This window comes from Lissotriton helveticus, chromosome 4_1 (assembly GCF_964261635.1).
Source record: "Lissotriton helveticus chromosome 4_1, aLisHel1.1, whole genome shotgun sequence".
Lineage (NCBI taxonomy): Eukaryota > Metazoa > Chordata > Amphibia > Caudata > Salamandridae > Lissotriton > Lissotriton helveticus.
In genome coordinates, this window is record NC_136063.1 from 574966603 (window position 1) to 575038691 (window position 72089).

Sequence of the window (72089 nt, forward strand, 5' to 3'; positions counted from 1 at the left end):
ATGGAAGGTGGCGATAAGTCACTCCTTCTGACACAGACGAGGATAGTTGCATGCATACATAACAATCTCTTGCATCCATAGTGTCTACATATTCGTACAACAATTCTGTAAAGACATTTAATGAAAAATCATTAATGGATTTATCTTGATGTAAGTTATTCCCTGTTAGTTTTTCAATAATAGTCTCGGGTTCTTCTTTAACATCTTTCTTTTCATTAATTTTTGTATCAACATGATTATTAGTAGTATTAACTTTAGTAGGATATATAGAAAAAGGCACTATTAAAAGTAGTATTAACCAAACAAACAACATTAAAAGGACACATATAAAGCACACTTTAAGACATCTTCACCTAGTTAGACCCTGATTTTGATTACCAGTCTAATTTCTAGCCATTTTGTAAGAAAATCTAATAACAAAAATAAAAAACAATCAAAACTTGTCAAAATGTTCCCGTTTGATAACATTTGTGTATCCCACACTTTTCGAGCCTCAGTTCACGATTGTCACAATTCAACTTATTTTCAAATCTCCTCTCTGTTTTTCTGCACCCTTTTTCTTTAGGACAGTTCCTTATTGGTGGCTCATATGAGGAGTTGCTTCTGGTGTTCTGTATACTGTATTATCTTCTCCTTCAGTGTCACTTTGTTTGGATTGGCTAGAAACTCAATTACTCTTCCTGGAACCATTTCATTTAAGGTATATTTCACATTCTTGACTCCTTTAGGCCATTTATCACCATTTCTTGTTCTTTTCCTGGAAACACTGTCTATTTAATCTAATTCATGACTTCCCTTAGCTGATTCACTTTTTTCTTTTCCTTTATTTCTTTCAGGGACCAACTCTCTTTCAGCATCAGCAATGACAGTGTTACGAGACCTAGTAGCTTGTGCCCACTTTAGTTGATTCTCAGTCTGTTCAGGTTTCTTTCTTTCTCTTTGTTCACCTTCAACTGATTCTGTGCTTTCAAGTGGACATGGGACTCGACGTGTATGACTTGCATGAATACAATTGGGCAAGCCTCCATATTTAACTGCTGTTGTTGTCACAAGAATCACTTGATATGGCCTATGCCAACAAGGTTCCAAATGTGACTTCCTCACATGTCTCTTGATATGTACCCACTCTCCAGGGCTCAAATCATGTGCTTGGTCTTGTTGTGCTGTAGTTGCACCTTTTCCAACCTGATGAGACACAAAACATACTACATCAGCCAAACCTTTTCAATAATCGAGCACCAAATCGTCAGTTATATTCATCAGTTGATTTGTTGGGAACTGTTGGCTGTTTCATAGCCCTTCCTATCACAATTTCATGAGGTGACAATCCAGTTCTTCTGTCATGGATACTTCTCAAACTCATCAAGACCAATTGTAATGCATCTGGCCATTTTAGTGTTGTGGATAAACAAACTTTAGCTAATCTAGACTTAATTGTGCCATTTTCTTGCTCCATCACACCCGATCCTTCAGGTCGATAAGCACAATGTAGTTTTTGTAAAATTTGTAATGCCGCACAAATCATCCAAATTATCTCATTTTTTTAAATGAGTTCCTCTATCTGATTCCAATGAGACTGGAAATCCAAATCTAGGAATTATCTCTCTAGGAAGCAACTTAGGAGCTGTTAAGCTGTCATTTCGTCTTGTTGGATAAGCTTCAACCCAACGAGAAAACAGACACACAATCACTAGAACATATCTTAGTCCATGGCATAGAGGCATTTAGATGAAATCTACTTGCATGCGTGTAAATGGACCTGCTGCTTTTCCAACTCTGCAAAAACTGACAACTGTTTTCCTACCTGCATTCTGTTGCTGACAAGTTACACACCTTTGACACAGACTTTCTGCAATGACTCTAAATTTGGGATTAAACCAGCTGTGTTTAAACAGTCTAATCATAACATCTCAACCCATAGGTGTAGGACCATTACAGACTTGTGGCATTGGGGACAATAGATTACTGGTAATATTGGTCTTCTATCAGTGTAGATCCATACTTCATCATCTGCATGTACAACCTGCGTAGATCCAATTCTCTTTTTCTTCATCACTAGCTGCATCTTGAAGTTGTCTAATTTCTACCCATGTTCCAACAGATGAACACATTAGACTACATTCTGCTTGATCAGATCATTCTTTCAATTGTTCCCCATTGATTGTAATTGAATTTTGAGCACAATAACATGCAATTTTGTCAGCATATCTATTGCCAACAGTAACATATTCACAGCCAGACGTATTTGCCGAACATTTCACCACCCCAAATTGTGCTGGCAATTGTAGTGCCATCAATAGTTATTTTACAAACTCTCCGTTTCGCATCGGTGAACCCGGAGAGGTCAAAAATCTACATTGGGACCACAATTGCTCAAAATCATTCACAACTCCAAAACCATATTGACTATCCGTAAATATGGTTATTCTCATCTGCTTTCCAAAACAACAAGCCCTCATTAGAGCGATCAACTCCGCCACCTGAGTTGAACTCACTCCTTTCAACCATGATGCTTCAATAACACTTAACACTGTACAAATTCCATATGCAGTTCGCAAGGTACCTTCTTGATCGCTCAAACATGATCCATCTGCAAACAGTACCAGATCAGACTCAGGCAAAGGAGTATCCTGCATGTCAGGTCTCGGTTTTGTACAAAGCTCTGTAAAATCCAAACAATCATGATCTGCCTCATTCACCACCACTTCACAACTCAGATTTGGCAACAAGGTAGCTGGATTCAAATGTGTACATCTTGTCACTGTTACATTTTCAGCTCCAAACTCATACAAGTATCAGCAACTGCCTTTAAGCAACCAGGTAAAGCTGCAGCCACAGGATCCAATGTGGCAGAGAAATATGCCACTGGCGGCGTGCTGTTCCATGCATTTGCGTTAGAACTGAAAGTGCACATCCAGCACATCCACTGCAAAATAATGCAAAATCCTTATTGAAATCTGGCATACCCATTGCGGGTGGTTGACACAAACTGTCTCGCAGCTCAACAAATGCTTTCATGCATTCGTCAATAAGATGTATTGGATCTAACACATCTTTGTGCGTCAATCTTTGTAATGGCTTGGCTATCAAGGAAAAACTGTTAATCCACTGACTGCAATATCCAACCATTCCCAAAAACATTCTAATGTCTTTCTGAGTTTTTGGTGGATTCATTTCCAACATTTCATTAATCCGATCTTGAGACACCTTCCTGATTCCTTTTTCAATTTTGTCACCCAAGTAAAGAATGTCTTTTTGACAAAAATGTAATTTTGCTGGTGAGACATTATACCCACCTACTGCTAAGTGGTTCAATAGAGAAAATCTATCTGTCACACAAGCTTCTTTTGTTTTCGATGCAACCAATATCATCTATATATTGCACCAGAACTGAATCAGTAGGCATTACTAGTGATTCCAAACATTTCTTCAATATCTGATTGAAGATTGAGGGTCTCTCTGTATACCCTTGATGAACTCGCCACCATGCCAAAACACGGTTTCCTAACTGGAACACAAATAAATATTGGCTATCCGGATGCATAGGTATCAAGAAAAATGCTTGACATAAATCAATTACATGTGAACCATTCTGCTTCACATGGAATTTGATAGAGAATCACAGCTAGATTTGGCACTATTGGACAACAAGGTATTAATATCTGATTTACTTTATGCAGATCCTGCACAATCCTGTATTTTCCGTTAGGTTTATGAATTCCCATTATAGGTTAATTATATGGACTCTCTAGAATCTCAATATACCTTGCTCATTCAACATTTCAATTACAGTTGTTACTCCTGCAATCGTTTCAGAACTCATATTGTAAGGTGGTGTTCTTGGAAATTCTGCATTTGGTTTGACTGTAATTTGAATAAGAGCTACTCCTTTCATTAATCCAATATCTTTCCCTGAAAAATCCCACATATCAGACAACACTGTATCTCTCAGTTCAACAGGCAAATCATTTACTGTAAACAGAGGATATAAATCATTCACTTCTGTACCCTGCCATGCCATTTTAAAAACCACATCTTCATCCTACGGAATACTATTCCATCTGGCATACAACAAATTGAGCAGTTCATCTTGTATAAAAAATCCCTACCGAACAAATTAACTGGACTCATATCACACCACGAATCGATGCAAACCTGGGAATCCTCCAATCCGCACTTTCATTAGCTTTGTCACTGGCACCTTAATCAATTTATTTGAAACTCCTACAACTTTGATACTTTCTTCCGAGAGGGGTGGGTTGATTTCTACAGTTCTCACAGTGGAACAGGTAGCACCAGTATCTATGAGGAACGTAATTGATTTTCCATCAACCTTGCCATCCACATAGGGACCACACTGATCTACCTCTAAGGATGAGCCAAGCATGCACTCCTCCTCCCCCTCAGGCACTGTCATTGAGATGTATCTGAATCATTTTCCTGCCACTGCATCAAATACTGTGAAGCCACCTGCATACTTGAATTGATTTGATCATTTGTATGAAAACCCACATCTGCACTGTATTTTTGTTCTTGACCATTCACATTTTGATTTTGCATAGGAGCTTCAGGTATCTTGAGGTATCTGCTGATCCTGTCCTCTTCCGACTGACATTTGATCATTCAGATTCTGTTGATTCATCTGCATCTGATTAATTTCATTTACTCCTGTAACAGCATTGTTTACCAATAGACTGCTACACTTGTGCTTCCAATGCCCCAATTTGCCACGTGCATGATAAGGAAACTTCTCTTTCCATTCATCTCTAGTTCCTCTACCTCTCCCTTGCGGAATCGGTATCATCTGTGTCAGAGTATTTCCATTCAATACTACACCTCTCATACCAGTAGTAGTCTGGCCAATTCCTTGGTAACCTTCTACATAATCTGTATTCACAAATCCTCTTCTTTTCGCCACTTTCATTAGAGCTAACCTTAGTTTCTCTTTTAGCTTTTTAAGTCTTGTATCAATATCATCACTACAGTACTTCGCATAACGAAGAATCTCATTGGTTGTCTTGCTCTGCCAACAAATCAAATGCTGCTGAATCATAACACTAATTGCTGGTCTCAATCCATACACAAAACTATATACAAAATGTCCCATATCTTTTTCAGTAATGTTCTCAATTCCACTGTACTGTTTAAAAACCTGTATTAGCCTTTCATAATAAGCATGCACTGACTCTTTTAGTTATTTAGTAGTTCTGTCTATGCTCACCCAATCTGTTTCCTTTGGTGAAATCTTCCCTTTCAAATAGGTAATAACCTGATTATATTTTTTCATACCCACTTCAGATGGGGCTCCTGTTTTTGAGTCTCTTGGATAGTCTTCTTTTGGCCAATCTACAGCAATTTTACGTTCCACCCAGAAGTCAGCTAGAACCACAATATCAAACAAGCCAGCCAAATCCTTCCATAAGACTTTCAAAACGTTCACACACCTATCTACCTGTTTGCACCACTCCACTGGGTTCTCTCTCAATCTTGGTAAATCATTTGTAAATGATAATATATCCTGCCTTGACCATGGGACATGAACATACCCATCTCCTAATACTTCTCTCATAGGATATACTGTAGCATCAGCTGCTTCTGCTCCTGACTCTCTCGCAGAGTCACTGAAGTCACTATTGTTTCTTCCTTCTTTTTAGCCCATCTTCCTTTGCAATGATCTAACTCTCCCCATCGTTTTAGTGTGCTAATTAACTCTTTAATTTGTAAACGTTTTCCTGAAGCATTCAAACTCTCCAAATCTTTATCACTAAAATCTAATCTATATGTCTTTTGTAGGGCCTTAGACTTCTCTATGTCAACGCCATACGTTTGTGCAACTTTTCATGTCAATTCCTTGCTTTCTTTGTAATATTTTTACACCTAAATAGTAATTCTAATTCTTCATCCTGATATTTACTTAATTTATCTGGGCTAATCATACCAAGAATCATTTCTTCCAAATCTGCTTTTAATTTACTCACATCTACACCTGAATTATTATTATTATTATGTACACTACAACCAGGTGCTATTTCCCTTATCCATTCATATAATTCTTCCAGCGAAGGACCTAATGATCTCTGAATATTTTCACTTGCTTCACTTTTTGATCCTGATGTAGGCCTCTTTTTTCCTCAATTTGGAATAGTTTCTTCAGATCTATATGTGTACTTTAATTTGGAGTTTCAACAATCCTTTCTGAAATATTAACCAACTGCTCTGATTCGCCTGACCCTACACTCACATTAATTCCAGTATTCTCAATTATTCCTTGATTAGTCTCATGTATCTTTCAATATACTGTGGGAACTCCATTCATTACTGAAACTTCCCTTGTAAAACAGCAGGAGCCAGGAGATGTTTCAAGAGATCGCCTGATGACCCTGGTAAGGAGGAGGGAGCGGATTATACCTGAAGGCTGTCTCGATACCGGCACTAGCACTGATAACACCAGGCAGAAAGCAATCTCCCCGGTAAACATTGAGGAAAGAGGGAGATTAAGTTATACGGAGGGGACTGTGAGTGGTGTAAATAAGTACACTTTAAGAAGTAGAGGTGCTTTGGGAAAGGGTGAACTGGCTTTAACATCATTCGCTTGCAGGATATTCCCCCAAGGGTTCCTGTAATCTCACTACCCATTCAGAGTGAGCAATTTATGTGTATTTTAGCGCCAGCACCAGCGTCGTCATCTCAGCAGGGGGCCGGAACGGGAAGGTGGGTGCATGCCATGGTGAGGCTCCTCCCCCCCTCGCCTTGAGGTCAATGGCGACTGCTGCAGTTTGGCGTTTGGCGTGCTGAGCCGGGCGTCTGTGCTCACGTCAATAGAATTCCTGGGAGCCTGCCGAGTTTGCTGTTCGGCCTTTCTGAAGGGATTTCGGATTTCGGATGTCTGAGAAGGATTACTGCAGTCCACTGTGGGGGCTCACAGACACGGGGCTCACGGATAACGATAACGGAGCCTCTCTCTTATTGCGAGGTGAGCGGAAACCACATCAGCTGCCAGGACACTTGGGCGGGTGATTTTCGGACCCCCTACCTGCTTCGTGGGGAGTTTCTACAGCCTGTTGGTGCCTGCCCTCCGTTCCCTTCCGTTCCCCTCCCGCCGCCGCAGAACTCCAGCTTGCTGCCGCAGCTCCCCCAGACTCCTTTGCCGGTAGCACCGTGCCCGGAGGCGCTTCATAAGGGAGGGCACCCCTCGCGTCACGGGCTGAGAGAGAGGCCAGAAAGGCCGGGACGGGGCACGATTCTTGGATTACCGAAGAACCAAGGTAGGATCTTCACAGTGTATTGCCCAGAGCCTACCAAACCTATCCCCGGACATAAAAAGGAAGTAGTTTAATAAACTGTCTGTTCACTGGCGTGGGTGAGTGAATTTAGCTGCCTCATGACGACTAAAGTACTCTACAATCAAACTCCTGCTCAGGGTGGATCCTTGAAAGGGACACTGGACCTGTATCTAACCAGGGTGACATCGGCCATTGCTACTATCGAACACAGCCTTCCCAAAGATGTCACATGCTGTGAAGGACCCCCCTCAACTCCACTCGATTCACCGAACACTGTATTGTTGAAAGAGCTAAATGGGATTTGTAACACTAAGTATAACATTATATCGCAGGAGGATGAAAAGACTGGTCTCTATTCACGCCCTGTGGGTTCTGGAAGTCCTAAGCCCAGAAAACCGCGGCAAGGCATTAACAGTTCCCCGGTAAACCCGGATGTTGCTTTAGTAGAAATTCCCACCGTCCAATCGATAGATTGTCCACAGGTTCCTGTCCAAGGTATAAAACGTAAAAGTGTAGCTTACAATGGGAGACCCTCGAAACACCCAAAAATCACCTTAAAACCACTTATGGTTACAGTTGCCACCACCCCGGAGAGCCCCAACCAATTACTGGAAAAACCTGTATCCCTCCTTCCAGCCACCCTGCTAGCTAGCCTAGAAGAACTGCTTTAAATACCTATGACCCCGTTGTCAATCATAAAATCCCCCTGGGTCAACCATCGGACCCTGAATACTGAGCACCTAAAAGTAAGGAGCCTTCTAATAAATGCATTACAGCCAACTGCTCTATCTCTAGAGCACGGCCGACCCAACTAGGTAAGCTTCCCGAGGGTCCAGTAAAAACCAACAACTGCATACATTTACCACCAGAGGCAGGACCCTATGTGTGCGTCCTATCAGGAGTGCCGGAGCTCACTGTTGGGAAAACTGAAGGCCATCAGGGCCTTAAAAACAAAGTTCAGTATTGGCTGACGAAAAACAGACCCCTCCAACTAGTATCAATGGTAGAATTTTGAGTGTGAGAAGGGTGGGGTGGATAGGGCCTCGGCCTAAGAACATGGTAGGTGATTTGGTAATTGTCAATTTTAAGGATAGGCAGGTCGTTCCATATTTGCGTAGCTGGGAGCCACAAAGAGGAGATGGGCAAATAAAAACACGAGAATTGTATCACTTCTACCCCCGTACTGCATATACGTTGAACTCTGTTTAACATCATTAACTAAGGACAGAACGCTATAGCCATGATGCAGTCCATCTGCCCCACTTCTTCCGTTTATAACTGGTTAATGTACCTTTGTTCTTGTTTTTTAATTGTAAAAACCTTTTTTAATGTAATGTAACATCTTTTGCGCAATCTTGTGTATATTTTAATGAAATGAATTTTGTATTTCTGTATGCTTTTATGGTTATTTGATTGTAACCGAATAAAGTACTTTTGATTGATTGATTGGTGTATTTTGTGCTCCTCTAAATCAAAAAAATTGCCTGCAGTAAAATATTGGCAAAAATCATCTAATATAAAGCACGCAAAGAAAAAGTCAGAAAACATAAACAATTACTCCCCCGCTACGTTCTTATTTTAAAGTACAGGCACAAGGAGCATCTGTCTCAGTAGACTCTCAATCCAATCTCAAATCTTCCTCGCAACCCCACAAGAATATACTATATAATCAAGGGGGAGAAAATATGGTAGCTGTTGGCCCAAAAAAACCTAAGAATGATCATATTCTATTAGAAAACAGGTTTGATCCCTTAGCGGAAGAGAATCTAGCCCTGAGTCCAGCCAACATCAGCTCTATCTCCTCTCAGAGTTCAAGTCCGATTTCGGTTCTCGCAGAAACCCAGTCTCAGGATAATACAGGTAATCCCTCTCTGGGTATGGTTCAAACCAATCCCCCCGGTTTGGAAAACTTAATGTCCACTCTACCAACAGAAGTTAGAGAGAAATTAGCAACTTCAGAACTTAACCAACAGAAAAAACAAGGTTATTGTGAAGTTATGGAGGAGAAAATTAACAGTCTGGTAAATAGAGTAGGGGCTACAGAAACCGCATACAAGGATATCTCTACGAAAGTTGACCGCAATCAGGAAGAGATTAGGAAGCTTAAGAACAGAGAAAAGGATAAGAGATAGAGATAAGCTGGAATCCCTTGAAAACAATACAAAAAGGAACAATGTTAGAATTCTAAATGTTCCAGAGGGCCTTGAAGGGGGGACATTATGGCCTTTGTAATTACCCTTCAAAAGGAATATAATGTGGATGCTGAACAAACTACTTTAGAAGAAGATATACAAAGAGTCCTTTGTGATCCTTTTGTGAATCATCCGGGCAGAAAAACGGCAAGAAGGATTCTAGTGAATTTTAAAACATACCCTTTGAAAGAAAGAATCCTATATGGAGCTTTAAAAGCTGGATAGTATAAAAATGATTTGTCGTTTCGTATCAGGTCCGATATCTCTCATACTACTCTGGACAGGCAGTGGGAGCTTGGTGGATTTATCCAGGAACTAAGAGACTTGGGTGCCACTGCGAATATAAGATTTCTGGCATCTCTGAGGGTCATGAAGAACAACAAAATTAGTAATTTCAGAGATCCAAATGAGGTGAGGGACTTTATAGAGCAGATCAAGACATAATCTGTATAATATCTACCTAAAACCAACCGCTATGCTGAAGAAGAGTTCATATGAGGTATTCATAGCATACCTCTAGTTAGTAGGGAGGGTTCCCCTGGGGGGATCGGGCCCCCCTCACTCGTAAAAAATGCAATCCTAAAAAATCACATTGGGTGGGGGAGCATATGGGAGAAAATAAAAAAAACGTCCTCTTTTGTCGTTCTTTTCTTTTTTTTGTGTTTTGTTTCCTATGTCTTCATGACTGCCTGAGTTACCCTGGTCTTTCCTGGTACATCAATTCTTTTTATGGGTGGCCTGGATAAACCTAGGCCTCTAAAGATATTAACGTGGAATGTAAATGTATCTTCGAGAAGGAGGAGGATATTAGAATATTTGAAGCTGAGTGATTTTGAGATTATTTTCATTCAGGAATCCCATCTTCTTAAAGAAGAATGGTCTGAAATTCTAAAAAGTCAACAATGGATTGACCATTGTATATGTACTACGCAATCTTGCACAGTTAAAGGTGTGGCTATTTTATTTAAAAAATCCTCTCAAGCCTTCTTAGGAGATATCGTGGTAGACCCCTTAGGCAGATGGGTAATCGTTAAGGCAAAAATTCATGGTGGTTGGCTCGCCTTTGTTGGATACTATGGCCCAAATTTGGACGAGCCTACGCCTTTATGCACCTTATTCTTTCACTTAATAGACTTAAATGAACCTATTATTTTGGGAGGTGACTTTAATGTCTTTTTAGATCTAGTACAGGATAAAACCTCTAAGAGGGCATCAGTAGCTGCACCCAAAATGAGGAAAGCTTTGAAATACTTAGTCCAAGAATTAGGCCTCATTGACATCTGGAAATTTATGGGCCCTAAGAGAGGAGCAGAGGGGGGAAAATTCACTTTTCATAACAAAAAACATGGACATCGATCCAGGATCGATTTTTTTTCTGGTAGATCCTGCTATTAGTAACAACACCAAGAAAGTCACTCATATTCCAGAACATTTATCCGATCATTCTGTGGTCTCACTTGAGATCCTGTTCAAAGATACTGTACCAGTGCGGCGCTGGACTTTGAACAAAACTTTACTTTCAGACATTTCCCTAGTTGATAATCTGAAAAAAGCAACAAATTTGTTTTTTTCTTTTAACCTCGACTCTGCTCCCTTAAACAAGGTGTGGGATACATACAAACCATATCTTACAGGTATTCTTTCCAGTCTAAGTGGATCACAAAACAAAAAGGTTAGGGAGAAATAAATTCCTTAGAAGTCGCAATCAAAACATTACAAAGCAGCATAGTGTATACCTCAAACACAACAATTAAATCACGGTTAGAAGACGAGGTGAGAAAGGCAAAGGTGAATCTAGCAGATTATCTGGAAGCCAGGGTAAACCGTAAGTGGGAAGCCAGCAGACTTGCTGTAGGAAGGTAGATCCCTGACTATGGTTGCCCCCAACTTTTTGCCTGGTGTTTTGCTGGTTTTCTGACTTAGTTGACCTGGGGCCCTGCTATTCAGGACCCCAGGCCTACTGCTCTCTCTGTAAAATGGATTCCATGTACCCTAGGTACATATCCAATTGGATACTGAGTCACCTTATCAGTCCCTGTACAGTGTACCTTAGGTACCCAGGGCATAGGTGTACCCAGGGCCTACCAGGGGCTGCAGCATGTATTATGCCACCCCTGGCTGGCCATCCAAATCTGACACAACTGGCTGCTTGACAGCTGGGGCAAGGTGGTGTAATCACCCTTTGCTTTAGATATAGTATACCTATATCTAACCCTAAAATGGACACACAGATCTCCTATCAGTCACTCCTATGGCAGGCCTTAACAATCCTGAAGGCAGAGTGCTTGGAATCGTGTGAGATAGTGCTCTGGCAGGAGCTGAGCCTGTCTGCGGCTTTCGGGATCTATCCCTTAGCCGTTTCCATGATATCGCATACCATATACTCTTAAGTGCATTATAATCCTCGCGGTTATATGCCAACTCTGGTATCGCTTTATCAAAACATGTCGAGTAAGGTGTCATACGAATTGGAATACTAACCCCTCGCCAATTCTGGCGACGGGGTTAGCATTCCACCCTTCTAGAGGGACACGACATGGATGTAACCTGTAACCCCGGTTAAAGTCAGACAGAGCCTTAGCATCCACAAAATGGATGCTGCCACCGAGACACAAGTCTGCCCTCCTGCTGCTGGGAGTCCTCCCAGAGCAGGAGGCAAGGACAAAGGGTTTCCTGCCAGGGGCGGTGCCAGCACCGTCCCAGACATGGTTTTGTGTATTCCAGGTAGGCAGGGCTACAGAGGAAGGTGACTGCAAGTGGCACCCCGGTGCTCACTGTGCATAGGCCGGCTTGAACCAGTTCCAGGGGCACACCAGCCCCTGAGCTGGGGAAAGCCCGCCAAAGGAGAGGGGTGTAACCACCCCCCTCCTGGTCCCACCCATAGGGCAGGACTTAGTCGCGTGCCAGCCCCCTTTTCCAAGATAAAGGTAGGAGCAGGCCCCCTCCCAAATTAGATCATCTTTGGAATCAACACACGACTTTCTACGAAAGGACATCATGATTTCTTCTTCAAGATTCTCCCTTGTGACTAAGGAGTAGTCACCCTGCATCTGCAGGCACCATCTTAAGAACACTGCGGTCTGCTGCAATTCCTTCCTCCGGAATCTGACTGCCCAGCTCGACGAGAACCGGCTTCCCTGGCACCTCTGACCTCTACCCACCTCTACAGCCAAGCTGAGAACCGTGGGTGCGACGAGACCTCGAGGGACCGGCCATCTTCAAGACTGCACGACTTCTTTCCAGCACGACCGCCGAGGGATCCTCTGGTGAGTGCTTTGGGGTCCGAGAAGCCCCGACCCTGAGCAGCCCCAGCACCGAAGTTCAGCCTCCCAGCATCTCCACGATCTGCGTGGGGCCCTTCTGCTTTTTGCTGCTCACCGCGTTGTTTGGCTACTAGCCCGCTGGCTTGTGGCCTTCTTAACGACGCCCGACGACATCACTGCTGCTGGTCTGGTTGCTCCAGACTGGCCCTTGCTCCCTTCCAAGAGAGGAGCACCCTGGACCCTCCTGGTCCACTCCAGACGCCATTTTAGGTCCACCGCGTGGGCTTGAATTTGCCAAGACTTGTTGCCCCAATCCTGGGCCCAGCGACGTCGACAGCATCATCCATCGTGGGACAGCTCGTACCTCCATCCTGGTCGCCGACAACGCCTCCTGGTCCGTGAGACTGCAGAGCCCAGCGTCACCCACTCACCTAGTCGAGGTGACTACCATCCGGTGCCCTCCTGGTGCCACCTGACTACTGGCTAGTAGTCACAAACTTGGTCCCCTCTGCTTTCAGGTGTCATCTATCTTCGATCCAGGCTTGGATCACTCGAACAATCTTCACTGGTCGCCTGCCAGCAACTCCTTTCCTCCAGGCTCCTGGTTCGTCAACGAAGAATCCCGACGTCTTTTCAGACCTATGCAGCTGCAGCCCCTGGGCTAGGTAACTTCGGCATTTCGGTGCCTCAGCATAGCCTCACTATCCAAGGGTCCAGATCCACTTTCGTTTTTGACCTACCTAGTCGGGTTCGCCCGAGAACACTAACTTTGTGAATACTAGCTTCCATAGGCTTTTTCCCGCCTTACGCATGAGAGTTCCCACTCTGCACGTGGTGTCCCTAGGCCTCCTGCTCCTAACCTGAGTGTTCAGTAGTGTAGGCCTAGCGTTTCTAAAGCCTCTGAGAATCGTTACTTACCTGCTAGTAATTCGCATTCCACTTTTAGAGTATATGGTTTTTCGTGCCCCTCGGCCATTTGTGTAAATTGTGCGACTTAAAGTATTTTTATAAGAGTTTTGTTGTGTGCTTAGCTCCCTGTCTCATAAAGAGCCAGGGTAGTCTTGTTATAAATAAATACACTGTTTATTTTCATAACAACTTGTGTGGTGTCCTTTCACTGGGTGTTCAAGGGGTAATGTGATGGTAAAACAGCTGGCTTAACACGCCCTCTAGAGTCTTAGCCTTAGACTGCTCGTATCCATGCTACTAGGATAGCTGGTCTATAAGGTTGACTTACAACCAATCATCAATAAGGGTTGTTTGGACTGATATATAGTGATCACTAGAATAGTGAGCACTGCACATCAGGCCAACTTCTCACATTGGTGAGCAGCGGTTGGGATTTGAGCTTGCTGTTGTTTTACCACACATATCCTAAGAATATCTTGTGAAAGATCACATAAGTACTAAAGGTACATATAACTTAGCTTAGAATACTCTGAGTTCTACTGAACCAGCTGTTGTAGCTCCTAGGGCCTAGCACACCCTAAACTACAACTCTAGCAAGGGATCAGTAGGCAAACATATAGTGTAGGTAAGTGCACCACTTACACCTCACTAGAAAAGCATGTCTACCCAAGGAGAATCTACTGAGACTCCCCTTGTGGATATTGACCCTCCACAGGTCAAATCAAGATATGCAGCTCTCAGTTTCCAGGAGATGAGACAAGTGTGTACCTCCAGGAAACTGAAACAGGGGTCTAACCCCACCATTCCCTTTTTGATAGGTCTCTTAGAGACTTATGATGCGAGAAAGATTTCTCAGCTAGATGGGAATATGCCAGCCTTAGAGGGTACCTCTGGGGATCCAGACCTCCCCAACACTGCCAATGCAGTTGAGGAGGAGGATCAAGAGGAACTCTCTGGGGACGAGGTAGACAAAGGTCTTGAGGTAGTCAGAAGACTCACTAGGGCCAACTTAGACCTACTTGGGGAAGGATCTGGGGGACCCCCAGTACTGACCCTAATGAGGCCTAACCTTGGAGTTAGGAGAGATAGATCTCCTTCTAGGGACTCCATTAGATCTCTGCACTCTAATGTCTCTTCTCAGGGGAGAAGGAACTCTCCCCAGAGGAGATTGACTTCCCCTCAGAGAAGAGAGCATGAAGCAAGGATGAGACAAGCTAAACTGAGGATTGAAAGGGAAGAACTTGCCCTGGCCAAAGAGAAGCTTGCCTTTGCTAGAGAGCAGCAGATGAGTGGGTTAGCTCCCACTGGTGGCAGCAATCTCCCAAGAGAAAAAGAGAAGGGTTCAGATACTAAACACCTGACAAAGATAGTGCCCCCCTTTAAACAAGGGGATGACATCCAGAAATGGATGGCTGCTTTGGAGAGGGCCTGCACTGTGCAGTGCATTCCCCAAAGTCAGTGGGCAGCTATACTGTGGCTCTCCTTTGATGGCAAAGGTAGAGATAAGCTCCTCACTACTAGAGTTGAGGATGCTAACAATTACCAGGTCCTGAAAAATGCACTGGTTGATGGGTTTGGCTTAACCACTGAGCAGTACAGGTTGCTGTTCAGAGACACCCAGAAAACTCAGTCTCAGGACTGGTCTGACTTTGTTGATTGTGCCACTAAGGCTTTGGAAGGCTGGCTACTGGGTAGCAAGGTTACTGACTTCACAGGATTGTATAATCTTATTATGAGAGAGCAAGTCTTAAATAATTGTCAAAACCAGTTATTACACCAGCACCTGGTAGACTCTGATCTGACCTCTCCACAAGAATTGGGTAAGAGGGCAGACAAATGGGTCAGAACCAGGATTAGGCCCAAGAACCAAGATGGTGACCAGAAAAAGGAATCAACCAAGCCTCAAGAGAAGGGTGGGAATAAATCTCCAGATCAAACCACATCAGGGCCCCAAAAATCCTCTGAGGGGGGTGGGTCCCAGAATCCTTCTAATAACCAGAAGAAACCTTATTGTTATCCCTGTAAACAGGTGGGTCATTTGAAAACTGACAGCAGTTGCCCAAAGAATAACAATAAGGAGAACATACCCCCAAGTAACATTCCCAAACCTCCTGTTACTACTAGTAGTAATCCCCCAGGTGGTGGGAGTGCCCCCAAGAATTTGGGTGCATTTACTTTGGGAGTTCCGGGGGACTCTGGCCTAACCAGGTCCCCAAACTTAGATACTCTTGTCTGTGAGACTGGCATGGGGTTTGCCAACTTCACAACTTGTCCCAACACTTTGGGCAAGTACAGACATGAGCCCCTCATCAATGGTATAAAAGTTGAGGCCTATAGAGATACAGGGGCTAGCATCACTATGGTGACTGAGAGTCTAGTCCCCTCAAGGCAACTTTTACCTGGTGCCACATACCAGGTGACCAATATTGATGGAGTACAGAGAGATCATCCCATGGCAGTGGTCAATCTCAGCTGGGGAGGTGTCACTGGCCACAAGAGAGTGGCAGTGTCACCAAACTTGCCTGTAGATTGCCTTCTGGGGAATGATTTAGAGCTCTCAGCCTGGGCTGAAGTAGAGCAAGAAACCCATTCTAAAATGGTAAACTTCCATGGTAAGGTTAGTGGGGCAGTGATAGCCACAGCCCCAGTCCAAGATGTCCTCCCTGAACAGGTCAGGAGGGCTGTGCCAGTCACAGCCCAATCTCAGACAACTTCCTTCCCAGAACAGGTTGTAAAGGCTGTGATGGTCACAGCCCACACCGAAACTGAGCCCCCTCCTGAAAAGGTTGGGAGAGTTGTGATGGCCACAGCTCAAACTCAGACAGATGATAGTGTTGTGAAGCCTGAAACTATGGATCACTCCACTCAGACAGAGAGCATTGAGGAGGAAGAGAAATCTCCCTCCCACCAGACTTTAGGAAAGGATCAGCCTCCTCAGGGAACTGATCTGACCCCTTGTGAAGGAACTGCCCCAGAGGTAGTCAGGCCTAGCCTGGCAGAACCCCTGATGTCAGTGGACCCTTCCAAGGTGGGACCCAGTCTGGAGCAGGTAACCTGCCCCTCTCTACCCTGCCTCAGTCAGCCCAGGGCTGTAGAGGTCAGGGAGGCCAGTCGTGGACCCCAAAGGGCCCCCTGTCCAAAAGAACTTCCCAATCAACAGATTAAGGGCACTGAAGCTAGTAACCCTAGCCAAGTGAAAATAAAACCAACTCCTGAGGGATCCCCCTTAAATTTAGTTAGGGACCTCCCACAGATGGACACTGTTGGGCACAGCCAAACCTGGGACCTGAGGGCCCCAAACCTGACCTGTCCCTCCAGTAAGCCAAACAGAGGGACCCAACCTCCAGCTGTAGGTAGCCAGAGGTTGACCCTGAGAGCCCAAAACAACTCAGTCTTTGAAAGAAAGGCCTCTATGGTGGAAAATGATTGGAGGAAGCTGAGCCCAAAATTAGTGGAGCCTCACTTCAGTACTCCATTTCAGCACCAGCCTTTTACTTTGCCAAAGCACACCACAGGTAGGGATTCCCTATGGTGGAGACCCTCAGAAACCCTTAGGGTGAGGGATTGTTTAGTGGACCATGAGATAGGGGGTAACCATGCCAGTGCTGGTACTTCCTTATATGGCCACTCAGGCAATATAGGCTTACCTGGCAAGGATAGCCTTATCTCCTTTCGTTTGGGGGGGGGGTTATGTAGGAAGGTAGATCCCTGACTATGGTTGCCCCCAACTTTTTGCCTGGTGTTTTGCTGGTTTTCTGACTTAGTTGACCTGGGGCCCTGCTATTCAGGACCCCAGGCCTACTGCTCTCTCTGTAAAATGGATTCCATGTACCCTAGGTACATATCCAATTGGATACTGAGTCACCTTATCAGTCCCTGTACAGTGTACCTTAGGTACCCAGGGCATAGGTGTACCCAGGGACTACCAGGGGCTGCAGCATGTATTATGCCACCCCTGGCTGGCCATCCAAATCTGACACAACTGGCTGCTTGACAGCTGGGGCAAGGTGGTGTAATCGCCCTTTGCTTTAGATATAGTATACCTATATCTAACCCTAAAATGGACACACAGATCTCCTATCAGTCACTCCAATGGCAGGCCTTAACAATCCTGAAGGCAGAGTGCTTGGAATCGTGTGAGATAGTGCTCTGGCAGGAGCTGAGCCTGTCTGCGGCTTTCGGGATCTATCCCTTAGCCGTTTCCATGATATCGCATACCATATACTCTTAAGTGCATTATAATCCTCGCGGTTATATGCCAACTCTGGTATCGCTTTATCAAAACATGTCGAGTAAGGTGTCATACGAATTGGAATACTAACCCCTCGCCAATTCTGGCGACGGGGTTAGCATTCCACCCTTCTAGAGGGACACGACATGGATGTAACCTGTAACCCCGGTTAAAGTCAGACAGAGCCTTAGCATCCACAAAATGGATGCTGCCACCGAGACACAAGTCTGCCCTCCTGCTGCTGGGAGTCCTCCCAGAGCAGGAGGCAAGGACAAAGGGTTTCCTGCTAGGGGCGGTGCCAGCACCGTCCCAGACATGGTTTTGTGTATTCCAGGTAGGCAGGGCTACAGAGGAAGGTGACTGCAAGTGGCACCCCGGTGCTCACTGTGCATAGGCCGGCTTGAACCAGTTCCAGGGGCACACCAGCCCCTGAGCTGGGGAAAGCCCGCCAAAGGAGAGGGGTGTAACCACCCCCCTCCTGGTCCCACCCATAGGGCAGGACTTAGTCGCGTGCCAGCCCCCTTTTCCAAGATAAAGGTAGGAGCAGGCCCCCTCCCAAATTAGATCATCTTTGGAATCAAGACACGACTTTCTACGAAAGGACATCAAGATTTCTTCTTCAAGATTCTCCCTTGTGACTAAGGAGTAGTCACCCTGCATCTGCAGGCACCATCTTAAGAACACTGCGGTCTGCTGCAAGTCCTTCCTCCGGAATCTGACTGCCCAGCTCGACAAGAACCGGCTTCCCTGGCACCTCTGACCTCTACCCACCTCTACAGCCAAGCTGAGAACCGTGGGTGCGACGAGACCTCAAGGGACCGGCCATCTTCAAGACTGCACGACTTCTTTCCAGCACGACCGCCGAGGGATCCTCTGGTGAGTGCTTTGGGGTCCGAGAAGCCCCGACCCTGAGCAGCCCCAGCACCGAAGTTCAGCCTCCCAGCATCTCCACGATCTGCGTGGGGCCCTTCTGCTTTTTGCTGCTCACCGCGTTGTTTGGCTACTAGCCCGCTGGCTTGTGGCCTTCTTAACGACGCCCGACGACATCACTGCTGCTGGTCTGGTTGCTCCAGACTGGCCCTTGCTCCCTTCCAAGAGAGGAGCACCCTGGACCCTCCTGGTCCACTCCAGACGCCATTTTAGGTCCACCGCGTGGGCTTGAATTTGCCAAGACTTGTTGCCCCAATCCTGGGTCCAGTGACGTCGACAGCATCATCCATCGTGGGACAGCTCGTACCTCCATCCTGGTCGCCGACAACGCCTCCTGGTCCGTGAGACTGCAGAGCCCAGCGTCACCCACTCACCTAGTCGAGGTGACTACCATCCGGTGCCCTCCTGGTGCCACCTGACTACTGGCTAGTAGTCACGAACTTGGTCCCCTCTGCTTTCAGGTGTCATCTATCTTCGATCCAGGCTTGGATCACTCGAACAATCTTCACTGGTCGCCTGCCAGCAACTCCTTTCCTCCAGGCTCCTGGTTCGTCAACGAAGAATCCCGACGTCTTTTCAGACCTATGCAGCTGCAACCCCTGGGCTAGGTAACTTCGGCATTTCGGTGCCTCAGCATAGCCTCACTATCCAAGGGTCCAGATCCACTTTCGTTTTTGACCTACCTAGTCGGGTTCGCCCGAGAACACTAACTTTGTGAATACTAGCTTCCATAGGCTTTTTCCCGCCTTACGCATGAGAGTTCCCACTCTGCACGTGGTGTCCCTAGGCCTCCTGCTCCTAACCTGAGTGTTCAGTAGTGTAGGCCTAGCGTTTCTAAAGCCTCTGAGAATCGTTACTTACCTGCTAGTAATTCGCATTCCACTTTTAGAGTATATGGTTTTTCGTGCCCCTCGGGCATTTGTGTAAATTGTGCGACTTAAAGTATTTTTATAAGAGTTTTGTTGTGTGCTTAGCTCCCTGTCTCATAAAGAGCCAGGGTAGTCTTGTTATAAATAAATACACTGTTTATTTTCATAACAACTTGTGTGGTGTCCTTTCACTGGGTGTTCAAGGGGTAATGTGATGGTAAAACAGCTGGCTTAACACGCCCTCTAGAGTCTTAGCCTTAGACTGCTCGTATCCATGCTACTAGGATAGCTGGTCTATAAGGTTGACTTACAACCAATCATCAATAAGGGTTGTTTGGACTGATATATAGTGATCACTAGAATAGTGAGCACGGGACATCAGGCCAACTTCTCACACTTGCCAACTATAAATATGGGGAAGGGCGTGGCAAACTATTGGCTTGGAAGATTAAAGCTAACCAGGCTAAAAATGTTATCAAAGAGTTAAAGTGCCAAGTCACTGGGAATATTATCTCGGAGGATGGGGAGAATGAACACACATTTGTCCAGTTTTTCCAGGACTTATATATACAGAAGATTTAGCACCTAGTAAGGATCAGATATAAGTATTAATTCTGGATTTAGACCTTCCTTTCCTTAATGAAGTAACTAAAAGCAAGTTAAATCCCCTATTACAATAGCAGAAGTCTATAACATAATAAACAGCTTAAAAAAAGGGAAGGCTGCAGGGCCGGACTCCCTCCCCAATGAAACCTACACTTTACTGAAAGAAGAATTGGCTCCAATTTTGCTTAAGCTTTTTAACTCCGTTTTTACTGTAAATCAAGACCTTCCTCCTTCTTGGGACCTTGCCACTACTTTAATTATTTTTAAACCAAATAAGAACCAGAGGGTCTGAAAATCTTAAAGGCCGATCTCACTCCTTAACAGTGATTATAAGGTATATACGCAGATTCTCTTTAAAAGGTTAGATCAGATGGTAGGCCCCTTGAAACACAGTGACCAAAAGGGCTTCATGAAGGGGAGGCAATTACAGGACCTGAATCATGAGTTACTTGGCACAATAGATCTGGCCACCGAATATGGCAAACCCTTGATGGTTATGACATGTGACGCTGCTAAAGCCTTCAATAGGGTCATCTGGCCTTTTCTCCAAGAGGTGATTCAGCGTTTTAATCTGGGACAAACTTTTGTATCAGCAATTAAGGCCCTCTATAAAGACCTGATGGCTAGAGTGCTGGTCAATGGGAACCTCTCTAAACAACGAAATATTGGTAGGGGTACTAGTCAGGGATGCCCTCTTTCTTCACTGCTTTTCAATCTTTACATTTAACCATTGGTTATAAAATTAAGAGCATGCAGGGACATACTCCCTTTTTCATGTAATGGTTGGGAAAAAAAGAGTGGGCTTTACACTGATGACCTGATGATTTTTACGGGCCACCTACACTTGTCGTTACCAGCTATTTGGCAAACTTTAGAGAGCTCTGGCAAAAAAACTAGTTACGTTGTTAACCAACAGAAAACCGAGATCATGCAATGGAACACTAAATACCAGGGTGATCAAATTAGACAAAACATCATATATTTAGGGATTCAAGTTGTCCAAAACCTGGCGAAACTAGCAAAAGCGAATTTTGATTTGGTCACTACTAAAGTAAAGAAACAACTTTAGATCTGATATTCCTTACCCCTATCTTTTTTAGGTAAATCAAACCTTTTAAAGATGGCCATTCTTCCTATATATACTTTCTTATTTAATACTATCCCTTTAGAATTTAAGAAGGAGTGGATAACGAAAGTACAAGACCTCTTCTCCAGTTTTATATGGGGGAATAAAAGACCCAGAATAGCATGGAAAAAACTTAGGGAGAAAAAAGGAAAATGGTGGCATAGCAAACCCAGACCTCCTCCAATATCAAAGAGCTTTTCACTTAAAAATTTTCAGGCAATTGTTGAAGGATACCCCTGACCTTGCTCCACTTTTACGTGCAATTACATTTGGCCCACAAGCTCTATCTAGTTTTTTTTCTTTTCAAGTTAGGTGACCCCAAATACTTAAAAAAAAGTGAGACTAAACATCCCTCAGGGGGCATGCAAAATAGGGCATCAAAAAAGAGTGCTGCTACAGATACGATATTATAGCCACTATGCGCCTGTATGGAAATCACCTGGTACACCAGTCTGTCTACAAGATGCTCTTGCAGCACCCATGAAGGAAAGAGGAATTCTTAGATGGGGTCAACGTTTTGAAGGTGTGGAACTAATTTCTTGGCAAAGAATGCAGGAGATCTCAGAGAGATCTGTTTTTAAATGTAAGTATTATCACTGACTAAGTTGGGCCAAAATGCCAAGAAAAGGGGGAATGGGAAACCTGTTCTGGGAATCTAAATTTTTCTTGCTCCCCCTTGCACGAAAAGAGGTACCAGAATGGTACTGGATGCTGATACAGTCCATGGAAGACACACACGCCTTATTAAAAGCGATCTGGATGAAGGAACTGCCGGCTTACGACCTCAACCTATTATGGCAAGTATCTTTATCCTTCCTATGGTCATGTGTGAAATCTTCCCCAGTTAGGACTCCTAAGTTTAGGACTCCTAAATGCCTTCTGTGAATACCGAATGTCTTAAAGTTAGGATTTTTCTGAGTTTAGGAGTACTAAAGTTAGGACTCCTAACTTTAGGACTCCTAAATGCCTTCTGTGAATACCGAAAATCTTAAAGTTAGGATTTTTCTCAGTTTAGGAGTAGTACAATTAGGACTCCTAACTTTACTACTCCTGAACTCAGAAATATCCTAACTTTAAGACTTTCGGTATTGACAGGAGGCATTTAGTAGTCCTAAAGTTAGGACTCCTAACTTCTGTGAATGCCGAAATGAGTAAGTGCCTTCTGTGAATACCAAAATGATTAAGTGCCTTCTGTGAATACCAAAATGGTAGTAAGTTTAGGATTTTGTCTTAAGTTAGTTCTGAGAATCGGGCCAAAGTAATGAAATAATAGATGACATTCCCTTCATGAGGACCCTAAATGAAGGAAATATCCTTTTAACAAACAGTGTCATCATGTCACAATTTTTGTCAATAACTCATCAATAATAACAAACTCTGAATACTTATCAAGTCTCTTTTATCTAATATTTCAGAATGTGAATGGTCAATACATGAATACAATAGGAACATCATAAATGTCTTCATTACTTCAATGTTACAGGTAAAATCACAAACATGAGAAACAATGCTTAATCAAAATACCTCAATTCAATAACAAATGAGAGTTAGAGAAAGAGAGAGACAAAGAGAAAATGTATTGCAATATATTTTGCAATTCAGATTTCATACGAACCTAGATCAATGAAAGCTAATGCACAGCGTGCAAAAGTCAGAGGAAATAGCTAACCCTTCGGCTGAATGGGTATAACTTGAGCAACATCACCAGCAAAGTAATCAGGGCAGCCTCAGTGAGGTATTGCAAAGACAGTAGCCAGCCAGAGCAGCACAGAGAAAATAGCAGCAAAGCTCTCCTCTCATAGAAAACAGCTACTGCCAAATTCTTTTGTGCAGAAATAGTTATACCCAAATGTCAAATGTCCAACCCCCTAATGGTACATTTCACAAATTCTTCACGATATCGTTGGTTTTCAAAATTAGGTGATCATCATCCCATCCAATTCACCTAGATCCTCTTGAACAGTCTATTGTTAATTTCGAAAGATGTCATCCTTCCGCGGAAGCAGGAAAATAATCTTGCAACTTTATCCACGCCCTCGTGCACACTCCACGTCAGCTTGCAACATTTGTCAACAAAATCCTTCATGTTAGAATAATATTTAGCACAGAGAGGAAATTCCTACAGATTACTGTTGTAATGTAAAATAAGTCCATTGAAGCCGAGGTGTAGTTGAAGATGGTATTCATTGAAGATGGTAGTAATCAAGTAATCAGAGTCTAGTAGATTATAGTGCGAAGCCCCACCAGGAGCAGCTCCCTTGCTGCTCAGCCCATACTCCCAACTGACACTCATCCACCAGGCATCCCCAACATTCTATTACATCACATTCACCAGCATTCACAACACATCCACTCTGGTTGAGCACCAAGGCAGGAAGTAGGAAAGATGCATGGCACTAAATACAAGATACCACACATCTTCCCTCTTTACACATCAACAACAAGGAAAAACAAACTGGCCGGCACTAAATCCACGATACCACACATCCCCTCTTTACACATCAACAACAAGGAAAAACAAGCGGCCCACAAAGTCATAAACAGGACAGCAAAGAGTATGTAATGGGAAGAAATCAATTAGTGCATAGTATGAATTTGCATTAAACATCACAATAAAGAAGGAGAAGACAATGCAAAGATAAATCAATAATGAATCAATAACAAGATAAAATAATGAATCAATAACGACATGACACGCATCTTCCCCTTTTTCGGAAAAAGATAACAAGAAAATGCAGGATGCAAACCTTGGTTTCAATGAATGAATACAATAATACAATAGATAGCTGAGGTAAAGCACTAAAAGAAAATGAGACTGAGATTAAAGAACTTCTGACCCACGCAGCAAAACAAACACAAGCGTAGATAAACACATTGAACAAACGTCCAGAGTACACCAGTACATACCAGTTGGCCAGACCAGCAAGTAAGGGATAATCAGCGAACGCCAAAAATGAAAAGTAAAGTACAACATCCAACAAGGCAAAAACGTACTCCCAAGAAGAGAAACCAAAAAGGACTCTACTGAACAGACAGCAAAGTTAAGACAGCAGAAATACACGCAGACAAGAAGAAGGTGAAAAGTACACCTACTATAAGTACCTACAATAAAGAAATTATAGGATGGAAATTATCGAATGATATAAAACTTTGCAAGAATCTCAAAACTAAGACCATGCCAACAAATACTATAAAGAATAATATGATGCATAGGTGACAAAGAAACGCACAAGTCAAAAAGTGCCAAAAGTCACATAGCTGAGAAGCTATCACATCACATACCTCAATCAGAGGTAAATTCCCAAGAATGGAAACTTGAAATAAATAAGTGACTAATGCACCACCATAATTTGAACAGGTGCAAAATCACATAGCAAATGCTATATAAACAGAAACCTAACACAGAGAAAAGGGGTCCCCTAAAGTAAATTTGCGCTAGCAAAACCAAAGTATAAAATATAATACATGAATCATTTAGGTAATGTAAGTGACAATTCCACGCAAAAATTTGCAACAGGTGGAAAGTCACATAGCTGGGGCTATGTAAAGCATACCTTTCAGTAACATTCATGTAACTAAGCTTGTTAAAAATATGCTGTAAAATACTGAATAATGTAAAAAAAAATGTAGGTGACACTAAGAGTCACATAGTCGAAAGACTATCAACAAAACCTTCAAGAGAAAAATTCCCAAACTGAATGTTAAAATAGATTACTGAAACTTAATTATAATGTAGTAAGTGACATATCCACGCATAAATATTTGCGCAGAAGGTCACATAATGGCTAGGCATTGGTAGAATGACCAATAAAGGTGATAAGCAACAGTACAGTAAGGCAATGTACAGTATAGAAAAGCATAGCACATTGGTAACACATTTAAAAAAATGATAATTCACTCTGGTGATCGACTTCTCACCTGAAATCGAGGACAGAAGCAGGAAGAAGTAGTGATGAAACACAAAGTACTATAATCGGGACATGCGAGTTCCAATGAAGCACTTGTAGCACTGAAGAAGTTGTGTGACTTTCCAACAAAGTCTCAAGAAGAACTGACTTTGTAAAGTCCCAGAACGTTTTGCTGCTTTTGAAAAACTCTTTGACTACCAAAGGTTTGATGGTTTTATTACAAATAAAAGAATAAACACATTACCGCCTTTTAAATTAGTTGTCCATCAGTGACGCTGTTAAAATGACACCAAAAACCGTCAGAATGCTCCACGAAGTTCTCTTGAATAGAGGCTCCGGCTGTATTTGCAGATGAAGTGCCAAGCAACCTCAAAATGGCGCCACGTATACCACACAATGCTGGGAGGCTCTCGGCACGCCAAAGCTGAAGAGCGTGCATTAGGTCGTAAGCAAATTGGTAACGTCACAGGAGGCCTCGCAAGCTGAAGAAGATTGCGCGAGGAGTAAGAAAGGCTTGCGCTGCCTCCAACGAACAATTATGTAGGTAAAGGACGATTTAACTTTGAAAGAATGTCATATAGATGAATGGACTGAACAAAGTCCAATAAACACTAAATATGACAAAAAGGTCTCCAAAATCAACAAATGGATAAATATGCGGTGCTCGAAATGCAAACATGGAGATCACAGCAGAACCATGCCATATAAATCCTTTTTTAACCAAACTAATATGTCTTGCACTCACTCCTCTAAATATCTCTAAATAAATATCTCTCCTCTTCAATTCACCACAGGGAAGGTAACGTTAAAAAAACTGTCTTAACGCTGTGGCACTTGAAATAACTTGAAATATTAAACCAAAGAAAATATTAAATCCATAATATGGAGAGCTTTAATTTTATGGGTTTCTGAGGATGTTACGCAAAGTTCTCCCTCTACTTCCATTCGATGCCTGCAGAATTATGGTCCAGGCCCTGATATTATCTCGGCTGGACTACGGAAATGTCCTGTACTTAGGAGCCCCACTGACCACAATAAACAAACTACAGGTGGTTCAGAATAGTGCAGCAAGACTGCTCCTACAGGTTCCTAGGAGACAATCTGCAAGGCCAGCGCTCCGTCAGCTGCACTGGCTACCTATGGCCGCCAGGATACAGTTCAAGGCGATGTGCATAGCCCATAAAGCTATGTGGAAATCTGGCCCAGCTATTCTTCACCCTATGCTGTCGCCCTATGTACCATCAAGATCTCTCCGCTCCAGTAACCATTTTCTGGCTACTACAAGGAAAATTAAGAAATCAAGATGGGGAGGTCGTTCTTTCTCATATACGGCGGCCAGATTATGGAACTCACTCCCTCAGTCAGTAAGAGAGATCCGTAGTCTGACGACTTTCTGCAAACATTTGAAGAGACATCTATTCAACTGGTAGTTTCGGTTGAGACTTTTGTCTGTGGCGTTATTGGTTCCTGAAGCGCTACGAGGCCTCCGGGTAGTTTAGGCGCTATATAAATATTTTTTAATAATAATAATAATAATAATAATAATAATTAAGGGAATCAGAAGGGGAGGCAAGTTCAATTGCAGGCAGTCGCAGGAGACAGCAGAGATGAATTACAGCAGGAACTGGAAAGGGTTTCCAGTAAACAAGGCAAGTAGGCAGGAAGGCAAAAGGTAGAATAAGAAAGAATAAGGCAGGAAATGGCAGGAAAGCGTTGTGGGCGACCAATGGGATGTCACTGGTGGGGCTCACATGGTGCCAGTATGCCTTTAAAGTGAAAATTGTACATTTAAAATTAAGTTCTTGTAGTTACTTCAGAAATGTTCAGGTTTCAATAGTCCTTCAGGAGACACATGTAGGTTCTTCAAATCCTCGCCAAATGTTGTAATGTAAAATAAGTCCATTGAAGCCGAGGTGTAGATGAAGATGGTATTTATTGAAGATGGTATTAATCAAGTAATCAAGAGTCCAGTAGATTATAGTGCGAAGCCCCACCAGGAGCAGCTCCCTTGCTGCTCAGCCCATACTCCCAACTGACACTCATCCACCAGGCATCCCCAACATTCCATCACATCACATTCACCAGCATTCCACCACACATCCACTCTGGCTGAGCAGCAAGGCAGGAAGTAGGAAAGATGCATGGCACTAAATACAAGATACCACACATCACTTTTGTGCCCAGCTAAACAAACTAAACAGCATTTCAGAACTAGTGAAGGACAAAATACATTTTTTTTGTGGTCTATATTTTAAGAAAGAAAATCACTAAGCAAAGTTTTGAGACCTTCATAGAAAAAACACAAACGTCAAACCGATAGTTTTCCTATGAAACAAAACAGACTTCGTTTATAAAAAAAGCATACATTAAATACATAAGGACTTCATTATGACAAAAGTTTCATTATTCTGATTAGACTCAGAAGGATAATCTAATTAAGCTCAATATCAACTATTATGTTTCTCTCATGTTATAAAGAAAGGAAATAAGCATTTTTTCACATAACATTTTCCAGAAATGTTCATGTTAATATTATTTCATAATTCTTAAGGAAAGCTTTTATAATTAATAATTTCTTTCAAGTTTCTCTCTCGAAATGTTTTAGTCCATATAATAAGAATACTTTATATTAATCATGTTTCCTACATGTTTAATACTACATTTATTACTAAACGGGTTGTGCTTTTTCTTGCACATTTTCACATACATTTTTTGTAAATAATCTAGAAAAGAATCACCCATGTTAATAGTTTTTTACACCATTAGTCATTGGTTTCGTTAATAACACAGATATGAACAGTTTTGATCAAGCAGAATTATTTCCCAAAAATCATGCTTCATCTAGTTAAAAGGTTCTAAATAGTCAGGATACAAAGTATGGCAGCTGGCTACACAAGAGACTGACACAAAGTGAGATATATAGGATATTTAATTGCAATCAACACAACACCATGCAGAGTTTTTGGTTGGCTGTGTTCTGACTCACAAGGCTAATAGGTGTTGCATTTATACATCATGTTAACCAAGAGAGTAAAACAGCGATCATGCATATACAATTTTTTCCTTCTTTAACCATTATCATGAAATAGGAAGAAAAGCATTTCACTCGCACACCCACCTGTAAAATTCTCTGTGTAGGAAAGTGCAACTGGGTTGGGGAGAAAGGTGCACAGATAACACCCAAAGGAAAGGGAAAAGTTTTACGAGAGAGGATTGCACTTACTTCTGGCTTACCCGATGGTCCTTCTTCCAGGGGCATCTGCAGATGCACATTCAAGGGCTGATGGGAGGTCTAAGGAGTGAGCTGTGTCTCACTCTGCAATGAAACAGAAGATACGATTGGACTCAATGTGTGGATTATAGAAATGTAAAACATGGTACATGATTAAATACTTATACGCAATGCAATGATACATAAAATGTAATATCAAATCAACATACACATGTACAAATAACTACAACACTAACAAATCTTTGGGAACGTGCATTCATTGAGTTACAGCGCTGAAAGTAAATATAAGCAAATGAAGACATAACCAATACAGTTAATATTAAATATATCGTGGAAGGCACCGACCTGGAATACTTTTATTTTATTTATGGGGAACAAGAATGGAAGAGGATACCACTTTATAAAGTGGAGTGGATATTTGGACTGATCACAAAAGTTTATAGAGATATTTGCAGACACCAATGGGAAACAAAGACAAGAATCCAGTGCATGTGTAATAGTAACAAAGTACTTATTTTGGGCAGATAAAGCAATAATTTCAGATCTGCTTTTTTTTGCTAATTCACTGGCTTCAAATGTATCCTTACATTAGCATAGCCAAATGCAGTGAGAATACTTGCAGGAAGTGATTCATTTGAGCCCGTGTTTGCAGGTGTTCAGCACTGGTCTTATTTCTTAATACAGCCACTCATGACAGTTCAGCACATGGTGGCTCTGTTTATCTATTTTTGAGGACCGGGTGTTTAATAATTCAATATACAGTGAAATTTAAAAGTAACAGCCGTCCAGACCATTTTTAAGCTTTGGGTGGCCTAGAATAATCCGAATTGTCATACTTGTAGGAGACAGATGTGTTGGCACTGGCAAGAGCAGCGCGGCAGGAGTCAATGGGTGGTGCAAGTTGCAGTGGCCTCCTAAGAAGGGCCCTGGCACTTACTTTATTTACAAAGTAAGCACTGCTTCCAATTGCACATAACATGGCATTCATCAACAGGAGGCATTTTTCCCCGAAGTTTTATATAGCGCCAACTCGACCCGAAGGTATCAGAACCCTTTATCATGAGCACCAGCTTCATGAGGACGTTTATTTAATGTTTTTCCTGTTAGGCACAGGTAGATTAAGTGATTTGCCCAGAGTCACAGGATGCTGAGCGTTGTTGCCGAGACTCGAACCTGGGGGCATATTATCAAGGACGGGCGATACATTATCGCCGCTTTTATCGGCACGAAACTGCCGATAAAACGGCGATAATGAGCTTGATAATATGCTCTATAGAATTCCTATCGAAGCCCATGTTAGATGTGAAGACATCTAACATGGGCTTCGATAGGAATTCTATAGAGCATATTATCAAGCCCATTATCGCCGTTTTATCAGCAGTTTCCTGCCGATAAAAGCGGCGATAATGTCTCGCCCGTCCTTGATAATGTGCCCACTGGTGCTTCAGATTTGAGGTCGATCGCCCTAGCCCTTAGGCTATATCTTCTCCCCAGATCTGCGTAGATCAGAGATATAGTATACGCAGGAAAAAAGGTATGCCGCACACATATTTCACGATCAGGATTTACAGCTGTATAACTAAATGCAACTGTGTGCAATTTAGAAATCAAATCTATAAAACCAGATAGCATTCTGTATGTGCATTACCAAGTGGCATTTTGAACAGTAAATGCAAAGACGTATCTGACAGATTTAATAAAAGTACAAGCTGTTTACCCTGCATTTAAGGAAATAAGCACGTCAATATTTATTTGACACAAAATACCTCAGGCAAGGTACAGATTTTCCTAACAATGCAACAGCAGAACGCTTTTCATGGAAAAAATAAATTTTCAACAACAAGCAAAAGCATTCATGCAAGCGCACAGCATCTCACAGTATGATTCCAGATGTTTTGCTGAAATATGCATTTTGGTCGTCAAGGTTATGCGAATCAAATTGTTTTTAGTACAGTTTATGATAATATAAAATATATATATAGAACAAAGCAGAGCTAGTTCAATAAATGTTAAACAAAGCTACACAATGTGAAATCTTAAACACTGCTTGATTCAATAGTACTTGTGCATCGGGATATTAGAATTATTTTGAGAGAGGTACTGTTGTAGTCTTTATTCTCTCAGCTTTTCATATCTAAGCCATACAATAAAACATAGGTTAGTATAAAAAATATAAAACTCAGGCTCAGGGATGGTCATTGACCCAGCCCACGCTTGTACATAAAATGACGCTCAACAAACGTGGTCAGATTTGTCAAGGGCCTGTGTTGCCCTTGCGTCACGCAAGGTGACACAAGGGCAACACAAGCCCTTAAGTGAGATTTACTATGCCTAGTAGAGCCATCTGGATGAACATAAGGCAGCGCAAGTCACTGCCTTGTTTTACTCTGCCCTGGGAAGGTGTTCCATGGGTGGAGCGTGGGTCCCATGCACCCACCCATGGTTTTTTGGTGCACTCCCAGATTTATTACAACTAGTAAACCTGGGAATGCATTAAACTGGTACACCTTCCCTGGGGAGTTGTGCGAGGAGAAATGTGTTTATTTTTCCTCTTCCTAGGTGCAGCACACATATAAAGGGGAAAAAGCCTCAGAGGATTGCTTTTGTGAAGGAAGGTGTCCCTTAGTGTACAATAACAATCCTGATTGTAATGAAGGCACCCTTGCACCATGGTGCAAGGGTGCCTGCGTTGGTGCTCAGCAGTCAAAAGTGCCCCAGCACAGAGAGGAAGCAGGAATGCACCATATCTCAGTACGTATGACACATTCCTGCCTTCTCCAGCGCAGCTATTTGTATTGCTGTGTTGCGCCAAATATTAGTAAATCTACCCCTTATTGTTGTTTGTTTACTATTGGGTAGTAAAATAAAAGAGTAGTAAGACATTGCCCTCCACAAAGTCATAAAAGTTCTAAAACTAATTTGGGCAAACACGTTTGAAAATGTGCAGCCCTTCTCTACACCTATATGAAGGAAAATTGTATTATCAATGAAAAGCTGTGTTGGAATTATATCTCTTCTGATGAGTAGAAAGTCATTGTTCAAATCCACCAGACTATTGCCAACATAATTTTTAAAAAGATTGAATAGGAGGAGAGCAAAAACACAGCCTTACCTTATGCTGCTTTTTATATCAAAAATAGTCATCAGTTCCCTTTTTGGTCCATATTTGACAGCAGCTGTGTTATTTTGATCTATTTGTTGAACGGCAGTCACAAGTTTCTCTGATGGACTGAGTTGGTGAAGGGTTTGTTACAAAATGGATCTAATGACTGAACCGATGACAGTTTTGAAATTGATAAACATCATGTACAAGGTTGTGTTCTTGACATGAGAATATTTTAGGCGTATATTGTGCAGCCTCGTTCCTTGAGCGATCGAACGTAGAATTTTTTTACAAACTGCCTTGAATAGTGACAACATTCTCTTTTCTTCAGCCAAAGTTTTTAATCAGGGAAGTAAGACTTTTTCATAGATCTTAACAGTTCCATCTTATTATGAAATTGGACGGAAGTTAGCTGGGTTGTTTCGTGCACCCTTTTTGTGTGGGAGGGGACTATTATGGCTGATTTCCACGAACAGGCACCACTTCAGCTTCCCAATGCTGCATCGCAGTACTTAATTTGTAAAAGAATAAGTGCCAGGGACCTTGTCAGGACGCCACTGCAGCTTGCACCACCCATTGCCCCCACTAGTGCAGCCAATGACAGCATCATCACAACTAACCTTCACATTCATACAAGTGTGACAACTTAGACTTTACATATACATTAAAAATTACTTAACACATGCTGCACAAGCTGTTCTTATAGTTGTGAGTGGCAGGTACTTGTGATTTTTATGTATATTTAATTATTAAACAAAACCAGATAAACATTTGAGGTAATCTGATAGGATCATGAATCTTTTCTTCTCTTGTTTAAAGCCTTCTTCCCTTTGGTTGAGTTAATGGGCAGCAATCAAGATATACCAGCAATCTACTGAATATAGCTAAGCACTCTCAGTACTGCTATTATACTGACCGTAGAGTAGGAGTTGTGGCATTCCCTTGCTCCTTTTACTTTCACTGGTGAGCTACGTCAATGTACATATGAATGAATGAATGAATTGGAAATTTGTATGGCGCAACTTAACCCGGAGGCATCAAGGCGCACAAGATGGAAAAAACAACCTGGTGGTCGGAGGCATTTGAAAGAAGCAGATTTTACAGGTAGGATTCTGCGAATAGCCAGGTTTTCAGATTTTTCCGGAAAAGGGCAAGAGATGGCTGGCCCTTAAGGTCAGCTGGAAGCGTGTTCCACAATTTGGGGGCGAGGGAGAAAAAGGGTCTCCCTCCCCACCTGGCCTTGACGATCGGGGAGGTCGCCAGAAGATTTTTGTGAGCCGATCTCAGGGCCCTGCCCGGGGTATAAAAGGACACGAGAGACCCAATGTCCTCAGCACCCAGGCCATGTAGAGCACGGTAGGTCAGAACCAGAACCTTAAAGTTAATCCTGGCCTGTACAGGTAGCCAGTAACAGAGACACGTCTGGGGGCATTCACCACAAACCTGGCTGCAGCATTCTAGATAATCTGCAGGCGATGAATAAGCTTTTTGCAAATGCCAAGATAGAGGGCATTGCAATAGTCCAGGCGGGGTGAAACGAGGGCCACAACAACCTGTTTCTGGGCATCAGGGGAGAGGTAGTGTACTAATTTCCTGAGAATCCTCAAAACCCCACAGCAAGTCGAAACAGTTTTGTTAACCTGTTTATCAAACGCCAGTGTGGTGTCGATGGTGACCCCCAAGATTCTGGCAACCAGAGACGGCTTGGGACAAGTTCCAAGGGAGGACGGCCACCAGCCATCCGACCAAAGATCTTGTTTACCACCAAAGATGAGGATCTCGGTTTTTTCCCCATTTGGCTTGAGGAAGTTTGATGACATCCAGCCTGCCACGGCTTCCATACATTTCTTAAAATTAAGGGCCGTGGACTCCACAGAATGAGATAGGGAGACCATTATCTGGGTGTCGTCAGTGTACAATAGGACTTCCAATCCATAAGATCTAACAAGCCTTGCAAGAGGGGCCACATATATGTTGAATAAAGTAGGGCTCAAGGATGAGCCCTGTGGGACCCCACAATGCAAAGGCTTAGCAGAGGATAGGAAGTCACCCAGTTTGACCTTTTGGGCACGATGGTTAAGGAAGGATGTCAAAAGACCGAGAGCCGGTCCAACCACTCCCATCTCTCCGAGCCGCATAGACAAGATGGATGGGGACAGGGTGTCAAAGGCGGCTGTAAGGTCGAGCAGGATCAAGATGGTAGGATGACCTCTGTCGACCTTAGCGCGGATGTTGTTGACCACCACTGTGAGGGCTGACTCTGTGCTATGCGCCTTTCGAAAGCCATGCTGTGACGAGTCTAGCAGGCAGGCATTGTCCAGAAAGGCGCTGAGGTGGTAGTTGAGGTGGGCCTCAAGCATCTTGGCTGGGGCAGGGAGAAGGGAAATAGGACAAAAGTTTTTAAGGGTACCGGGATCCAGAGTTGTTTTTTTCAATAAAGGTTTTACAACAATAGCCTACTTCCATGATGCAGGGAAGACGCCATTTGAAATTGCCGAATTCATAACATCAAGGTAGGAGGGGAGCAAAGCTTCTCTACAGTCTTTCAGTATTTTGAGAGGGCAGGGGTCCAGGGGAGAGCCCGATTTGAGTTTGTCCAGAAGAGCATTTAAGCCTTCATAGGAAAGGAGGGGAAAATTGGACAAACGTATTAGAGATACCGAGAGCAAAGCGGGACGAGGCAGGGGGTCAGAAGGCATGGAGGAATCCTGAGTGGATTTAAGGGCTTCTAGGGCAGAGTGAATATCCACGATTTTGGTGTAAAAAAACGTGGAGATCTGGTCGCAGAGTTCTTGAGACGGGACGGTGGGATCTGGAGACGGAGTCGAAGACAAAGAGTCCACAATTTTAAAGAGATCTTTAGGGGAGCTGAGAGAAGAGGTCAGGTCGGTAAAGTAGGATTGTTTAGCCACTAGAATTGCGGCCTTATAACCTAAAATAAGATTTTTATGTTTGATCCTTTCATCAGGGTCAAGGTGAGTTCTCCAGAGTCTTTCTTGTCTTCTGCATTCCTGCCTACGTAGTCTAAGGGAGTCGGAGAACCAAGGGGCCGAAGGACGTTTCCTGGCGCAATAGTGGGGCTTGACCGGGGCAAGAGTATTGACTGCTTCTGAAATGGCGTCGAACAGCTCCTGAGCGGTAGTATCCGTATCAGATTTAGAGGAGGAGCTGAGATTAGCAATAAAGGGGCTAAGGGCTACGTTATTAACGCCCCTATAGTTCCTTTTGAGAGTCCAAACACTATTTTCCTTTGGAGGCAGATCCCGTCGCCTAGGATCAAACTCAAAGGGGACTGCCTTATGATCAGACCAAGAGAGGGAAATGGGAAGGCCTACTTCCAATCTAGGGCCATTTGTAAAGATTCCGTCTAAAGTATGGCCTGCCTGGGTAGGAAATCTCACTTTTTGTAAGAGCCCACAAGAAGCCAGGGAGTCCGCAAGGGATATGGTGTCAGGCAAGTTGGAGTTTTCGAGATGGAAATTGAAATCCCCAAGGATGGAGAAATTGGGCACATCAATATAAGGTTCAAGGATTTCCAAAAGACTAGCGGCAAAGGCCGACCTGGGACCAGGGGGTCTATAAATTAGAACGCCCGTAAAGGACACAGTGGGAGAGGGGCTAACTGTAAAATGGGCGGCCTGGAAGGAGTTTTGAGGGGAGGGGAGGCTTTCAATAAGACAATTCGATGAGGTTTTATTCAATTCAATTCAAAAAGTGCTTTATTCGAGTGTTACTCATAAAAGCAAGACAAACAAACATACAATTAAAAAATCAATTAAATTTACATAGTCAATCAAACAAGCACATACATATTTTAAGAATTTTAAAAAACAATGACACATCATATATACAGGTGCAAAAATCATTACCGTCGACAAATAGAGACCAGAGGGGTGAAGTTCATAATAGCAATGTAAATATCCCCAGGAGATCATACATTAAAAATGATTTCATTACAGTAAAAATCGATGTTCAAGCCAATGACACATTACGTAAACAGAGAATAGACGAGTGTCTAGCAGTCTCTGGTCAGTTAAAAAATTTACAGAGAATAAACATTAGTTTAGCAGTCTCTGACTATTCACCAAGCAATTACAGAGAATAGACAAATGTCTAGCAGTCTCTGATCGACTAATGGCAATAATTAGTTTGCCAGCAGTCTCATCCTTAAAACCCACGCCCATCCCAGGTACTTTGCAATTGCAATATTGATCCATTCTTCAGTAGTAGATTTTATTATACGCAGTGCCACCATACTACTTTTTGTGCCTAAATTCCTACACATAGGAGCCAACCAGGCTTGCCTTGGGGCAGAATATACTGGGCAACAAAACAGAAAATGACCTAGGGTTTCATTTCCTACCCCACAGGCTGGACATAGTGCTGCCCCCCCTGATTTCCATTTAGCTGTTAAATTACAGAGGGGGAGCGAACCTACCCTCATTTGAAATAACAGTTTCCTGTCCAGGGGTTTCATTATGTAGTCCCAATACTTTTCATAAATGGGGAACGTTTTAGCTTCTAGGTAGCCAGTGGTCATGGTCCCACTGTTGGTGTTGAGTAAGCTACTATTAGCTACGTGTTCCCAGAATATATCTTTTAGAACAGTCTTGGAGGGAAATAAAGCCCCAGCAGGATCTGTCCATAAGGCATGAAGTCCTAAATTAAACAGTACAGTCTTTAGTGTTTTAAACCACCTGATTTTATTATAGTGATCGGCTTTGATGACATCAGAAAACCCTTCCGCGTAATGAGAGAGTTCTGGTGTAGTCCAAAGTCTGCGCCAGAATAAAATCGGGCGCAGTTTGGCCTTTTCCGTAAGCTCTCTTCTACCTAATTCGTAACGCAGGGGCAATAGTGGGCTACTCTGTGGAGTACCCGTCAACAACCTCAGAAATTTATTTTCAGATAGTTGGAGTTCGTGGAGGTTTTCATACCCCCATAACTCCGCACCATACATGGCAGACCCAATTACTTTTGCCTCGTATATTATCAGAGGTGGTTTAATAGGTTTAGTCTTTGACTTCCTATACTCCTTAATTATAGTGCCAGATAGCTGCTTGTGCCTTAATGTAGCAATATTAAGGTGTTGCTGCCACTTATTGTCATTGGAGATCAAGATCCCCAAATAGGTGAAGGATTTTACAACTTCGAGAATGCGGCCACTCATGGTAATGTTCGATTTAAAATTTCTATGTGGGTTAAAAGCCATGAGTTTTGTCTTGGTCGCGTTCACCTCAAGTCCGTGGTCAGTGCAGAACCCGTCAAATATTGCCAATGCTTTTTGTAAGCCACTGGGGGTTTTTGATAAAATTAAAGTGTCATCGGCGAACATTAAAATGGGGACTTTCTCCCCAGCGAGAGAAGGGGCATCCACAGCCCGAGATTGCATGCGGGAAACGACACCATTAATAAAGAGGGTAAACAAAGTAGGAGCCATTGAACAACCCTGCCGAACCCCGCGCTCAACAGGAAATTCGGCAGTGTTGTTCCCATATCCTCCCCATCTTATTTTGGCATAGTTGCCCTCATGCAGTCGCATAATTAAAATCAACAGATCCCCTGGGACCCCTAGTGTCTCAAGCACTCCCCACAGTTTCGCCCTCGGTACCAGGTCGAAGGCAGCCCGCAAATCAACAAATGCTGCATACAGGCTGCCTCCGCCTAGCACCACGGTCTTCCACTGTATTAGTTGGAAACGGAAGACTTGATCCATGGTGCTGGTTGCCCTGCGAAATCCAGCCTGAAAGGGGGATAAAATGTTTTGTTCCTCAGCCCAATCGAGCAACCTATTGACAACTACTCGGCCCACTATTTTCTGAATGGTATCTATTAAACTAATGGGGCGATAGTTACCGGGCTGAGCCCGATCTCCTTTTTTGTATATTGGGATGATTACAGCGCCCCTCCAGGTCGCTGGGATATCAGCCCCCCTGGTAATCAAATTTATCAACAGATGGATGTATCTGCACCATCTATCAGTGTCATTCAGGAAAACATCCGCCGGCACCCCGTCAATACCAGGAGCCCGCCCACTTCGGACTGTTTTTAGGGCCGCGAGTATTTCGCTCTTAGTGAAGATGTCATCCCCAGTTGGTGAACCGTGCGTGCACCTTCTATCCACTGCCTGATCTCTAGAAGCATACTGCTCGCTAAAAAACTTAACCCAAGCATCCTGGGGGACATTATTAGTGCTTGCTTCTTCTATCCTATCATGTCCCCATTTAACTATATGCCAAAATAACCTGGAGTCCTTACGGTCACTTGCATTTTTTAGGTTATTCCAGTGTGCCTCATCCCAATCTTTTTTCGCTGTTACTATACACTGTTTGTAATGCTTCCTGGCAGATCTAGTTGCTTCTAGATTCTTGTTTTTAATAGCATCACCTAAGGAGGTTCTTGCCAGCCTACATTCGTGATTGTACCAACGTGCTGGTCTATGGGCATGCATCTTTTTATTTGCCGGTTTCAGGAAATGGCCTCTAATTTCATCAAAAAGAGCTTCATGGACCTTAGTGGCATTATTTTTACTAGGAAGAAACCCAGTTTCACCCTCAAGGGCCATGATAGCCTTGTCAGTTGCCATGCTTATTTTTTCCATAACCAGCTGATCTGATTTAACACTAGTCCACCTAAGCCTGCGTAAATCGTTTGTTGGAACAATCAACGGGGGTAAGGGATCAATAGAAGCACTGGGGGCAATCACATCAGACAGCCACCATTTGTGGAGAACGCAAAGAGGATTGTGGTCACTCTCAGGCCTCTCCTTAACCTCCATATCAATAATGGATGACCATAGGGCCATACAGCATATTACATAGTCAATACGACTCTTAGATCTTCCATTATCAAAGGTCATGGCTGATACTCTGTCTGACTTAGTACGACCATTCAGAGCCCTTAACCCATATTCAAGGCACATAGCATTCAGGCTTAGAATATCCTCGGTCCAGCGAGTTATTGGGGTTAAATCAAGTGCAGGGATTTCCCACATATTGTCTTCCTCCGCACCTAAAAAAGCCTCACCAGTATCAAGGGGTTCAAAAGTACGGTTTAGGTCTCCTGCCAGTATGATGTTGTTCCCAGAAGAGTGAGTGTCTAGGTAACTGTACAGAGACGATAAGACCGCTGATTTACCAGCATTTCCCCCTCTAACATATAAGTTATAGATGTCAATGGGAGTAGAGGAGTCCCTCTCAAGTCTAATGAGCTGGATGTCTTTGTGATTTAGCTCTAGATTTTTTACTGAGATCTTCAGGGACTGGCGGACCCATATAGTGAGACCTCCCATTGGTCTCCCCTTGGGACCTTTGATTGCCGGTACATAATAATTCAAATACCCCAAAGCATAAACAGGATCACAGGCCCATGTTTCTTGGAAAATGCAGACGTCATACTTGCTAACGAATTCAAACCACTCTCCACAGTCCATTTTGGAACATAGCCCTGCTATATTCCAAGATAGAAGGTTCCCAAAGTCATGCTCCCTGCATATTTCAGGACTGAGATCAGGCCTATTCGTATTTACATCCACATTAACATTGCCTTCTACTGTTAAATTTGTTAATCCCACTAAAGCATCTGGCGTACATAACTCATTTGGAGAGCCCATAGCTCGATTATCCCCCCCTGTTGCACACAAGGATGAGGGTGTTTGCAGCTGAGGCATACAATTAGTTATTTGTCAATCACAAGCATCTAAATTGGAAAGAGCAGAGAATCTATTTTCTAAACCTAGTCCCCACTCAGCGGAACCAAAATTCTTACAACCCCTTTTGGTTACGACGTTCCATTTTGTTCTTAAGGTGCTTGGATTGGGGCCTCTGCCTTTTCGGGGGTAAAAGAAGTCAAGGGTCAATGGTACGATAGAAGCGGAGCGTCTCTGTGGTGGAAAAATGTTAGGCAGTATGTTTGGTAATGCATCAGGGTGAGAAAGATTAAGCACAACGCAATCGCCCTTAAACTTTTTTTCACTGTTTCCAATCCACTCCACTCTTCTTGCATTTACCAGTTCCTCGGCCAGTTGCTGTTTCCCCCACGGAGATATGGCCATGTTGTTGGTTAGCCAAGATAAAGATTTATTTAAAAGCGATGCTGTTGATTCAGCTTCACCAGAAGCCAGAGGGGGCACATTTGCTAATACAAGAACTAATGGCGAGGCTTCCACCACCAGCTCACATGACCCTTTCGAGGTAATAGGTTCCCCAATAGAATGGGCGGGGGGTGCAACCCCAGAGCTAGTTTCCGGTAGGTTTATCAGAGGAGCCACTGGGGGGTTTGGAGTAACAGTGAGTGGCAATTTAATTGCTAGAATGTCATTAACCAGAGGTTGTACATTGGACGTGATGACTTCAGGGAGTTTCCCCACTTCACCCAGCGTTTTACCAAGGAGACCTTCCAATTTAGTCACTTCAGCAGATAGCTTATCAATTTTGCTTATCAGAGGTTTAACTATTCCTTTGATTTTTATGTCCATCAGACTGCAAAATTTCTGGAATTGAATGTTAGAGAAGGTTACATGTGTTTCCCCCGGGGGATCATCCTCCTCCACACAAGAGGTTTTCCTTGGTGGTGTTGCAATTTTATTTTTAGCTGACCTTAACCCCGGTCGTTTTTGTATAGCTTTTCTTTTAACCCCTGTAACCCTTGGTGCTGGAATTGGAACAATGGGAGGGGAGATAAGCTCACAGATCATAGGACTCAGAGGCACTACGTCAATGTCGTTGATATCTTCAGTGCTGGCCACTATGCCACTGGGTTGAATAGTGACAGTATCTTGTGAGGAAGCTTGTGCCACTCCAGAAAAGCTAGTGTTTGTCAGGTCAAAGGGGTCCTCTGTTTCTATGTCAACTAATGGAGATTGTGTGGATGAGTCCAAACCCAATGAGGACCTTCTATCGCTGTTTATTTTCGCCACTACCTGGACTAAATAGTTCTCCATGGTGTTAGTTACAGGTGTTAGCTTTTTACCAGGCATACCAGGCATGTATGCAGATGGCTTGGTAGTAACAAGACGTAAAGCTTAAAATGTAAAGCAGCGTTTTACCTGGCAGACGATGAATTTGCAGCTATATGAACGTCTGTAGATGTTTGGGCAGGATTCGTGGCCCAACCCAACCTTGTCCGACCTCGGACGGCCTCAGACGGCCCGCCCTTTGCCCGGGCTTCGCCCCGGGCGTCCCGCGACGCGGGGGTGCTCCTCCTTTTCAGCGCCGCTGTTGGCGCTCTCTGGGCGCTGCCGCGTCACTCAGACGCGCCGCCGCGGTGCCTGCCGGGATTTGGAGTCTCCCGGCGCGGAGTCTGCTGTCCCTAGACTCTTGGCGGTGGCGGCGGCGTGGTCAATGGCTTCAGCCTTCCTTGGGCGTGTAAAGAGAGGTAAGTTAGTGTGACTCTCGGCGGTGGTGGCGGATTCAAAATGTTCTCCCCCCTTTTTCTTCAAAATGTTCTCCCCCCATGAGGTTTTATACAGAATGCTGATGCCCCCACCTTTCCGACCTACTCTATCCAGTCTCACGAGGGCGTAGCCATCGGGAATGGCATCAACCAGGTCAGGGCCAGCTGAGTCTGAGCCCCATGTTTCTGTGACAATAGCCCACGAGGGCTTTCTGTCTGAAACGAAGTCACTAAAAGCAATATTATTTTTCACCAAGGAGCAGGCATTTATAAGAATGCCCGTTTCTCCGAAGTGAAGAGGCTGGGTGTGTGTCTCAATGGCAGTCGTGGCGACCGGGGGTATGAGAGGGGAAGCATGTTGTATCTTCCTAAAGCACTGACAGTTACATCATTTATGCAGTTCCTCCGGCCGGAATTTATGACAAGTTAACCTCGGCGGCCGGAGTGCTCTCATGTTACTGATGGAATATGCAGTATATATCATGGGAGAGGAAGTCAATTCAGCAGCAGGACTGGCCCCTGGCGCCGCCTTGGCGCTGATGGGCGCAGACGGGCAGGACTCTGGCACGACTCCGGCAAGGGTCCGGCACATCCGCTGCTCACGTCCGCTGCGCGGAGTCATGACCTTTCCCTTTTAAAGAAAACTAGAGCGCGTCACAGCGCCAATTCTCTCCCAATATGGCCGCTAAAAATCAGAACGCCCTGCCGAGACCGATCAGCCTGTTAGTCGGCTGAAGCGTGGGTCGGGCAGCAAGGCGAAGGGGAAAGGTAAGATAAAATTTAGAAGCTTTGTATTCAAGCAGGTGAGAAATAATAAAATAAAAAGGGTTTTAAAAGCGGGCAATTCACAACAGACCTCCCGGCTTCCGCCTCAGGAGGGATACGAGCAAACAGTAATGGCAAGCGCTGTGCTCAGAGGGACCCCTTTTTAAAAAAAACTAGAGCGCGTCACAGCGCCAATTCTCTCCCAATATGGCCGGTAAAAATCAGAACGCCCTGCCGAGACCGATCAGCCTGTTAGTCGGCTGAAGCGTGGGTCGGGCAGCGAGGCGAAGGGGAAAGGTAAGATAAAATTTAGAAGCTTTGTATTCAAGCAGGTGAGAAATAATAAAATAAAAAGGTTTTTAAAAGCGAGCAGTTCACAACAGACCTCCCGGCTTCCGCCTCAGGAGGGATACGAGCAAACAGTAATGGCAAGCGCTGTGCTCAGAGGGACCCCTTTTTAAAAAAACTAGAGCGCGTCACAGCACCAATTCTCTCCCAATATGGCCGCTAAAAATCAGAACGCCCTGCCGAGACCGATCAGCCTGTTAGTCGGCTGAAGCGTGGGTCGGGCAGCGAGGCGAAGGGGAAAGGTAAGATAAAATTTAGAAGCTTTGTATTCAAGCAGGTGAGAAATAATAAAATAAAAAGGTTTTTAAAAGCGAGCAGTTCACAACAGACCTCCCGGCTTCCGCCTCAGGAGAGATACGAGCAAACAGTAATGGCAAGCGCTGTGCTCAGAGGGACCCCTTTTTAAAAAAACTAGAGCGCGTCACAGCGCCAATTCTCTCCCAATATGGCCGCTAAAAATCAGAACGCCCTGCCGAGACCGATCAGCCTGTTAGTCGGCTGAAGCGTGGGTCGGGCAGCGAGGCGAAGGGGAAAGGTAAGATAAAATTTAGAAGCTTTGTATTCAAGCAGGTGAGAAATAATAAAATAAAAAGGTTTTTAAAAGCGAGCAGTTCACAACAGACCTCCCGGCTTCCGCCTCAGGAGGGATACGAGCAAACAGTAATGGCAAGCGCTGTGCTCAGAGGGACCCCTTTTAAAGTAAACTAGAGCGCGTCACACGCGCCAATTCTCTCCCAATATGGCCGCTAAAAATCAGAACGCCGTGCCGAGCCCGATCAGCCTGTTAGTCGGCTGAAGCATGGGTCGGGCAGCGAGGCGAAGGGGAAAGGTAAGATACAATTTAGAAGCTTTGGATAAAATTTAAGGCTTTCTTAAATTCTTTTCTTTAGCTTTGGGCTTTGCAGATAATTAATAAACAGGTCTCAGCTAGAGAAATCAGTGTTAATGCAGCCAAAGAGGCCTCAATAAATAAAGCCTGATTTTAGGCGGGTTTGTAATGGAAAAAGTTTAACTTTATGTCCCAAAATGCTAAATCCAGAGAAGAATCAAACATGCTGTCTCCATGTTTGAGGAACATCAGCCAATGGACTCTACTAATAATAGTCATTTGCCATCATAATTATAAGCGATACCAAAGGGGATGATGGACGGAGCGTCTGAGCAAACCAAACTGGAATGGCATGGTGAGCAAAAAAACGATGGATTTAGGACCAGATCATTGCACTGGGGTGAATGCATGACATTGTTCTGCATTCTGTCCATCAATTGTTCTTTTTGCATTTGTCACCCCGAGTGGGACGGGTATGCCAGACGTGGGACATGGCTTGGCAGTTCGGCCTTGCTCACTTTGCCACTGGATTCAAGCTAGCCTGGCTGATGAGGGCTGTGAGCCCGAAACTGGTCCCAGGATTCTTGTTTCTGGTCCATGGAAGACATGGCTTGGCAGTTCGGGCTGGACTGTTCCTATGAGCCACAGGGTCAGACTGATTTGCATATAGCCATGTCTGAACTGGGGAGGCGGAGTGAGCTAAAAAATTGATGATGGTGGTTTAAACCCAGGACAGTTGACTGGGGGTGAGTGCTTGCAATGTTCAACACTCCGTCCATCATTCCCTTTGGTTTTGCTTTGTTCGCCCTAAGTTGGCAGGGTATGCCCAGACGTGGGTCTCTTGCTCACTTTGCCACTGGATTCAAGAGAGCCCGGCTGATGAAGGCTATGAGCCCAAAACTGCTCCCAGGATGCTTGTTTCTGGTCCAGGGAAGACATGGCTTGGCATTTCGTGCTGGACTGTTCCCATGAGGCACAGGGTCTGACTGATTTCCACATAGCCATGTCTGAACTGGGGTGGCGGAGTGAGCTAAAGAATGATGATGGATTAAACGCAGATCAGTTTATTGGGGGTAGTGCTTGCAATGTTCAAAACTCCATCCATCATCCCCTTTGGTTTTGCTTTGTTCCCCCTAAGTTGGCAGGGTATGCCCAGACATGGGTCCCTTGCTCACTTTGCCACTGGATTCAAGATAGCCTGGCTTATGAGGGTTATGAACACAAAACCGGTCCCAGGATGCTTGATTCCAGTTCCGGGAAGACATGGCTAGGCAGTTCGGGCTGGACTGTTCCCATGAGGCACAGGGTCAGACTGATTTGCATATGGCCATGTCTGAACTGGGGTGGTGAAATGAGCTAAAGAATGATGATGGATTAAACCCAGATCAGTTGACTGGGGGTGAGTGTTTGATTTGCTCAAACGCTCCGTCCATCATCCCCTTTGGTATCGCTTTGTTCGCCCTAAGTTGGCAGGGTATGCCCAGACGTGGGTCCCTTGCTCACTTTGCCACTGGATTCCAGATAGCCAGGCTGATGAGGGTTATGAACCCGAAACCGGTCTGAGGATGCTTATTTCCGGTCCAGGGAAGACATGGCTTTGCAGTTCGGGGTGGACAGTTCCAATGAGGCACAGAGTCAGACTGATTTGCATATGGCCATGTCTGAACTGGAGTGGTGGAGTGAGCTAAAGAATGATGATGGATTAAACCCAGATCAGTTGACTGTGGGTGAGAATTTGATTTGCTCAAACGCTCTGTACATCATCCCCTTTGGTTTTGCTTTGTTCACCCTATGTTGGCAGGCTATGCCCAGACGTAGGTCCCTTGCTCACTTTGCCACTGGATTCAAGATAGCCTGGCTGATGAGGGCTGTGAGTCCGAAACCGGTCCCAGGATTTTAGTTTCCGGTCCAGGGAAGACATGGCTTGGCAGTACGGGCTGGACTGTTCCCATAAGGCACAGGGTCAGTCTGATTTGCATATAGCCATGTCTGAACTGGGGTGGCGGAGTGAGCTAAAGAATGATGATGGATTAAACACAGATCACTTGACTGGCGGTGAGTGATAGATCATACAGGTGAACAGTATAAACCAAAGAACTCGATGGGAGTTCATTGTGTCCTTAGTGCAGGCATAGCCAAAGCATTCAAGAAACTGGTCAACCTCCATGCAGATATGTGAAACCACTGGATTGTAGAGAAAGGCAGACCAGATGAATGATTGTGTGTAGGAGAATGGAAAGCATGTAGCTGGGCCCCTACATTCACAAGAAAAAGAGGAGATACTGTAACACTCAAGGCTACTTTCTGGCAACAGAGCCTTAAAAAACTCCCTCGTTCCTAATATTTTCCAGGATCAGCGTATCTTGGACAATTATAAAGTTTAAATCTTGCTATTTCAGGGACAAGCATTAACAACCCTCTCTTTCACATCTGTCTGTTGACAATGGTTCCATGCAAAAAATCTAGGAAGAAGAACATCTTCCAATGAACTGAAAGTGTTCAACTGTTTATTCCAATCCTCAGACTGATCTGAGGAAATGCTTCCCGATTGATATAGAAGGTGACATAAGAAGCACAGTCCCTGCTGAAATTTTACACACAGATATTTTTGCACCAATGTAGGTGTAACGCCATCAAAGACAGTTGAGTTTCTTGCATTAATTGAGAGATTATTTGAGTCACCAAATCCAGGAAACTGCATTTTGTAGTACATTTAGTAATAGTACAATAGTGATACGAAAGCACTACAAAATGCTATTCACAAACCTACAAGTGTAAATCTTCACCACCACCTCTCCTATTTTTTCTGTGAGGAGATCCTCAAACATGTAAGTTTTAACTTAGTAGTAAATGTTGAAGGGGCCAGGGGAGCAACTGGAAAAAGGGCCATACTTATCAGTATCAAGTGGTAAGGGTCTAGGGAGGAGTACGAAGGGGTTTAAGTAGCGTCAGGGAGGTCCTAAGGTTGGAACATGCAACCACCCACAAAAGAGTAAACCCATTGCTTTTCACAAACTGCACTTCTAAATTTACTACAACAAAAAAGGGACCCAAAACAGTAGTAAATTACTCTAGCTCAAACCTGGAGTAAGTCCAACAACACACATGGCTAACCACCGATATAGTGTTAAATTACATTAAATTATTTACATTAGCTAAAATATAACTAGATATAATTTAATGTTAAAAGAAATCCCCAAAAAAAAATGTTTGTTATTATTTTAGCAGCCTGTTTTGAATTTATAAATTAATGTAACAATACTTTCTATTTAAATATCATTAAGTTATGTTGAATTAATTTCATATATCAATGTTAATAATTATTACTGCACAATAAAAAAATTCATTTGTTTAACTTTAGGTTGAATTTTTTTAATGGAAATGTCAGAAAATATTCGTAGTTATTTTGATATATTTATATTAATCAAATATTTAATTGAAAATTAAGTTAATATAAATGTTTTTTTAAGAAGCTAAGAGCCTAACCCTAATTTGAAGGAATAATGGGTAATTTGAAGGAATAATAAATAACAGCAACTATTTCCACCCACTAAGTCTTGTTGTTGAACATATAAGTTGAAAGTGCCTCAGGCAGTTATGGAAATATCCATTCTGATAACAGAGTGAAACGTGCCAGATTGGGAGTGAGCACATTTCATTATCACTTTGTTGTCTATAGGCTGACCTACCTGAAAGACGTTAGTGGTGTCTGTCAAATCTCCAGTGGATACCCACATCAGTAAATGATTTGTTACATTATCTGAAGAAAAGACCCAAAATGGCATTCCATGAATACAAATTCAAACACTCCCTTATTTATAAAATGTGTACTTATCCCACATTATTACATACTTTATTGATCACTGTTTATTTGTTCAAAACGATATATCATTTCCTGCAGCATACTTTATCATTTTTAAATTGAAATTAAGATTCTGTTACAGAAGGCATTTGTTAATTTGTGAACACGAGTGCTTTTTCCTTGGCAAAACAAAGTTGTAAGTCCATCTATATGTTTCTGCACTCCTGTAGCAGATTACATGATGTTTGTTGTTTACACATGTTGTAAGAGGGAGACGGGGATTATAAATTGGTTCATGAGACATTAATCCCAAATCTCTGTTTAAAACGTTCTCCAGTACACCAAAGGTACCATTGTGTTTTAAGGTGGTTTCCACCTTGTGCTGTTAGTCTCATCTTCCTAAGCTATGTCCTGGCCAAGAGAATGGATGAAGTTCCCTTTTTAGGTCTCGGCTAGCGTAGGCTGCGCACATGCGCAGTCTCGCTGGTGAGATTTTATGTTTCTTAGTAGCAAGGATTAACCCCGCCCCTCCTTTCCATTGGCTGGCTTCCTAAACGGCGGCCAGCCATTGGAGAAGAGTTTTTTTTTCTATTTAAGCCCCGTCTTTTTCGGATTGAGGGGCGTGTTTTTTAACGTTCTTTCTCATTCTTCTCCACTGGCTGGAATGTAAAAACAACAGTCAAAAACACGCCTGTTGTTTACATTCCAGCCAATGGGGAAGAGGGGAGAAAGAAAAACACGCCCCCCAGTCTGCAAAGGACGGGGCTTAGTGACAAATGGCGAGCGCGTGGAGCGCTTAGCAACTCTGAGCAAAGTTTCAGCCGTAGCCGTTTTCTGTCGTTTTTTTTCCTTCATCCACGTAACTGTAGAAGTTGTATTGGGAAGTTAGATATTGCCCCACTTTCTGATGCAAAAGTTCATTCGTTTCAAATTTGGTTGGGCAGCCCTCGCCGGTACAACTGTGAAATACTTCTACACATGTGAGGGGTGTCAAGGAGCTTGATTGCGGGGATCGGGTTACAAGGAGCAGATGCCGGGGTGGCTCAGAGGGAAAGTGCTTGGAGGGCCCTGGCCCGGAGCCCGGGGACGGCTGCAGGTAAGGCCCGGTGCCGGGCTCCGGGGGCGCAAAACGGACCTCTTCTTTGTGTGTTGGACTCCCGTCCCCGGTGTCAGAGCCCGGCCTGAGCTGCCTAGTTGGTCCTGGGGCGCTGCCGCGGTTCCTGCAGTGTTTGTTTTTCATTGCTCGCAGTTGGGACAGGGCTGGACTGCTCCAGCAGAGAGATTATTTCCACGCCTGTCTTCTGTCGGCTACCCTACTCTTATACCCTACTCGAAGCACATCTGGAGAGTGAGATCACTTTGCATTGCGCGTGAGTCTCCAACTTATACAGTGGACCTCAATGTGTGACCTGACGCGCAGCACTTTGCAGGAGGTTTCCCATTTGTAGCACGGGATTTGTTACACTAGACATCAGGACCAGGGAGAAGTGCTACTCGGGGTGATGCTCAGCGAGGGGTGACCTGGCCGTTGCATCATTCTGGTCTCCCTTGATTCTGTAGATTGTAATAAAGTAACTTTTGATTTAGAGCCAGGCAGGGCTGGTGTGGCCCTCACAGCAGGAGAAGGGCACTTGGGTTTACTATAAACACCACAGATTACGTCCTGGACGTGCCCCTTGTGTCTGTTTGGTGGGAGCGGCGGCTGTTGCCCGGGGCGTTACTTTCACCGACTGCAGGGGGTCATTGGCAATGACTGCGTAGCCTTATTATGCGGTGCAGATGCGGCGTCCATGACGTTTCACGTTCCAAGAGTGAAGGATTCATTCCAGACACGGTCCTTTGCCTCCCCGAGGCAGACATACCTCAAAGGAGAGGGAGGGGTGTTTGTGTGGTGGGCGAGGGGGTAACGTGCCCAGTCATGCGGTCATGTCCATTAGCCACACTATCATCCTGCAGGCCGACAGTCTTCGAACATTGCCAACGTATACCAGACTTGACTAACAGCATTTTTGGAGGGACTTGGGAAAGTTTGATGGCCCTTGCAGATACCGCACTTTCCCCAAATGCCACGAAAATGCACACAAGCCTATGCACTGACATGCAGGCGTCTTTTTAAAAACAACTTTGAAAGCAACATAATTCGTGGCAGGAGCGGGGTGCCGCGGGAGTGGGCGCTGTTGTTTCTCCTTGGCCTGCTCATTTGTGTGCTTTTAATCCAGTCCTCCGGGTGCGAGTGTGTGTGTGTGTGTGTGACTCTGTCTGTGTGGCTTTGTCTGTGTGTGTGTGTGGCTCTGTCTGTGTGTGTGTGGCTCTGTCTGTGTGTGTGTGGCTCTATCTATGTGTGTCTGGTTCTGTCTGTGTGTGTGTGTGTGTGTGTGTGTGTGTGGCTCTGTGTGTGTGTGTGTGTGTGGCTCTGTCTGTATGTGTGTGTGGCTCTGTCTGTGTGTGTGTGGCTCTGTCTGTGTGTGTGTGTGTGGCTATGTCTGTGTGTGTGTGTGTGGCTCTGTCTGTGTGTGTGTGGTTCTGTGTGTGTGTGGCTGTGTGTGTGTGTGTGTGTGTGTGTGGCTGTGTGTGTGTGGCTGTGTGAGTGTGGGTGTGTGTGTGTGTGTGTGTGTGTGGCTGTGTGTGTGTGTGTGGCTGTGAGTGTGTGTTTGTGGCTGTGTGTGTGTGTGGCTCTGTGTGTGTGTGGCGCTGTGTGTGTGTGTAGCTCTCTGTGTGTGTGTGGCTCTGTGTGTGGGTGCAAATGCAATAGGTCTCACATTTGCGAGAGAGTAAGCTATTGGCATTGTAAATGACAATGCCATTTATTTATATGTTTTAAAAACAAAAACAATGTCATGAGCAATGCCAATAGCTCTAACTTTAACAAAGACGAGACCATTGCATTGTAAATGCTTGTTTTCATCCGTAGTAAGCAGGTGAGCAGGAAACTATGGGCAATTTCACGGGTTCTACAAATGCCTGACCGGACTAGAAAAAGGAATAAACTCAGGGGAAAAGCCCTGTAGACCAAGAATTGCTCATTCCTGGAATTGTGGAATGCAAAGAACAAGGGATTTGTGTACTATCAGGCGCTGGCTATTGTAACTAACTTGGTGGTACTTACATTAAATTAATTACAATGGCAGACCCCTTGACAGTGCTCTTCAAAGAAAGGTTCCCAGCAGGGGAGGGTGTGTGTGGTGCCTGGGTGCCAGGAGGAACCTGTAGGTAGGGGCTGCACACAGACGTCCCTGATGGAGAGATCGCTTGCAATACTGTCAGGGGTACGGCAATGCATTTACCTTATGCATTAATATTAAAATGGGCACATTGCACAGCTCCTCACAGTGCTTAAAAATGAACTGTGTTTTTTCACAGGTGTTGATTCACCAAAATGCCAGGGATAGCGGAACTGCCATCACATACCCTTTGACCTTAACAACATCACAGAAAGTGATATCACATGATACATGACCCTGATTTTTTCCAGGAAGGCATGACACATGACCCTAACATTACAACAAGTGACATGGCTAAAGCTCCTTAATAACTGCTTTATTAGTATAATAGCTAACATAGACAAACGTCTAATTTAGATAGCACCTATATTATGATTTGATCTTTGAAAGTTATTGGGCATACTACATTTGCTGAATTGTAGCGAGAGAGCAAAGCATTAATGCCAGACCTCTTCTATGGGGTTTCTTACCTGGGTTTGTTCCCCTCAGAACATCTTTAAGACAATGGGGTGAAATAGTGCATTTTAAAGCACAATTTTCACAAAAATTTACTAAAATGGCAAAGGCGCTGAAAGGGTATTCATCAAAAATTCTAATCCTATCATGGTATTCCTAGCTAATGAAACCTGAAATGTCCCTGTAGTTGACCCAATTTATTTTTTAATGTGCTATGGAAACTTCCATATCTCAAACATTTCCCCCATTGTGCCTGGGCCAACATTTTGTCATGGATTGCCCCACATGCCATAGGTGCTCCCTTATATCAACAAGCATTGGCACTGCCAATATGCCTCGCATTTGCGAGAGTTAGAGCTATTGGCGTTGTAAATGACAGTGTCTTTTACCCATCTGTTTTGGTTTGGAGTGGATGTATGTGATGTACAGTGGAATTATGTGGGTTGAAATTGTTAGCTGTGGAAATGTGTGGGGGGAATTGTGTGGTGTGGAGTGGATTTGTGTAGTCGAATTATGTGGCATGGGGGATAGATAGGGGTGAGAAGTTCACAGAATAGATAGGAAGTCAAAGAGGGATAGGTAGTTTGTGCACAAAGTGGTGAATGAACTCAAGACAGAGGGTCAGAAAAGAGTGTGTGACAAAGAGAGAAAGAAGGGGAAAGCAGGCGACAGATGCGTGAAGTGGGAACGCCAATGTACCCAAAAGGACACCTCAAGAAGAGGAAGAGAGCATGGGATTGAGGGACGAAAACCTTGAAAAGGCAAGGAAAGACACTGCTCAAAGACCTGAAGTCAACCACATGAGAGAGGTGGGAAGAGTGCATTATAGAGTGAGAGAAACATGTGAGGGGGAGTACAAGCGCTACGAGGCCTCCGGGTTGTTTGCGCTCTATAAAACCCGATTAATAATAATAATAATGAGAGAGAAAGAGGGTCTGGTTGCTCTTCCCAAAGAAACCTTATTAACCTCAAAGTAACGCAGGTGTTCAGACAGATAATGACCACCCACCAGCTGACAGCGGGGCACCGAGGATGGGCACTGGACCTACAGAGGTGTATGGTGGTCTGCAGGTGTGTAAGCTGATAGAGAGCAAGGAATGAGATGGGCTGTGCACATCTTCCACTTTCCAAGTAGCAGCACCGAGACGAGTGGGAGGGGCACCCAGAGATGGGGGACATGAAAGGTGGACGAGTGCATAGCACAAGGTACAGGAAGGCACCATGTGTGAACAGTCATTACAGAGAGGAGACAGGGAGTGTGAGGGAGGGATGAGATGGGGCAGTGGGGGTGTAGGGGAAAGATGACAGGGCAGTGGGAGTGTGAGGGAGAGATCAGAGGTGGCAGTGGAAGTGTGAGTGTGAGAGGAATGGTGACATGGGTGGCAGGACCTCGGTCTGTATACTGTGGAAACCTTAGCTGGGAAGATCACTGGCAGTGGATCAGACTTCCTAATAGTGGCATTTGGTGCCAGTCATGCAACAAGGGTAGTAGATGCAAAAAATCCAAATCATTGAATATCAGGGGCAGATTTAAGGACATCATATAGGAACAGTCGGGGTAGAAAACTGAGACATTGTTGGGGAAACAATGAACTACAAACAAATCTAGCACATCTCAAACACAGCCGGTGTCCTGGATGGGCCTGTTATCCTGTCGGTCCAAAGAACAAGGCTATTTATATTTTCTTTAGTGAACTCTAACTGGTGAATTTCAGTGTTTTTTTTTCAGTGTAAAACATTCAATTTTAACTGACATTTTCACCTAACTATCCTAATTAAAACCTAATTTTAACATATATATATATATATATATATATATATATATATATATATATATACATATATATATATATATATATATATATATATATATATATATATATATATATATATATATATTCAAAACAAAAAGGCACGCGGCACACTTCTTGGCAGGTAAAACTCAGTTTTTAATCACTCAGGTCTACAGCAAAACTCAGGTCGTTTTGCTGTAGACCTGAGTGATTAAAAACTGAGTTTTACCTGCCAAGAAGTGTGCCGCGTGCCTTTTTGTTTTGAAATAAAATTGAGACACGCTCCCGGTCTCAAACGCGGGCACCAACAACAGCGTTCCCTCTGTGACGGGGACATTTGCGAGGATATATATATATATATATATATATATATATATATATATATATATATATATATATATATATATATATATATATATATATATATATATATATATATATATATATATAACCTACAGGCGATAGCCAGTAGGTATATATAGTTACGATTGTTTTCCATAGGGAAATCGCAACATTCTATTGGGAGTAACTTTGGCGCCGGTTGAATCTTCCTGAAATTTTCCTTAACTTTGCCTCGCGGCGCTCCGGTCCTTCCCCGAAAGTTTGGGGGGAATTCGTCAAGCGGGGTCCGAGATAAAAGGGGGGTCCCAAAACGTGTTTTCCCCATGTTAATTTCCATAGGGCGGTTGGACTCACTTTTAGCCCGAACGGCTGAATAGTTTTCCACCAAACTTGGCAAAATTGTAGGGACTGGTAGCCCGATGTGCCTTTGCTATGTCTCAAGATATGTGCTCCAGTGGTTTTTACGAAAATTAACTTTGAAAAAATATATATTGGGCTACATTGGGCTATATATATGTTAAAGCCCAAATGTAGCCCAATGTAGCCCAATGTAGCCCAAAGATGGCCACCAGAGACAAAAAAAAACAAATGTCGCCCAAATATCAGCCAGATGTAGCCCAGCTATAGCCCAATGACAGAATGTCCCAGAGTGTTCTAAAGAACAACTAGAGCGCTAACAGTCTTACTTATGACAAAAGTATGGCACACCTGTAGTCATCTTGATTGGAATAAAGTGTTAACACTTAAAACATTTAATTTGCAAAGGAACAAAATGAGGGGGTTCATTTTGCCATAGAAATTATGATTAGTGCTGAAGAAAGAAAAATGAGGGCACATTTTGAGTGACTTCTCAAATCCTCTTATATTTCATTAAAAAAATCTGATATGCAGTCTCCCAAGATGGCCACCAGAGACAAAAGAGCCTGTGCTTAAAAACTCTGTTAGCAAAGCAGGCATTTGAGATTTAAAAAACATTTTAATATATAAAAACGTTATCCGCTAATAGAATTAGCATTTAAAAAACCTTGCGAATTCAATGAAAAAACCATAGGTTTCAGGCCTTATATAGTTAGGAATTCGCATTTAAAAAACCTTGCGAATTCACTGAAAAAACCATAGGTTTCAGGCCTTATATAGTTAGGAATTAGCATTTAAAAAACCTTTGAAATTCACTGAAAAACCATAGGTTTCAGGCCTTATATAGTTAGGAATTAGCATTTAAAAAAACCTTGCAAATTCACTGAAAAAAACATAGGTTTCAGGCCTTATATAGTTAGGAATTAGCATTTAAAAAACCTTGCAAATTCACTGAAAAAACCAAGTCTTGGCTGCCAGGTAGGAGAAGGATCTTCCTCCGGCGGTGGCTTTGCAGATGCGTGGTACGGTGGCGAGTGCAAGGCTGGTAGATCGTAGCTGGCGGGTGGGCGTGTAGAGGGTCATGCGGTCGTTGAGGTACTTGGGGCCCAGGTCGTGGAGGGCGTTGTGTGCGTGGGTGAGTAGTCGGAACGTGATCCTCTTGCTGACGGGGAGCCAGTGCAGGTCTCTCAGGTGTCCGGTGATGTGGCTGTGTCGGGGGATGTCCAGGATGAGTCGTGCGGAGGCGTTCTGGATGCGTTGGAGTCTTCTCTGGAGTTTGGCTGTGGTTCCGGCGTAGAGGGCGTTCCCGTAGTCCAGTCGGCTGGTGACGAGTGCCTGGGTGACGGTCTTCCTGGTTTCAGTGGGGATCCATCTGAAGGTCTTGCGGAGCATGCGCAGGGTGTTGAAGCACGAGGAAGAAACGGCGTTGACTTGTCTGGTCATTGACAGGGAGGAGTCCAGGATGAAACCCAGGTTGCGTGTGTGGTCTGTTGGTTTGGGAGCGGTGCCCAGGGCCGGGGGCCACCAGGAGTCGTCCCAGGCGGAGGGTGATGATCCCAGGATGAGGACTTCTGTCTTGTCTGAGTTCAGTTTAAGGCGGCTGTTCCTCATCCAGTCGGCGACGTCTTTCATCCCTTCGTGTAGGTTGGCTTTGGCGGTGGTGGGGTCGTTGGTGAGGGAGAGGATCAGCTGGGTGTCGTCAGCGTAGGAGATGATGTTGAGGTTGTGTTGGCGTGCGATGGCTGCGAGGGGGCTCATGTAGACGTTGAAGAGGGTCGGGCTGAGAGAAGATCCTTGTGGAACGCCGCAGATGACTTCGGTGGCCTCGGATCTGAACGGAGGGAGGCGGACTCTCTGGGTTCTTCCGGTGAGGAACGAGATGATCCATTCCAGCGCTTTCTCTCGGATTCCGATGTTGCTGAGGCGCTTCACTAGGGTTCGGTGGCAGACCGTGTCGAACGCTGCGGAGAGGTCCAGGAGGATGAGGGCCGCTGTTTCCCCGTTGTCGATCAGGGTTCTGATGTCGTCGGTGGCTGCGATCAGGGCGGTTTCGGTGCTGTGGTTGGCCCGAAAACCGGACTGCGAGGGGTTGAGGGATCCGTTCGTCTCGAGGAAGGCGGCAAGCTGTTTGTTGACAGTCTTCTCGATGACTTTGGCCAGAAACGGAAGGAGCCAGATGGGACGGTAGTTCTTGAGGTCGGTGGGGTCCGCCGTTGGTTTCTTCAGGAGGGCGGTCAGCTCGGCATGCTTCCAGCTCTCCGGGAAGGTGGCGGTGTGGAAGGAGGAGTTGATGGTGTCTCGGAGATGGGGTGCGATGGTGGCGTCGGCTTTGTTGAAGATGTGGTGTGGGCACGGGTCGGTTGGTGATCCTGAGTGGATGGAGTTCATCGTGCGGGTGGTGTCTTCGGTGGTGATCGGGGTCCAGTTGCAGAGGGTGGTGGTGGCGGGCGTTGGTTCGGTGGTAGGGTGCGTGGTCTGTGCGTCGAAGCTGTTGTGTATGTCGGCGATCTTGCGGTGGAAGAAAGAGGCGAGTGAGTCGCAGAGGCTTTGCGAGGGGGTGATGTCGTTGATTCCGGCGCTGGGGTTGGAGAACTCTTTGACAATGCTGAAGAGTTCCTTGCTGTCGTGGGCGTTGTTGTCCAGTCGTTCTTTGAGTGCCGTCTTCTTGGTGGCGCGGATCAGCTGATGGTGTTTGCGGGTGGCGTGTTTGAGGGCGGTCCAGTTGTCTGTGGTGTGGTCGAGCCGCCAGGCTTTCTCGAGGGTGCGGCAGTTCTTCTTGGATTCCTTGAGTTCGTCGGTGAACCAGGGGGTTTTCTTGCTGCAGGGTCTGCTGGGAGGGTTCTTTAGTGGAGCGAGGTCATCGGCGCAGGCGGTCAGCCACTTGGTGAGGTTGCTGGCTGCTTCGTTGGGGTCCGTTGTGCTGGTGGGAGTGTTCAGGCTGAGGGAGGAGGTGAGCTGCTCGGCGGTGATCTTGTTCCAGCTGCGGCGGGGGACCCGTTGGGGTTGGTGGCGGGTCGTAGTCCTGTTGAAGCTGAAGTGGACGCAGCTGTGATCTGTCCAGTGGAGTCCGGTGGCGTGGCTGAAGGAGACGTACTTGCTGGAAGAGAAGACGGGGTCAAGCGTGTGTCCGGCGTAGTGGGTGGGGTAGTTCACCAGTTGCTTGAGTCCGAGGTTGGCGAGGTTGTCCAGCAGGGCGGTGGTGTTTCTGTCGTTGTTGTTCTCCAGGTGGAAGTTGAGGTCCCCTAGGAGGATGTAGTCGGCGGAGGGGAGGGCGTGCGGGCTGATGAAGTCTGCGATGTCTTCGCTGAACTGTGTGCGTGGTCCGGTGGTCTGTAGACGAGGGTGCCTCGGAGGGTGGTCTTGGGGCCGGTGTGTATCTGGAAGTGCAGGTGTTCGGCGGCGGTGAAGGTTTCGTCGGAGTTGGTCGAGATGCGGATGGCGTTCTTGTGTACGATGGCGATGCCTCCTCCCGTCTGGTTGACGCGGTCCTTCCGGGCGATCTTGTATCCGTCCGGGATGGCTGTGGTGATGTCGGGCGCTGGAGGAGGCGTTCATCCAGGTCTCGGTGAGGAAGGCGACGTCCGGTGCTGTCGCGTCGAGCAGGTCCCAGAGTTCCACGGCGTGCCTGTGGACGGAGCGGGTGTTTAGCAGGATGCACTTCAGGTGGTTGCTGTTTGTGTTGGACTCGGCGGGAGCGGTGCAGGTCCGGTAGCAGGTGAAGCGGCAGGCTTTGCAGGCGAAGAGTCCGTGGGTGCGTCTCGGGGTGGCTCGGCAGCAGGCAGGGTTCCGGCCAGCATTGAGTGCATTGAGAGTGGCGGCGTCGTAGGTCTGTCTTGAAGTCTTGCATCGGTGGTGGGGACCAGGGGTCATGGTGCTGGGCGCGGTCCAGGCGTGGACGGGCACAGACGGGCTTGCCTTTGGCGCGCCTTCGGCGCACAATCGGCGCTCCCGCTGCGCGTGACCGCTGCGCGTGCGTGAGGGCGGCATAAAAAGGGAGCCGGGTGGGCGGAACAGCTGGTTGGCGGGAGCGGGGCGGCGAATTGGCTTGCGGGGGGCGGGCCGCAGGGAGGCAGCGGCGGGATGAAGCTGGTGCGGGCGGGCGGCTCAGCGGCGGCTGGGTCGCCCAAGCACGAAGAACCAGGAAGCGGCAGCAGGCAGGAAGCGTCAGCAGGTAGGCAGGCAGGAGCAGCAAGGAACGTGGGGGCAACTGGGCCTGATCACAGGCACTGTAGTCGCACATGCAATGGATGAGTGTGTGTATGGGTGTGTTAGTGAGTGAATGACTGTCTCAATAGTATCTTTATGAGTAGCTACATATGTTTTAAACTAGTATATGTGAGTATTGATGTATATAAGTAAGTATATGTGAGAGTGAGAGATTGGAAGAGTTCCTTTATAAATAAGTATGTGTTTCTATAAGTGATTGTTTAACAGAGTAAGTATGTGTACGTTTCTGTAGAAGTAAGTGTAGTGGTGTGTGTATAGCTGTATATGCAAGTAAATGGATGTTTATTTGCATGTGTGAGCATTTGTGTGAGTAACTCTATGGAAGAGTGTCGGTGTGCAACAGGATGTATAGGTGTATGAGTACATATGATGAGTGAGTACATGTATGAGTGACTATATAGAACTGTTGGTGAATGAGTGGATGTGTATGTAGATGTTGGAATTACTGAATAGGTTGTTGTAACTGGTATTGGTATCTCCATTTTTTTGAAAATTTTAGTTTCTATTTTTGAGTGTGTGTATCAAAGGTTATATTACGGTGAAAGGAGGTCTGCCACTCTTTCACAAGGATGATGTCATCAGTGATGTCATGAGTGATGTCATTTAAGATGTCATGAGTGATGTCATGAGTGATGTCACTGACCATGTCATGAGTGATGTAATATGTGACGTCATCAGCAGTGCATTTCGTGCGCGTGAGTTATAGTTAGCTGAACTAACTATAATGGGGAAATTTCAATTGTTTTGTATGAGTGAAATGTCCAGCTAATATAACATGTGTGAAACCTATGGTTTTTTCAGTGAATTTCTAAGGTTTTTTAAATGCTAATTGCTAACTATAACGTGGCTGAAACCTATGGTTTTTTCAGTGAATTTCTAAAGTTTCTTAAATGCTAATTCCTAACTATAACGTGGCTGAAACCTATGGTTTTTTCAGTGAATTTGTAAGATTTTTTTAACGCTAATTCCTAACTATAATGTAGTGTAGTTCCTATTATCCCAATAGGCTCTGCGCATTGAAATAATACCTTCAATAGTATAGGCCTAGACCAGACGTTAACTAGGTCTTCTATTGTCGATATTAGACTTAAAGTTTTGGGTTTGCCAGCTAGCTCAGAGTTCACTAGAAACTTTCTCGAATAGGCAAGGAGGAGTTGAACCTCCCTGGATAGACAAGAAGGGATTTAGTTTCTGACAACCATAGAACATGACAACTTTGCTCTCCCCTAATCAAGAGTGTATCTCTAGAGTCGTGTGAAAACAAAAGACAACTTATTTTACTCAGTCAGTACGTGCATTCTTAGTCTCACCAGATTGTAGAGAAAAGGAAGAGACGGGCGTGTTCAATAAAAGATGTTATTTATTGATCAGTCTCTTTTCTCATACAAGAGAAATGAATCGATATTATCGCAATACTTATGGTTAAGTAAAGTGCATACAATAAAAGCAGAAGTATAAAATAATACTGTAAAAACATTTATATGGTTTCTAAGCCATATGGTGGTTTAAAATGGATAAAATAGATACATACACATATACATTTGACTAATCGTACTCAACTGGTGTTTCTAACTACGCCTACCCCGGTGTACCTGACCTAAGCCTAATATGTGGGCGGGAATAGAAAGTAGCAGTTTAAGTTAAGTTTGCTTTGCCAAGTGACTGACTCAAGAATTCTCTGCAAGGGGTTACTCAGTTCTGTACCTGGAATCTAGGATGGTTGAGGGATGATATCTCTCGTCTTTGGTCTCGATATTCCAGGCTGCCTGCAAGGGCTGCTCGGAAGCGCCGGAGCTGGATTTCTCGGCAGGAGAAAGCAGCGTCTCGTTCTCAGCACGTCAGGAAGGCGGGGCTGCGCCAGCGGGGTCTGCTCTGCTCTGGGCTTCGGCAAGTCTGGCTGCTCCGATCTCGTCACCACCGCGTGTGTTTGCTTAAGGCAATACCGGTAATATTTATACTTGTAAGGTGCCGAGATTGACGTAAGGATGGACATAGATACGTCAATAAGGATGTCATACGAACTGGTCGTTAGCACATTCTTTTGCTGAAGTTCTCGGTGAAATCAAAACAATGGCCGCAGGGTTTTCCCAGGTTGTCATAGGTTTGATTTGTTTTGAGAACTCCGTATGCCTTATCAGGGGCTGGAGGAATATTGCTTTGCCTAATTAGATGGCAAGCGTTATGACCTAATCAGATAACGCGCTCCTGTGCCGTGGTCTGGCGTAATCAGATAACGGTTTCTGCATCATGGGATGGCTGCTAGTTAACTTGTTAACCAGAATAGGGTCAGGAATAGGGGGATCGATACAGAACCTATAGGAATACATCACACCCACTCCACGCTAACTATGGCCATATTTACGAATCTAGGCATAGTAAAACATACTGTAGAGTATCGTGTATACCTTACCACCCCAAAATACATATAATGCATTTCGAAATTATGTAATATACGGAAAAACAGTCATATATACTATATGCACTCAAGCTGTAGAATAATGCTAAAGTAATCACGCATATGTATACATTATTACTATTTGAATATGAGAATTACACATGAAATGGCTCTTAATACAGAAGAAAAGTTCGAGACCATTTCATCACAGAATAAAATAATTATGAACATACCAGCGGGCAGCTAATGTCTATAAAGTTTCTAAAAGTAGACATTTTAGTTCTCTAAGAATAGTTCTTACTTTAAGCAGAAGATAAGTGTCCCGAAAATCGTAAAAATATTTTGGGGCTGCTGAAAAAACTGCTGTCCGTGAACTGGAGGGAAAATTGTTCATGCTACTTTATTATTAAAGTTGAAGGCCAAATTCAGGGTGTTGGGAACGCCGTGTGCTAGCTTGCTCAAAAGTCGTTATTTCTGCTCTGGTGAGAACATCATATCATTGAGACTGTCGAAAAAGCTGTCAACAGCTTCCTGTGAAAGTTCCACTAACTCGGAAAAAGGTGTAACCATGCATTCGTGTGCATGATTGTCTCCATTGACCTTTTGATTAGTATTGCTGACAGAAGGTCGTACCTGATCGATGCTGCTTTCATCTTGAACTTCACTACCCCTTAATCGTAGTGGTGAAGTTTCCACGAATGCCGTCATCAGGATTGGCAGCCGTTTAGGGCAGCACAATGCATGGGCCGTTACCGGACCCAACAATGCTTCTGCATCCATTGGCGCATCCGATTGTAGCGTCAGACAGGTGTCCAACACGCATTCTTCTCCGCACAGCAAGCACCTTAATACAGGCAAAACACATCGATGCCACATTGGTCGAAATGAAAGAAACCAAGTCATGTTCAGGTCTCTAAGCCGGGAAAGTCCCAGGATTTTTGATATCCGGTCCCGGTATCCAATGGCTCGGATTGTTTCTTCCCTTGTCGCAGGTGTTTTGTCTGTGACATGGTTTGCCATAACGAAATATAAGGACCAAGAATAGGATTCCTGCAATTAGTCCTAAAATGAGGGGAAGTCCGCCAAAAATCGAATGGACGAAGTCTGGAAAAATACCCAGTATGGCTTTGAATGGTGTTAATGCCATTGAAAATACTGTCTTAAATACTTTTGAGACTCCACTGGTATCAGAAATATTTAAGATTTCATTCAGGATTTCCGCGAAATGTATGGGGGAATTAGTTGATAACAATGAGTGAATCTCTGCAGTCGTCCTTGCGACTAGGAGATCATACGTTTCTTTTGATGACGTGAGTCTGGTCGGCGTCTGAAGAAGCACTGTTTTCATTCTGCTTAAAGTATCTATTCGTATAGAAGTAATTTTCAAGTTAGGCCATGCCCTTGCCTCCCTGTCTGGAAAGGAGCTGGGGAACAATAAGCGTCCACAGCACATGACCTTCGCAGTCGTACTTATGAGATAAGGAACCCCGGGCAGTAAACTACAACATCTGCGATCCACAATTAGAATGTAACTCCCGTTATAGAGTCTTTTAAAGAATGGTTCTATCTCTGTTGCAGGTGCGCCTAGCTGGTGACATGAAAGGCTATTTGAGTTCCCTTCACAGGCTCCATGCAAACTAATTCCATTACACAGAAGTGTACCGCTTAGTGACATCGCACAATTATTGCCACTAAGAAACACTTTCTGTCCTTTATTACTGACACATGCATGTGAATAGGGCAAGTTCCATGTTGTCTTAATGTACCCTTTTCCCAATTTTTCGTACATGCCAGCCTGTATATATTTTTGGCAGTATTGAAACCTGAAGGTTGATATTGGAATATTAATTATCCCATGTATTATCCATTCACTGACAGGTCGTTCTGACATTGTCAATGGTAATCTCTCGAGTTTCTCAATGCTCAGGATTGTATAATCAGCACCCTTTTGTGCCATACTGATTTGTTTATCAGTAAGGTTAAAGATATTGAATAGTGACGTTGTGTTGATTAAACGCCAAGGCACATAGCCTGAACGCAGGTTTTGTAACGTCCAGCCAAGCTGTACAATAGAACGCAATTGAGACTGACCGTGTTGTAACAACAGTAAGTCTTGCAATATTATGTCGATTGCTGAAGACACAATGCTGTCCAAAGAAAAAATTCTGGAGGACAGAGTCATTAACCCATTGTCCACTACAGAAAGTGATTTTTCCAAATTAATACGGTCAATTTCCCGTATACTTTCTGCTGTCTCAATTTGAGTTACCTTCCAGGCCTCGTTGTAAGCTGCATATACAGAGGCTGCTATGAAGCGTTTTTGACGCTGTTTGCGTGGTCCCATAATGAAATCACGCAAGTCAGCACCATCAGTAAGTAAAGTTAGGTGTTGCTTAATTTCTGTCAGTGTGGAAGTTTGTAGCCATTGAAGGCAGAGTTTGCCCACACTGTAGGTGGTTATTATCCCTGGGTGTTGTCTTTGGGAATATCTAGGATCTGGCCTGGTCAATGTGAACCCCTGTATTTTGTTCAGGAATCTGTCTTGACAGTTATTAGTATCTGTGGGCCAGATTAACCATTGTTTCCAATCAGGATGTGTTCTGTTTTGGTTTAATACATAGTTTACGTCTATCTCTTCATCTGTAGAGCTATTGCTGTTTATTGTTGGCTTTGGAATAGACGGTTTATTTAAGTCTTTGATTTTGGCTAGGCCAAGACAGGTAGTTTGTTGAACAGTGTCATTCAAAAATATAATTTGTTCTGGGATCATGCAGGCTCTAAACAATGATTCTATACCTTGTACTTGCCATTCTTTTGTACCCCAAACACTTTTTACTTCAACATTTTTGTCCCAATAATCAAAACCAAAAGTATTCATTTGTTCAAAAAATTAGTCTGAATATATCAATTTCGTATTTGTAAGCATGGTCTTTGTCCCTGTCTTATTTGACAATTTGAAATAAAATGTTTCAGCATTACTTGTGTTGAACCCTGAAAAGTATGAATATTTGTCATAAAAGGTTCTTGAGCTTCCTTTTGGAGGGGTTGCACAATGTTCCCATTGATTATAATTTAAAACATTTCTAGGTTGTGCAGATTTATGTAGAAAATGGTTACCATAGTGGTTGTAACAGTACATACTATCATAATTAGACGAACCCTGCAAATAATCATGTTTGGTAAATTTAGCAGACATCACTAGGTCAGACATCATATTATTTATACTTTCAAAATCCCAATCATCAGCAAATGAGCTTGGTTTTACAAAGTTACTCAACGAGATCTTGATTTGGTGTGGATATTTGAGGATTTCGACCGGACCATAAATTTCATAGTCAGTATTGTCCCATGTGAAGTTGACTGAAGAAAGTTCTCTTTTCTTTTCTCGACGTGTGAAGATGTGTGTGGCTTGAGGATCAAGTTGATTTTCTGGCTTGCTGTGTCCATTTTAGCATATTTTCCCTCAATGAAGCGTCCCAAGCATATTACCATGATGAGCCAAAGTATGAGGATAAATGCCCCAAAGGCCACCCAAAATTCAATCCATGGAGAAATCAGATAGGTTTCTTTCAGTTGTTTCAAAAGTTCCTTAGCTTTATCTTTAAAGGTTTTTGTTGATGGCTGTGTCTTTGATTCACTGAGGTCTTCAGAGGAATCATCGAAGTTTATGAAGTAGCCGGATGCCGTTCTGTCAATTGTTCCAATTGCTTCAGGATTACTATTTCTTGCATATTCGTTTGTTACTTCATTGTAGGTTGGTGTGGCTCTACTAAATGTTTTTATTTGGGTTTTCAGAGGTGTGAGTTCCATTGCATTGTTGCATAGTCCTTGTTGTTGTTCTGCAGGCGTTTCGAATGTGATTGGCCTTTTAGTTGGCACCTCTGTATTGGTAGCAAACCTTGGTGTTCTGATACTTATTGGGAGTCCACTTGGCCTACTGTTTCTTATCGGCCACATGATTGTGGTTTTACCAGGTCGATGGATACAACTCGGTTCTCCTTTTTACCAGCAAGCGGCGGTAGTACAACTGATCTTGTCCCGTTGATAGACAAGACAGGAACTGCTTTTCTGTAAGAAGGCCCAAATTCCTTCTTTACCGCGATCTTTTCTCTGACTAGATCCCCGCTTTTGGAATCCAGACAGGTCTTGCTGGGACAGGTGGTGGTTCTTCAGTGGTTGTTGGCTGCTGTTTCAACTTTATGTTGCTCAGGTCTTTTCTTGTTTCGTTTAAGTCCTGCAAAATAGCCAAAAGATCTTTGATATCAAAGCTTTTTTCCTTCACCACTGAAGTCTGACTGTCAAGATCTAAGACCAACATCCTAGTTCCAAACAATAATTCGTACGGACTGAATCCCCTCAGAGAATTTCTTGGCAGGTTGTTTAGACTACGTTGGACATTTATTAGATGTTTGACCCACCCAGCTCCCGAACCTAATACCTTTGCTGTTATAGATTGCTTTATGTCACGGTTTTTTCTTTCTACGATTCCGTTTCCCTCGGGATGAAATGGACAAGAGTACCGCAATGCAATGCCCATGCTGGTCATGGCCTCCTTATAAGCTTGAGAGCTAAAAGCAGGACCCTGGTCAGAATGCAGCATGCCAATTGCGTATGTGCCGATAAAGACTCGCAAATCTTTTATAACAGTTCTGGCGTCAGCCGATCGCTGGGGCCACATCCATATGAATCTCGTGCATGAATCCACTGCGACCAGGATATATTTATAGTTACCATCCCTTTGTAAGGGACCACAGTGGTCCAGATAAACACAGGCTAATGGTTTATCTGAGATTAGAAGGGGCGTCTGTGCTGGTCGTCTCACCGTTGATACTTTCATTCTTTGACATATTTCACATTCTAGAACATAGTTCTGTGTTTGTCTTCTCATTTGTGGCCACCAGTATCTCTGTTTTAATAATGATACTGTGGCTGAGACGCCAGCATATACAGAAGCAAGCCCTTCGTGTGCCGCGATGATTAGTCCTAACCTATGTTCCATGTTTGGAATTGCCCTATCCCCCACTCCAGGGATTCGAGCAAACTGAACATTGTTTGCATCAGTTATGTATGAGTACTTCACTGGAAAGCCTTTCGGGAGTGTTTCTATCGAATCCTTTTCTGTAGCGCTGACAGCTTGTAATATATCGCTGTCTATTTTTGTTTTTGACCGTGTGATGGCAGCTACGGAAGCCGTTTGCACAGCTGCCTTCGCGGCCTCATCAGCCAATGAATTCCCTGCAACGTGAACGCCATCACGTTGATGACTCAGTGTATGTATCACGTGAGTCTTTGGTAGTTCTTTTTGTAAAAGAGCTACTTGTTCCCAAAGCATTTTATGCTTGATTGTGCCTCCTTTTGCATCCTTAAAACCATTCTGAAGCCAGATCTGCAAGTATTCATTGTAAGACTGAACGCAATAATACGAGTCGCACACTATGAGTGTGGGGAATTCTCGATCGGTATTTTCAAGCGCCATCTTAAATGCCAGTAGTTCAGCTCGCTGAGCTGTACAATCTCCTAGAGATTGTGTTTTAGTGATCGCTGGTTTAAATTTCCCTTTGTGCCAGTGACCTTTAACAATCGCGCACGCAGCACTGTAAGCTTGTTTACCCCCTACTGCGGGTTGTGCTGATCCGTCTGTATATATTATACAGCCGTAATGTTCTAGAGGCAGAATTTCGGTCGGCGGAGGACATTCGAATTCATATTGGAGAAATTCTTGTGTTTTTAAGTTAGGATCAAATTTGTATGCCACGTCTGTTGCAGCAAGAGAATTAGCCCATTGTATCCATCTCGGATGGAGCGCTTTAGCATTCGCAATGCTTGCTTTTGTTACAGCCTCTAGGGCTGGTATCGGTGTCACGATTATTATTCGTTTACCTTGTGCCAGGGCTCGTTCTTTTGCTATAGCTGTCTGTGTTGCAGTTAGAATTTTTTCCGTTGGGCTAAATTTCATTTCAGCTTTAGTGTACAAGTGTGATTTGAATGCAATTGGTACCTTTTCTCCCTCATTAAAGGTCAGGTATGTGAATCCGCATCTTCCTGGGATGACTCGAATCACAAGATTGCGTGTGTTATCACGTGTTTCTAATTTTGTTTTAATTAACATGTCTGTTTGTAAGGATCTCAGAATTTCTGTGTGTATTTGAGTCCAATTCGTTCTTTTAAAATCTGGTTTTATTAGATCATAAAGGGGTTTGACCCTTTCTGCGTAATTTGCAATGTATGTTCTTCCGAAATTTAGGAAGCCTAGAATTGACTGTAAGTTTTTTAGTGTTCTAGGTGCTTGGAGTACGGCACATTTCTCTAGGAAATTGTCAGCCAGGCTTTTGCCTTCACTTGATAATTCATATCCTAAGAACAGGACTGTTAGATGGGCTATTCTAGATTTTTTAAAGTTGAATTTGTAACCCTCTGCTGCGAACCCAAGTATTATGGTGTTCACTCTCTTCAAGTGAGTATCCAAGTCATCGTCTGTTAGGTATATGTCGTCGACATACGATAATGCTTCGTCATCATATGTTTGTAGTAACTCTGTTACTCTCGCTGAGAATAATCCTGGGCTGTTCTTGTACCCCTGGGGTAACCGACAGAATTGTTTTTGAGCGCCATTTATTGAGAACGCGGACAAATATCTGCTCGCTGGTGCTATATTTTGACAAAAGAATCCATTAGAGATGTCTAATGTTGTTTTGTATTTTTTGCGCACTATGTTATTCATTAGTGCAGCACTATGCGAGTTTTGCACTGCAAAAGTTTTGCAACATGAGTTAAGGTGTCTGTAATCCAAAACTAGACGATATGAATTGTCTGGTTTGGAGACAGGAAACAAAGGGTTGTTCATTTGTGAGGTGCAAGTTTCAATCACCCCCTGGTATTCTAGTTGATCTAGAATTTCTTTTACCTGTTTTTTAGCTTCTTGCTTAATTGGGTACTGTCTTTGTGCAGTAGGTTGTGATTTTAACTGGATTTTGTGAGGAGGAGAGTCCTCATCCCATCCTACATGATTTTTATATAAAGCAGGAGCTTGAGCTACTGCCCACTTTCTTGCAAGTGTATATTTTTTATGAATTGGGATATGATTTGAGAAGGCAGGCATAATTATTTCTTCAATGTGGTCAGTGGTACCTAGGATAAGTACCAACTCCTCGAGCACAACCTTCAAAGAAGAAATTCACTCTTTATGCCAAAAATGTATGAATACGGTGTCCATGTTTAATTCACATGTACTAGTTCATGTCCATTATCCAATCTTCATCAAATGAATGATATATACATTCCAATTATTGTGTTTCAGTATTTAAACATTTCCCTCCCGATGCATTTCGGACTTCTGTCCTTCGTCAGGGGATTCAGAAACGTGGTGTTTGTGAGAGGAGTTGGTACTTATCCTAGGTACCACTGACCACATTGGATTACTACACCTCATTGTCAGGGGGTGATATCCTTGAAGCACACCACAACTATACAGATTGATACAAAGAGGTGTGCGTGACCCACACCACAGCTTATAATTATTTCTTCGCCATGAGGGCAGTCCCTGACAAACTCTGGTGGCCAGTCTTTTTCAGCTAGAAGGATGTCATAGCCCTTGGAGAGATTATCCCAAAATAGTCCCCTTATTTTTCTAGTCTTATCCCCTTCTATACGTAAAGTTATTTTATATATTTTGTGAGGTTTGCTAACTCTGGTGTCTGCAGTTTCCACTTGAAGGTATTCATTCGTGTCCACTGTCTCCAGATGATTCATAAGGACTTTGCGTGCTATGCTCACTTCTGCTGCGCTGTCTAGCATTGTCTGAGCCCATTCTCCGTTTTTCAGTTGTGTCCTCAGAATTCTCGGCATTGTTAATTACTTTAATACTGGCTACCTTCTTTTTTGGAAATTGTAATTTCTTTTTTAGATGAGCAGGTTCCTTGTCTTTGGACTTGACGTGCTCTTCTCTTTGTTCTGATCGTCCTCTTCTTTCCGATTTCTGCGAGGAAGTCTGAAAAGATTGAGAGGAGCGTGTATCAATTTCTTGATATCTATCAGGCTTCTTTATATTATCCCTATTTCTAAGGTTGTATTTTTTCCCAGAGGGCTCACTTTGGGGAGACCTGCGTCCTTGGTTCGGAGATCTTTCTCTCCGCCAAGGAGACCTTCCTCTGGACTGGGATTTCTTTTCTTTAGGATTGGATTGTTTGTTTCCATCCCAGCTCTTTTTTTGACTGTTTAGATTATTTTTAATAAATATTTTTTCAGGACTTTCAATTAGTTGGGGCTTCACTGGTATTCCACCCAAACTATCTCTACCTAGTTCCTCATAGGATTTTTCTATAATTCTGGCAATTTCAGCTGGTTGGTCTGCTAAATCTGTCTCTTTTAACCTCTGGCGGATCGCCACATTCGCTGCTTCTCCTTTTATGTTGGCTAGTAATATTGCCGAGACCTGCTTGAAGTCTTTTAGTAATTTCATACCAAGAGTTAAAGCGGGTTCTGGACCGTATTCGTCTTGAATTTGTTTTAGCACATCTGGTATTACTGACATGGATGGAACTCCATGTGTTTTTGTGTAAATGGAAGCAAAGACTGTACCCCAAGTGTCACAGTCCTCCACGTGTGGTGCGATTCCTATTGGAAGACAGATAGTCAGAATCCTGTGTTTATCCACAGGGGTGGTGTCTGGAAACACCGCCTCTATTTGGGTGATTTTTTGTGCTAACCAGAATGGTATTTGTTCCCGTTTAGCTGGTACTTTACCTAGGCAGGACTGTATGTTCTGTGGTGTAATTTTATTTGTGTTCCCCTGATGGGGGGTCAGCTGTGGAATTTTAATTGCTGGTTGGATTGTTGAAGTCCGCATTACATATTGGACTAATTGTCTATGTACTTTTATTAATTGTTTTAGTTGTATTAAAAGATCTGCTGCAGACATTCTTTCGATGTCTGGATGTGGTGTGTATCCGGCTAGGACCGGCCACGTTGCTCCTGGTCTACCTAATGGACCGAGCCTGGTGATGTGAATATTATGTTTTAGGGCGCCATTAAACAAGAGCAGGTGCTCTTGGAATTTAAGTGGTACTTCCACCTCCTCGAAAGGAGTGTACTCTTCAGGAGGTTCCTCTGTTTTGTAATAGTGGAAGACCTTTGTTACAGCATTAGCTGCTGGAAAGTTTATCCATGAATAGAATACCTCTGTCTGCCGATATTCGTGTGCCTCAATTACGAATATGACTGTGCCACCTCTAGGTGTCATTTCATTTTCTATAAGTTTTAAAGTTATAGATTTTCTTATGTTGACCGGGATGAGTATTATATCCGGGTCTGCTTCTTGCATAGTATTATCAGCTGCTATGAGTTCAGCTGCTATTCTAGCTGCCTCTCTTTCTCCTTCACTGTCTGACATTGTACTGTCCAGAAGGTTATTCCGTTTGTTTGCAGATCAGGTTTCTTATGGAAACAAAGATTAGATGCACAATATTTTGGAACAGTGTATCCTTCAACGTTGATTGAACCAAGAACCATACATAGGAGTTCCCTCCTGCGAGGTTTGGCGGATATGACCTTTCACCCACTCCAGACGTCTTTGGAGTATTATGGGAAAAAAGGGGTCTGAGTGAAAAAGCACGACTGAGTTACTCTAATGTCTTGCATTAGTTTTATCGCCTTTCCAAACGTTTGGGCGCCATGTAGTGTAGTTCCTATTATCTCAATAGGCTCTGCGCATTGGAATAATACCTTCAATAGTATAGGCCTAGACCAGACGTTAACTAGGTCTTCTATTGTCGATATTAGACTTAAAGTTTTGGGTTTGCCAGCTAGCTCAGAGTTCACTAGAAACTTTCTCGAATAGGCAAGGAGGAGTTGAACCTCCCTGGATAGACAAGAAGGGATTTAGTTTCTGACAACCATAGAACATGACAACTTTGCTCTCCCCTAATCAAGAGTGTATCTCTAGAGTCGTGTGAAAACAAAAGACAACTTATTTTACTCAGTCAGTACGTGCATTCTTAGTCTCACCAGATTGTAGAGAAAAGGAAGAGACGGGCGTGTTCAATAAAAGATGTTATTTATTGATCAGTCTCTTTTCTCATACAAGAGAAATGAATCGATATTATCGCAATACTTATGGTTAAGTAAAGTGCATACAATAAAAGCAGAAGTATAAAATAATACTGTAAAAACATTTATATGGTTTCTAAGCCATATGGTGGTTTAAAATGGATAAAATAGATACATACACATATACATTTGACTAATCGTACTCAACTGGTGTTTCTAACTACGCCTACCCCGGTGTACCTGACCTAAGCCTAATACGTGGGCGGGAATAGAAAGTAGCAGTTTAAGTTAAGTTTGTTTTGCCAAGTGACTGACTCAAGAATTCTCTGCAAGGGGTTATTCAGTTCTGTACCTGGAATCTAGGATGGTTGAGGGATGGTATCTCTCGTCTTTGGTCTCGATATTCCAGGCTGCCTGCAAGGGCTGCTCGGAAGCGCCGGAGCTGGATTTCTCGGCAGGAGAAAGCAGCGTCTCGTTCTCAGCACGTCAGGAAGGCGGAGCTGCGCCAGCGGGGTCTGCTCTGCTCTGGGCTTCGGCAAGTCTGGCTGCTCCGATCTCGTCACCACCGCGTGTGTTTGCTTAAGGCAATACCGGTAATATTTATACCTGTAAGGTGCCGAGATTGACGTAAGGATGGACATAGATACGTCAATAAGGATGTCATACGAACTGGTCGTTAGCACATTCTTTTGCTGAAGTTCTCGGTGAAATCAAAACAATGGCCGCAGGGTTTTTCCCAGGTTGTCATAGGTTTGATTTGTTTTGAGAACTCCGTATGCCTTATCAGGGGCTGGAGGAATATTGCTTTGCCTAATTAGATGGCAAGCGTTATGACCTAATCAGATAACGCGCTCCTGTGCCGTGGTCTGGCGTAATCAGATAACGGTTTCTGCATCATGGGATGGCTGCTAGTTAACTTGTTAACCAGAATAGGGTCAGGAATATGGGGATCGATACAGAACCTATAGGAATACATCACAATAACGTGGCTGAAACCTATGGTTTTCTCAGTGATTTTCAAAGGTTTTGTAAATGATAAGTTTTACATGTATTAATTGTTATATTTTTTTATACTGATGTACTACATGGTTTCAAAGTATTTATTTTTAGATATTTTAAATTTTAATATAAATTGACATTTGTTTTTTTAAATATTGAAATTGTAATATTTGTTTTTTTTATTTTATACTTTTTTAAGTTTGTATATGTTTTATATAGCAGGCAATGATATCCTATGGAAGGAAATTCAAGTTACTGGTAAGAACGGGTAAAATTACTTTTCAGGATCAGTACTGGATTGAAAGATGCAGCACTGAGGTTTTTCCTGATAACAGGTGAGTAAATCAGAATTCGTTGTTCGGCTGATTTTAGAGGAATATTTTAAAGTTCCAAAACTCCACACTTAGAAGAATTTCCAAGTGAAACCAGTCAATGTTAGCCTACGGAAGGAAATTCAAGTTACTGTAAGTATGGTTAGAATTACTTTTCAGGATCAGTAGTGGGCTGAAAGATGCAGCACTGAGGTCTCTCCTGATAACAGGTGAGTAAATCGGAATTTGTAATTCGGCTGATTTTATAGGAATATTTTAAAATTCCAAAACTCCACACTTAAAAGAATTTCCAAGTGAAACCAGTCAATGTTAGCCTATGGAAGAAAATTCAAGTTACTGTAAGTACAGTTAGAATTACTTTTCAGGATCAGTTGCGGGCTGAAAGATGCAGCACTGAGGTCTCTCCTGATAACAGGTGAGTAAATCAGAATTCGTAGTTGGGCTGATTTTAGAGGAAATTTTTAAAGTTCCAAAACTCCACACTTAGAAGAATTTCCAAGTGAAACTAGTCAATGTTGCCATATGGAAGGAAATTCACTTAGCAGGTAAGTAGTGTTATCGTTTCTTTTTCTTACTCAGTGGTGGATCCTGGATCCAGCACTGGTGCATCTCCTGTAAACAGTTGAAAGAATGCGTTTAAGTCATAGAGGCGGTTTTTTAGGAATATTTGTAGTTTGTGAAAATAGACAGAAACTTTTCTAGTGAAAACCAGACAATGGATTCCTAAGGAAGGAAATACAAGTTACTGGTAAGTATGGTTAGAATTACTTTTCAGGGTCAGTGCTGGGCTAAAATATGCAGCATTGGGTTATCTCCCGATAACAGGTGAGTAAATCGGAATTAGTTGTTCGGGTGATTTTAGGTGAATATTTTAAATTTGCAAAACTCCACACTTAGAAGAATTTCCAAGTGAAACCAGTCAATGTTAGCCAATGGAAGGCAGTTCAAGTTACTGGTAAGTATGGTTAGAATTACGTTTCAGGATCAGTACTGGGCTCAAAGATGCTGCACTGAGGTCTCTCCTGATAACAGGTGAATAAATCAGAATTCGTAGTACATCCAGTAAGCGCCACAGAGCTGCGTAGCAGAAAGATGTAAAAAGGGGCACGGCCTGCACCACCTCTCTGCAACGCA